The sequence below is a fragment of the Malania oleifera genome, chromosome 7 (genome assembly GCF_029873635.1).
Source record: "Malania oleifera isolate guangnan ecotype guangnan chromosome 7, ASM2987363v1, whole genome shotgun sequence".
Classification (NCBI taxonomy): domain Eukaryota; kingdom Viridiplantae; phylum Streptophyta; class Magnoliopsida; order Santalales; family Ximeniaceae; genus Malania; species Malania oleifera.
The window spans coordinates 63,990,632-64,062,720 of NC_080423.1; the positions used below are offsets into that span (position 1 = coordinate 63,990,632).

Here is a 72,089-nt window from a genome sequence, read left to right on the forward strand (position 1 = left end):
TCCCAAAAATTTCTATACCTAAGTGACTTGTTTGAGTTCAACAAATAATATATAGCAATTTAAATCAACTCAAATAGTCTAGTATAACTCAATTTAAGAAGTCATGTCAAAGATATAATATGATCAAACAGCACACAATGACTGAAAGACATTCTCACAAGATATAGAGTATAGCAGTGAATGATGTGAGATAACTTTTAATATTTTAGAGTCATATTTTTCTAAGTGAAGTGGCTCCCCCTCAGATTATGCAATCACTTGACCATACGACGCAAGTATTTTAAAACTTATAAACACACCACATGACGAAGAATTATTATTTAAGCTCATTCATGCAAATTTGACTTCAAAAGAAATCCCCCTTTTGAAATAATCAACAAGTGTGTTGGGAATACAATTTTTTACAAAATATTTAATTTAATTCTAGAAAAAAGATTGAAATAAACTAGAAACACAACCTAAGTTTAAAATGTTTAGGTTTTATAAAAACATAGGATGTGTGCGGTGAATTTGGGAAAATTTTGGCAGCATTTCATCTAAAAATACAGCTTTTCCCATGAATACCTACCTATTACCAAACATTTAAGCATATCCACAAGCTTCAAATGTTTTCAAATTAAATTGAACTAAGTGCAAGATATTTAAAACTTGAAACAGATTTTGCATGCACATCCATCAATATTTTAGTAAAAGTTTTGAATATTTTGGGAAAATGTCAAACGAAAATCCGATAGCATGCCATCTGTAAACTGGATATTTTCCATATAAACCTGCATAAAAAGGATTCAAACAAACAGTATATCATCCAGTTTTGAGCATGCGAGAACCTAACATATCTACCAACTGGCAATACACATCAACTGTATCCACCATGCAGGAGGCATCAATTAGGCAAACATAATAATGAAAGACATTTAAAAAAAAAACATGCATGCAAGCCATCATATATAGACTGAAACCAATCACCAAAAAATTGTAAATATACATATCTGTGTGTGAGTGTGGTGAGAATGTAAAGCAAAAAGTAAAAATAAAAATTATGTAGTTATTACAAACCCGGATGTATGTATGTAAAAGATAAGATAAATAAGATATAAAAGCAGCTGATCTTCAAGACCTCCTCTAGGTCTCTCCATCATCATGCTCGTCCTCATCATCATCGCTCACGTCCATCTGCTCCTCATCATTATCCTTATCATTCATCTCCCTCAGACGCTCACCGAGGATGTGGAAGTTCGCCTTTACCATAGACTGGAACTTTAAGAACTCAGCGTAAAACTCAAAATGTCTTGCTTGGGATGAGGAGGTCTGCTCCCCGATCTCGCTCTGGATAGAAGTCCTAAACTCACCAAAGGACACAGCGAGACTAGTGATAGCTGCCATAATCTTAGCATTGGATGGCATGTGGGGCTGCTCCTGAGGAATCTTCTGAGGCCTTGGTCCTCTCTCGAGTATGGTAGGCAACCACATGTTGCCAGTCAGCTCGTAACGCATCAATTTTAGGGTAGTAGAGGGGAAGGTGTCTATACTTTTGATCTTCTTTAGAACTGCATACGGAGTCCTAGTGACTCTCTCTTTGACAAACATCCTAGTCAGGATGCCTCTGTATGGCAATACGATCCTCTTGCCTATAGTCTTCATGAACATCCACTTAAGGATCACTCTAGGCTCCAGCTTCTTTCTCATAAACAAGCACCACATCACGAAGCAGTCTAGGTATAAAACATGATCCCTAGAACTAGATTTCAGTAGGATATTGTACGAGATTAAATGGTGCACCACTTTAGCTTCCAGAGTTAGTGACTTATCACTAGGGGTGTGACTAAGATCAACTACTGGATTAGACATTACCAGATTCATGAAGGTACTCACAGTGAAATCTTACTCATTGATCCATGTCGAGACCGAGTCAGGGTAGTCAAAATCTTCTCTCTGGATATCGAAAGTCTCGGCCAGATACTCATTGTCAAACCATATGTCTATCTTAAAGACCCGAGAGTAGTATCCCTGGTCGTCCTGCCCTATGTTGGCATAAAACAAGCTAACAAGGATGGGGTATATCCCCCTAAGCTAAAATCTAATGAACTCATACCACCCTTGATATCTAAACATATCTAGCACATTATTAAAGTGGGTATGTATGAATTCAATATCAAGGACTTTACCTAGAATGGGCTCCTTGAGCCTAAAGACTTTCTAATACTTGATCCTCCTCTCTGGCCTAAGAAACCATTGCTCGAGAGCAATGCTGGATTCTTCGCGCCTTTGATCTTTTGACATAGCTTGGAGTAGGTTTTCTAAGCCAAAATAGGCTTGGAATGTAAATGGGGTGCAGCTGGAAGAGAGAAAAAAATTGAAGAGCTCTCAAGAGAATGGAGAAAATGAAGTTGGTTTCATAGGAAGAAATATATATAGACCACGGTTCGGTCGTTTGGTCCAACGTTCGGTTGCCCAAACCATCATAATTATTCCAGATGCTGAGTTTGTTCGGTTAGCCAAACATTGGGTCGGTTGGCTGAATCTCAAGAGTCTTTTCATGTTTCAATGCTTGGTAACCCAAATGAACTTAGTTCATTTTAATTCGGTTGGCTGAACTAGGATTCGGTTGCCCGAAAATTAGTTTAGTCACCCAAACCAAGTTTGGTGGTTCGAACAGGTTTTGTACTAGAATGTTCAGGTGCCCGAATGTGGTCAAACATGCTGGTCAAACTTCATATTTGATCGACTGAATGGTCTAAGCTGAAAATGTTCAGCTACCCAAACCAAGTCAAATTCTTCTCTTTTGACTTTTTCTTAATTTGTATGACCCCCTGTGATTTAAATACATTACCTAAGGATTATGAAGTCCACCTATTCTAGCCTATTGACACTTGGATCATTTTTAGGGTCAAGGAGTGATGAAATCGGGTTTTTCTTTGACTCTCCACACTTGCTTCATTTTGATCCCTTTTCGTTTAAATGGGCAGTCTAACTTTGTGTGCCCCTTCTTTTTACACAATGCACAATAGGTATGGGTATAAAGGCTGGAGGAGGTACTAGCATAATGATCAGACTCTCTCACGAAGTACCCCATGTACAAATTCTTCATCTTTCTATTTCTAACTCCATTATATCCTATACCTTCCTTATCTAAAGTCATCTTTTGTGAACCTAACAACTTATTAAAGTTGTCTTTGCCACTAGTGAACATATAGATGATCTTAGCTTGGTCTTTTACTTTCTTTTCCAAATCTTGCATTTTTAAATTCTTTAGACCTTTGCAAACAAATGTAATTTAACAAATTCTTTCGTCATGTTTTTTGCTTTGCATTCAAGTTCTGCAATAAGAAGATCTTTATTATTATCATTTGAAGTTTGAAATCTTACTACATTCAATTCTTTTTCTAATTTTTCATTATTGTTTACTAATTGTTTGATTTTGAAATCATTTTCCCTTTCAACAAGAACTTTTGACTCACATTCTTTCAAAGATGTCTCATACTTGTTTTTCAAAGAAGTATATCTTTTATTAGCTTTAACAAGTAACTTATGAATTCTAACATATTCAATTTGCAATTCTTCAAGAGTAGGCATGCTTTTACTACCAAAACTATCACATGATTTAGTGCCAGATGCATCATTAGAATTATCACATGAATCATTACCAGGATTATCAAATAAAACAGAAGGTGACGAATTTACCTTATTGTCGGTTAAAGCTATAAAGCACTGTTTTTCTTCTTCAAGATCAGTAGAGCTTGAGTTACAAGGAGTGATCGCCTTTTCTTACTTAGTTGCTCCATATCTCTTTTCAAGTTCCTCCCATATATCTTTAGCACTATTACATGCCATAACATCACAAAAAATGTTAGAATCTAAAGCATGCAGTATGGTGTTCATGGCAACAAAATTTATTTGCAGTAAGTTCCTATCATTATCATTCAACTCAATTTCAGACTTTGGAACATCAACACAATCAATGACTTTAACTAGTATTCTATCTCCCTAGACAATGACGTTCCAGAACCTCCAATTCAAGGCTTTAACAAATATAGTCATTCTAAATTTTCATACAGCGAAATTTTCACCACAAAACACTAGAGGGTTCATAAATAACCTTCCCTCACAAGATGGGGATGCACCAACATGAGCCATCATGATCTTTTACAAAATAACATTTAAGTCCATGTGACGAGGCTCTAATACCAATTGTTGACTTCGGTGCAATCCCAAGAGGGGGGTGCATTGGAGATTTAAAATTTTCTTCTAGGTCAACTAGTCTAGCAGCAGTATTACGCAACCTAGGGGGAGTCTAAATGTATATAAAATACAGATATGATATATTAAATAATTTTTAGAACATACACGACAATTTCAGTATTTCTCAACCAAATGTAATTTTATGTCAATCAGATATGCAGTATGTTCAGTAAGGAAATTAAATCAAGTACAAAACATAATATAATGTAGGAAATGTAAACTTGACACCGAATATGATATCGAGGTTCGGCCAATCCTGCCTACGTCCCCGCCTTGGCTCACAAGTACAAGGATTCCACTAAGGGCTCACTTCAAGGGTGGAGGGGCACCGTTTACAACACCTTACTAGGATGGTGCACCTAACTTTCCTAACTGGGTTAAAGCCAATTTGTGACTTTTACCTGGGTAAGTCTCCCTCTTCAAGTCCATGCTTGGAATACAATAATCAATATGATTTTTGTGTATAAATAAAGTGCTTCTACACAAGCAGAGATGTACCACAATATAATCCAAATAAAATGTACGCACAGATGATAGTAAATATGCTTAGTGCCAATAACGTGTGCTAAACACTCAATTTGATGTAAATGTATAATCAAGGCCTAGAGTGTATTTCCAAGTAATCTTTGAAACAAAGTGTCAATGTAAATCAATCACAGCAAGTTTCAAAGAGTTCCAACAAGTATATTCAAAATATCTCAAAAATGATTTTCTCAAAATAATAGCTCAAGAGATGTTTGAAAAATAAATAAGCTTGTGAAAAATATTTTTCAAATAAAAAACCACAAGTTTGATGAGTTTTGCAATGATGATGCAAAGACTCACTAGCTATGAAGGTTTTCCCACACAAAGATTTATTTGTTAAATCGGGGGAAAACCCCTAGCTAAAACTCTCAATCAAAAATAATAATGCAATCAATAACAAGGAGAGTTTAAGCTACTAGAATCACTCAAGAACACTCTTAGAAAGTTGGATTTATCAAAGGAATGACAAACAAAGAGTGTATGAGTTTTGTATGTGAAAAAATATGCACTTGAAAATTGAGAGGATTTTTGGCTAATTGAAAGTGCTAATCTCCCTTAATTTTTGCAAATGAACCCATATATATAGAGATGACCAAAATTATAACCGTTTTGGACATACAAGGAATTATTAAAAATGTTGTAAATGTGTTTAATAAATTAACCTTATTTTTCCCTAATTAACTGTGATAAAAATTTAGCCAAATCGAGAGTTTCGGTCGACCGAGCCATAGGTTTGGTCACCTGAACAGACACAATAGAAAAAGTAAATTTTGAACTTCAGGTGCCTGAATGTGGGTTTGGTTTGCTGACCAAGGCGATTTTCCATTTTGTTCGAGGTTCGCTCACTTGAACTAAAGTTCAGTCTACCGAACTACCAAGATCAGTCGCCCAAGGTGAAAATGAACTATAAGTTCAGGCGCTAGGGGACAATGGAAAAGTAAGGGTACCATGAACACTTAAGTCATTTGAGTTAGGTCGCCTGAAGTCAAGTCAACTTTTTGACAGTCCACAATTTGGTTGACTGAGGCAATTTGACTTGTCAGGTTCGGTCGCCCAAAGTCCTTATAAATTTAGCCTAAGTTCCATTACTTGATTTTAAATTTGTTCCTGATGACATGTGAACTATTGTGGGGTCTTATGCACTAAGTGTGGGAACCTAAGGTCAATCTAAGGCCAAACTAAGCATACAGTCCTACCATGCATGATGCAGTTATTACATACTATATTGTATTACAGTTCAAACCAGAATGAAGAAAATTAAAAGTACAAATACAAATAAGCATAATCTTCTTCAATCTTCCTTGAGGTCACCATACACTATCATGATAGTGTTCTTTTCAATTCCATGCGTAGAGTGAACGTGCATACAAGCTCAGGGAAAACATTAGTACCAAATGTATTTGTCATTGCCAAAATGGGATATGACCAATTAGGTCAACACACTATCAATGACAGTTCTTCCATTTTTTCCATCCACTATATATGTTAAGAATAATCCCAATCCATGGCCAGGCATATAGATCTTTCCTTTAGATTTGAAAGATCGAGGTTGCTTTTATTAGGAAAAGTGATAAAAGATCTTCATAACCTGATTCATTGAAGAAACTAAAAATGAGAAATATATCCGTGAAACCTTTGCATAATACTACAAACTCTGTCTCAAAGAAACTAGAAAAATCTTCCATAAATGATGAAAGTGGGACTTCCTTGGGGGAAAATCTATATAATATGATGTGTAACATCTCTGGTCCCATTAAACCTAGGACATGCTCTGAATTGTAATCATCTTCACGAGCAACCCACCCATGCATAGACATTTGAAAAAAGCGCATTTTTTCTCATTCGTGCATCCCATTCCTTGTTACTGTACGTGATAAACAACTTCAAAAGATCTCTCAAATTCTATAGCGTTTAAAAAATCAGCCCAATCATTACATAAATTCACCACACCTTCCTTGGTCTGTACACGGTCATTCCAAAAGGTATGCAGTTGAAAAGGTTTAAATTTAAATGCAACAGACTTTAAGAGACCTTTTGAAGTTGTTTATTATCACAGTACTAAAAAGGAATGGGATGCATGCGAAAGAAACAGTTTGGTTCAAATATCTATATGCATGGGTGGGTTGCTCGTGAAGATGATTACAATTCAGGTAGGCCAGCAGGAGACTATCTTCGTAGCAGTGGACAGATAGGAATAGCTGCTGATAGGAAGACTATTAGTGACGGTTGGCTAAATTCGTCACTAATAATTGACTAATAGTGACGGTTTTCATAAACCGTCATTAATAACACACTATTAGTAACAGTTTTTGTACACCATCACTAATATAGTTAAATAAAATTTTTTATATTTTTTAAATAAAAAAAACTCTATTAGTGACGATTTAGTTAAATAAAAAAAACTCTATTAATAACAATTTCGAAACCATCACTAATAGTGTCATATTAGTAATGATTGTCAAAACTGTCACTAATACGCACACTAATCGTGATAGTTGTTAAAAATCGCCGCTAATACACTCTTTTAGTGACAAAGATGAAACCGTTACTAATACATTTGTCACTAAAAATCAGTTTTTGGTTGTGGTGCTTCCAATTTTGCCTAAGTTGCCTCATCCATACCATCCAGTTGAACACCATGTAGAGCCTTCATCATCTCTTATTGTACAAGTATATCCTTAACTCTCCTCAGCCACAAACCGAAATTACTGGTTTCATCGAATTTGATGACATCAAACCTTGCAGAAGAAGTACCTAACGCCATGATAACAATGCTCTAATACTAATTTGTTGTGAAAATCAAGTGTAGGATGCACAACGTAATAATTAAACTTGCAGAAAATGATAAAGCACCACAAGACACAATTCATACACAACCAGAATTCTGAAAGCAAATTAAGAGAACAAAACGACAATATACGTGGTTCGACAAAGCCTGCATCCACGGGAGCAATCAGCACAAAAGTTTCACTAAGAAATATAGAAGTACACAATAGACTTCATACAGTGATCTCCATTTAATCAAAACATGTTCAGAAGGGCCTATATAACAACCCCTCAGAGGTTTCCTTCCAAATACCCAACCACCCCAACATTCTAATTCAAAATTTGAATTTTTGCTTGCAGCCCAGATGCACTCGTCAATGAACACAAGACACTCATCAACGAGATAGAGAAGGCCACTCGGCAACTAGTATGACCACTCGTCGATGAGCCTTTATATTTTCTGATTTCCTGCTCTCGGTATCTTAGAAACTCTGTGATTCTTAGCCTCTCGGTGTTTACTTGTCAACGAGTCCAGGACACTCGTCAACAAGTCCCTGCTGTGTAGCACCAGCGTAATCCATATGCTTTTCTTCTCCCTTTGTTTATGAGCCTCAACAAGTAAGAGCCACACATATAAAAACAACATAAAATTCCATCAAACTAAATAGGAAAACAAAGGGAATTTTGATAAAGTAATGAGATAGAAGAGTAAGACAAAGTTAAGACATTAACTTAAAAAATCATCTAAAAAATTTTATTTGAATAAGTATGGAATTTATTCTCTATAATCTAACATGCAAATATTGTGCACTAGATAGGAAGAAAATGCATTGCTGATTTTGAAGCTAATAGACAAAGAGAACGATATTGTTGTACTTCATTATTGAAGTCGAACATGCATTTTAAAGGAATTAGCATAGTGGTGTAAAGGGAGAAGAAGAGATGAAAAAACAACACGAAATGGGTGTATAAAAGAAGGAGAAACCTCATTTATGGTCGTGTGAGTGAGTATTCAAATTCTTGGGATACCATGGAAATTAATTTTTGAACCAATATAGGGTATTACAAACATTATAAAATTTTGTTACATGAAGACTCCCACAAAAATAACTTTTGATTTTTATGAGTAGTTTTAATTAACAAAAATAACATATGGGTTGTCACATTTGTGATGGTTCATGGTAGGGGTGAGCATAATTCGGGGAAAACCGAATTAACCGAATTAACCGACCGAAATTGGTCGGTTAGGTTAGGTTAAAAAAACCAGTTCGGTCGGTTCGGTTATACATTCCAATATTTCGGGGAATCGGGTTTCGGTTCGGTGAATAGAAAACATTAATTCGGTTAACCGATTAACCGAATTAATAATTAATTAAATTTTAAATTTAAATTAGAAAAATTCCTGTTATCTTATATATTTCCATTCCCCCTCCGCCTCTCGGCTCTCACTCTCCGTCTTACTCTAAGTGCTCTCAGAAACTCAGAAGTCAAAAGGCCGCCTTTCTCTCGCTCACCCGAGCTCAATCCACCGCAGTTCGCACCACCATCTTCACGCGATGCTATCGCCGGCGACCATCGCCATCGTTATCGCTGGTCATCGTCACCGGCACACAAGCTCCCTCTCATTCTCATTTTTATTCTCTCACAGTCTCGCGCACAGAGTAGTTCACTGAGAACCACCCCGGCTCGGCGGCTCCTCCTCACTAGCATCAAGCTCGCCCGAGCCTAATCGTCTCCCTAACCAACCACCTTTCCTCCACATCAATCTCCACTTCTCAGTTCTCCAGTTCTCCCTCTTCGCGAATCGCCTCTTCCTGGCTTCGCGGCTTCACCTGAGCCCCTCTTCCAGTCTTCCCAGTTCGTGACCCGTCCCGATCCCGAATCCCTCTTCGATCGGCTCTTCCCTCGCGTGGGCATGGCGATGGATCAACACTCAGTGACTCAGGACTTCAAGGTTTCAACCTTCCCCCACCTTTCCTTGTTTAAGACGGATACACAGTCCAGTACACCTTTCCCCCTTCTGTTCCTCGTTTCACGGTTAAAATCGGTTAACCGAATTACCCGAAAATAAATTCGGTCGAGTTCGGTTCGGTAAGACCAAACGGTTCGGTCGTTTCGGTTAACAGGATTCTTTAACCGAAATTTTCAGTTAATTCGGTTAATTAACCGAATTTAGCCAAACCGACCGTTTGCTCACCCCTAGTTCATGGCCCCTATTGACGACAATGAGTAGCAAAGGAGGAGGAAGATGAATAGTTGAGACATAACAAAAAGGGAGAGGAAACTAAATAGTAATCTTTTGAACGTTTAATAGTCAAAAAATATTTGGGAGATATAGGTATATTTTTAGAGAGAGGTAAATGAATGGAAAATAATTACTTCTCCTATTGAAGTGAGACAATTAATGAAATATTTTCCCTTCCAAATCGATTTTTTGGGAGGTAAATGTTTTAAAAAGAAAACTCACTTCTAGAAACAAACTTTTTCTTGAGTTTGCAATGAGATCATATTCACAACTTTTCTCCACCGAAATTCACAATATATAGCCACAAAGGTAGGTTAAAAAGTGAAAAGGAAAAAGCTCTTAGGGGAAATTGGGGGCTAGTTTGGATTAAAGATTTTTTAGTTGAAAAAAAGAAAGGAAAGGAAAGGAAAGGAAAATAATAAGGAAATACATTTTTCATCATATTTTCTTTTTACATCAAATATTATTGAAAATGACAATTTGATTTACTATCATTAAAAATTAAGAAAAATTAAATGTAACTCATGTGTAAAGTTAAAAGTTTTATTCATTAATTTTTATATATTTTATTTTTCTCCTTGCTTTCTTCAATGACGAAATATGAAAAGTGAATTTCTTTATAATTTTTTTCTCTTTTTCTCATATTTTCCAAGTTTGGTCTGAAGATCATGGAAAAACAAAAGAGACCAATAAAAAATAAAAGAAGAATTTGGAGAGATAAATTTATTTGAAATTCTAAAAAGTGATGATATTACACATTAATCAGGTGAAATGTAAAGATATAATAATTAATTTAAGAGATAACATTTAATTTTGGCTTTTGAGACAAAGGTAGAATTACTAATTTTATTAAATTATAACGAAGAGTAAAGTTGGATTTTTTGATTTTTTTTCATTTTATCCTTTTACTCAATTTAATGTCTACAATTTGCTATGACCTTTCAACCTTGTTCCGAAGAGAAAAGCATTTAAGAGCCACCTAGATGCCCTTAGCCCAACTCGATTCATAAATCATGGAGACCACGGAGACCCAAAGTGTGCGCACCGCCGTGAAGAGGGCTCTCCTGCTGCTAAATTGCGCCATGCTGGCGCTCGGCTGCTGCGGCGGCCCACTAATAATGCGCCTCTACTTCCTTCACGGCGGCAAGCGCATATGGCTGTCCAGCTGGCTCGAAACCGGCGGCTGGCCGATCATTCTCCCCCCCCTTGCCGTTGCTTACATGCAGCGCCGCCGAGCCGCCGACGGCTCCTCCGCTAGGTTCTTCCTCATGAAGCCTTCCCTCTTCTTCGCTTCCGCCATCATCGGCATCCTCACCGGCCTGGATGACTGGCTGTACGCCTACGGCGTAGCGCGCCTTCCCGTGTCCACATCATCACTGATCTTGGCCACCCACCTGTCCTTCACGGCGGGGTTCGCGTTCCTTCTGGTGAAGCAGCGGTTCACCTCGTATTCGATAAACGCCGTCGTTTTGCTGACGATCGGAGCCGTTGTTCTGGGGGTCCACGCGAACAGCGACCGTCCTAAGAACGAGTCGAAGAAGGAGTATTATTGGGGGTTCTTTATGACTCTGGCGACGGCGGCGCTCTATGGGTTGGTACTGCCCTTGGTGGAGCTAACGTACAAGAAGGCTAAGCAGGCCATCACCTATTCGCTGGTGTTGGAGATTCAGATGGTTATAGCTTTGTCTGCTACTGGGTTCTGCACTGTCGGCATGCTTGTCAACCACGACTTCCAGGTCTCTCTCTCTCTCTCTCTCCACGCCTCACACGTACCCACAGAAGGCATGCTTATCTATACTCCAAAGTTTAATCAGAAATATTGAACAAATATTGATATATTTCTTATCTAAAACAGTATACATGTGCCTATTTATTTAAGAGAGTGCAATATAAGTAATAAGAGTACAAATAAATAAGGGTTGTGCTTCAACCCAAAGCCTAATACACTTTAACAACCCCACTCAAATTCAAGGTAGGTGGGAGACCAGCTTGAGATTGTCAACCGAAGTACAATGATGTACTTTAGGATATGATTTGGTGAAGATATTTGCAAACTAATCTTTAGAAGAAACTGAGAAGAGTTTGAGAGCATCATACACAAAATGATAATAGATAAAATTTGATGTGTGTAGTTCATTTATGGAAGACATTATTGTAAGTAATGTGAATGACATTTTGATTGCCACAATAAAGGGGAGTAGCAGAGGATGTGGACACACCTAATCCTTGAGAAGCCATCGTTGCCAAAGGAGCTCAGATGTGGTATCAGCAAGAGCACGATATTCTGCTTCAGTACTGGAGCAGACCACAAGGGTTTGTTTCTTACTTCGCCAAGAAATTAGAGAAGTGCCAAGAAAAAAACAATAACCAGTGGCGAACATGCGATCAGTGGGATCTCCTGCCTAATCAGCATCATAGAATACACGGAGAACAAACAAAGACTGGGCAAAGTAGAAAAGGTCATGGAAGAGAGTGCCCTTCATATATCAAAGGATGCATAAAACAACATCATAGTGAGTCAATTGTCGAGTAGACAAATACTGGCTTACCTGGTGAACAGCATAGGAGATGTCTGGACGAGTGATAGTGAGATAAACTAGGTTGCCAAGTAAGTTTATGTAAAGAGAGGGATTAGACAATGTCCCCCCCCCCCCCCGAGGGAGTCAAGTGCGCATTAAGTTCAACTGGAGTGTCAATAGTCTTGTTATCAGTGAGTCCAGCTTGAGACAAGAGTTCAGATGCATACTTAGCCTGAGAAATGTAAAGACCATATATGGAATGAGTGATTTCAAGACCCAAGAAGTAGCTGCGATGACCAAGATCTTTCTTCTCAAACTACTGACTGAGAAAACCCTTGAGTTCTTGAATGCCACAGAGGTCATCACCAGTTATGGTGCCTTTGTCAGTGCGACGAAGAAATAAGACAGAATCATAAGGATTGGCAGTGTAACCCAAGCAAAAGATGGTGGAGCTAAACTTGACAAACCAAGCTCGTGGAGCTTGTTTAAGACCATAAAGTGCACATCAAAGGTGACAAACCTTGTTCAGTTCAACAAAGAGATCGGGTGGAGATTGCATATAAACTTCTTCACTTAACTCTATTGTAATAATTGAGTATAGGAAACACACATACACACACACAGCGGAAGATCTTACAACAAGTAAATCACCAATTCTCAAGCAACACATATTTATAAATGAAAAACAACAACAATCTCTAATATAATAAAGCAAAAGGCACTAAGCATTCACTACAATGTGAATAAACACAATGCACCTGTTTTACAATGATCTCTCACTACAAATACACTCAAAAATACAACATATAAAAGTTTCTCGACGATTTCCCTCCAAATGCCCAACCACCATAACGTCCAAATTCAAATTTCAAAAATCTGCTCGCAGCCCAGAATTGTTCGTCAATGAAAATAGGGGTTCATTGACGAGACTAAGAAGACCACTCATCGACAATGCTATCCTTTCATCGACGAGTCTTTAACTCTGAGAAATTCCTGCTCTCGGTATCTTCTCGTCGACAAGCACAGGGCACTTGTCGGCGAGTCTTCTGCTACCAGCACAAAAAGACCTCTCACATGTTTTTTCTTCCTTTGTTTGTGATCCCACTAAGTATAAGAGCCACACACAAATATAACAATCTTCACCTTGGTGATTATACGCCCCTTAGGAGAAACCTTAAAAACATGACTAACTGCTCCACCTTGAACTTGAATTGCTAGGTTGGGCTAGTCTCCCTTCTATCACTTGGAGACACGGAGTAAGTCCAAGCAATGCTTGAACTTCTCAAAAGTAACTGATTTAGTCAGAATATTTGCTGCATTTTCAGAAGTGTGAACCTTCTTCAACACAAGTTCACCCGAAGCAATCAATTCCCAAACCCTGTGGAATCTCACATCAATGTGCTTGGTTCTAGCATGGTAAATCTGATTTTTTGCCAAGTAAATGACACTTTGACTATCACAACGCAGCACCACTCCATCTTACTATAACCCCAGCTCTCTAACTAAATTGGTAAGCCATAAGGCTTCCTTTGCAGCTTCGGCAACTGCCATATATTCCGCCTCAGTCATGGACAATGCTACCAGAGACCGTACCATGGATATCCAACATATTGGTCCTCCTATAAAGGTAAATACATATCCAATTGTAGACCTTCTATCATCCATATCTACAACATAATCAGCATCTACAAATCTCATAACTAAAAGGACAACCTTGTTGCTTGCCAAACATGATGCCATCATTTGATGTACCCCGCAAGTATCTGAGTATCTATTTTACAGCTTCCCAATGTTGTCTTCCTAGATGAGAAAGAAACTTGCTTACCACGCTCACCGCATGAGCCAAATCTGGCCTCGTACATACCATGGCATACATCAAACTCCCTACAGCGCTAGCATAAGGGGCTTTTGACATGTCCCGGATTTCCTCATCCGTACTTGGACAACCTGCAGTAGATAACTTAAAATGATTCGTTAAAGGTGTACACACCGGTCTTGCATCAACCATGCTAAATCTCTCCAACAACTTATGCACATAACTGCCTTGAGATAGTCATAATCTCCCTATAGTCCTATCTCGGTGAATCTCCATCCCAAGTATTTTCTTGGTTGAACTAAGATCCTTCATGTCAAATTCCTTATACAACAAGTCCTTTAACTGATTCCCCTCAGTTTAATCTTTTGCATCTATGAACATATATCATCAACATACAATAACAAGAAAATAAGTGAGCCATCATTAAGTTTGTTCATAGATACACAGCAGTTATACTCACATCATTCGTAGCCAATTTTTATCATGTAGGAATCAAACTGTTTATACCATTGCCTTGGAGACTGTTTTAGCTCATAAAGAGATTTCTTCAACTTGTAAACTAAACTCTTTTTTAATCGGTTCAATGAATCCCTCCAGCTGTACCATGTTGATTTGTTCTTCCAAGTCACCTTGAAGAAATGTCATCTTCACATCCATTTGTTCCAAATGAAGATCATAATGGGTTACTAACCCCAACACCGCTCTGATAGAAGCATGTCGAACTGCTGGAGAAAAGATCTCATCAGAATCTATCCCCTTCTTCTGTGAGTACCCTTTTGCCACCAACCATGCCTTGAATTTCTCACTTTCCTTTCCTTATATTGCCTCCTTCTTCCTGTAAACCCATTTGCAGCCTATCGGTCCTTTCCCATCTGGAAGCTCCACCAACTCCCAAGTTTAATTTTTGCTTAGTGACTTCATCTCCTCAATCATTGCTCTCATCCATCTATCTTTCTCCTGGTCATGCACTGTCTCTTAAAATATAGTTGGATCGTTGCAACTAGTGAGAAAAGGATAAGAAACTAACTCATCAAACTCATACCTTGGCAGAGGCTTGATAGTGCATCCGGATCTTCTTAACAGAATATCGTCGACTTGTTGGTTTTCCAAGCTAGAGCTCTCTGCAACCACGAGATCGTGACCATTTCCGTTGCCCTGAGCTTCCAAGTCCACTTGCACGATATGTTCATCACTGCCCCAGCTTTCTGGCTCTTATTTCTATTCATTAAATTCTTGAGTACGCTTCACCACGGCCTTCTCATCAAAGACTACATCCCTACTGATCACCACCTTGTTTGCCACTAGGTCCCACAGCTTATACCCCTTCACACCCTCTGGATATCCCAAGAAGATGCAATAAAGAGACTTCGGGTCAAGCTTAGACCTCTCCTCACTAGACACGTGGACATAGACTGGACACCCGAATACCTTCAATTCAAAGTAGTCTACTGCATTTCCCATCCACACCTCTTCCGCCACTTTACCCTCTAGTGACGCCCTTGGTGATCGATTTACTAGAAAAGAAGTCATACTAACTATCTCAGCTTATAAGTTCTTCGGTAGCCCTGCATTATGCCTGAGACACTAAGCTCTATCAGTAAGAGTCTGGTTCATCCTTTTTGCCACACCATTTTGTTGAGGTGTCTAGCAAACTGTAAAGTGTCTCTTGATGCCCTACTCCGCACAAAACTCCATAAACCGAGAATCGACATACTCGGTCCCATTGTCCGACCTCAAACATTTGATTCTCCTCCCCATCTGGTTCTCCACTTCAGCCTTTCAAATCTTAAACCTGGAAAACGTATCTGATTTGTGATGCATGAAGTATACCGAGACCTTTCATGAGTATTCATCAATAAAACTCACATAATACACATGTCCACCCTTTGATGCAACTCTAATTAGACCTCAAACATCTGAATGCACATACTCAAGAATACCTTTTGTCTTGTGTATGGTTGATCTGAACTTTGCCCTGTTCTATTTTCCAAGAACACAAATCTTGCAAAATCCCAACTAACATGATTTTAAGCCCTTCAAGAGTTTTCTCTTGTGTAATTCCTTCACGTCGTGTTTCCCCATATACCCAAGGCATATATGCCACAAGACGGTCTCATCTGATTCAGCATCCACGGCCGCAACTCCACCTACAACGGTAATTCCCTGCAATGTGTAAATATTCTCATCCAGTTTCTGCCCTTTCATTACAGTCAGATTATCTTTCCATACTATAAAGACTCCACCTTTGGACTTGTAATTAAAGCTGTTACAATCCAAAGTGCCAAGAGATATCAAACTCTTCCTCCACTCCAGTATATGCCTTACATTGCACAACGTTCTCACAACACCATTAAACAGCTTGATCTTTACATTTCCTTTGCCAAAAATCCTACAAGAAGCATCATTATCCATAAGAACTAATCCAGAATTTACTAACCTGTAAGTGCTGAACCATTCCTTATTCGGAGTCATGTGATAAGAACATGCCAAATCATGTAGCCAAGAGTCCGGTAGTTTATCCAACCCCATTGAAACTGATAGAACATCGTCATCCGCTGAATGTCCTTCTTGAACAACATTAGTAGATTTTGAAGCACCCTTAGAATTTCCCTTCTTCCACTCTAGACACTCCGATTTCACAGGCTCTTTTTTACCACATTTATAACACCAGATTTCCTTCTTCTTCTTGGATCAATTTCAGAATTTTTTACTAGACCCATTCTTAAACTTTCCTTTGGCTCGCTCATTACTACCCTTTACAACAAGTCCTTCTCCTTCATCACATATCTTCAACCTTTGATGAAAATTTAACAAGGAACTTGTTACCTCTTCCAGATCAAGAGTTTCTTTTCCCCCACGTAAGAATGGTCACAAGATTTTCGTAGGTTTGAGTCGAGATAGAGAATTTAACAACATCAAAGCCTTATCATACTCATCAAACTTAACATCAACCCTCATAAAATCACTTATGATTTGATTAAAAGCATTAATGTGTTTATCCAGATTTGATCCTTTAACCATATTAAGCCAATATAAACGCTGCTTAAGAAAAAATTTGTTATCGAGGGATTTAGACATGTACCGGCTTTCTAACTTTCGCCAGATAGCCGCTGAAGAATCCTCCTCCATCACCCAATAGAGAACTTCGTTAACCAAACACAAGCGTATTGTAGATGCAGCATTTGCTTTCAAGTTTACCCATGTTGCCTCATCCATTCCTTGCGGTTGAGTATCAAGTAGAGCCTTATCCATTCCTTGTTGAAGAAGAATGTCCTTTACTCTCCTCTGCCATAAACCAAAGTTTTCAGTTCCATCGAATTTGACAACGTCAAATCCAGTAGAAGACGATCCCGATGCCATGACAACAACCGCTCTAATACCAATTTATTGTAATAATCGAGTATAGCACACACACAAACATGCACATACACACACACACACACACACACACACAATAGAAAATCTTACAACAAGTAAATCATCAATTCTTAAGCAACACAAATTTATGAATGAAAAACAACAACAATCTCTAATATAATAAAGCAAAAGGCACAAAACATTCACTACAATGTGAATAAACATAATACACCAGTTTTACAATGATCTCTCACTACAAATACACTCAGAAATACAATATATAAAAGTTTCTCGGAGGTTTCCCTCCAAATGCCCAACCATTATAACGTCCAAATTCAAATTCAAAAATCTGCTCACAGCCCAAAATTGCTTGTCGACGAAAACAGGGGTTCGTCGACGAGACTAAGAAGACCACTCATCGATGATGCTATCCTTTCATCGATGAGTCTTTAACTCTGAGAAATTCCTACTTTTGGTATCTTCTCGTCGACAAGCATAGGGCACTCATCGACAAGTCTTCTGCTGCTAGCACAAGAAGGCCTCTCACATATTTTTCTTCCTTTGTTTATGATCCCACTAAGTAGAAGAGCCACACACAAATATAAAAACTCCCCATTAAGGAAGGCATTTTTTATATCCATCTGAAAAAGGTCCCACTTACTAGTAGCAGCAACAGCTAAGAGGGTACGAACAAATGAGATATGAGAAACTTGAGCAAAGGTCTCCTCATAATCAATCTCGTATTGTTGTTTAAAACCTTTTGCAACAAGAAGAGCCTTTTAGCACTCAAGGGACTCATCAGAGTGAGTCTTGATCTTGTAGATCCACTTACAACCAACAACAGACTTTCCAGGAGGGAGGGAAACCAAATCCCAAGTATGGTTGTTAGATAATGCATCATGTTCCTCTTTCATTACAATCTATCATAAAGGGTCAATGGAGGCATCATGATAGGTGTGAGGCTTGTGTAGTGTAGCAAGGGCAGTGTAACAATGATAGTCAAGTAAGTTAGTAGAAATGGATCTTACCCGAGTTGAGTGATGAGGTGGAATGTCTTCTACAAGATCTTCAAGTGGAGTAGGAGCAAGGGACTCAAGCTCAAGGTTGGGTAGCCCATTGTCAACCTTGTTCATCTTCCACCTGTTCATTAAAGGGTGAATTGAGAAAGGGATCAAAAGTATCTGGTGGTTGGACAGAGAAGTCTATAGGAGGATCATGAGCATCTATGGAGGAAATAGGTGACTCATCTAGAAAGATTTCTGACATAGAGGAGGTAGATAGGGAAGAACCAAAGTGAGAGAGCTCAACATAGGATCCACATTCCCAAAAGACAACATGACGGGAGACACGAAGACGATGAGAGATAGGATCATAACACCGATACACCTTTTGAGTTTCGCCATAGCCAAGGAAATAGCAAAGTTTGGATCGAGGCTCAAGTTTGTTATGCTCATGTGGCTGAAGAAGAACGAAACAAGCAGAATCAAAGTAGCGAAGGTGATGATAGTCTGGAGGTGACCCAAAAAAATGGTCATATGGAGTTTGATTTTTGATGACAGGACTGGGAATGCGATTGATAGTATGAACAGCATGTAGAGCAGCTTCACCCCAAAAAGAAGCAGGAACTTTGGCAAAGAGAAGGAGAGCACGAACAATGTCTAGAATATGATGAAGTTTTCATTCAACTCTTCCATTTTACTGAGAGGTACCTGGACAAATTAGGTGATGTACAGTGCCATAGGAATGCAGAAGGTCTTGAAAAGCATATTGAGTATATTCAAGAGTATTATCAGATTGAAAAATCTTGATATGTTTGGAAAATTGTGTTTCAACCATTTTTGCAAAGTTACTTGGTAGGCTCACCAAGGCTTGGGTCCTTAACTACCAAAAATAATATTTATAAACTTAACTATCCCAAGTTTAGTAGAAAGTGGGTAAGTTGGGTATCAATCCACGGGGACTTGAAGCGTAGTTAGTAAACCACTTCCAATTTAGTTTATTATGGTCTCGTTATGAAAAAGAAGTAAAAGGTGATATTTTGCAATGGTGGATGTTTCTCACTACTGGAAAGTGATTAAATGAAAGCAAGTAAATCTACACTACGGGAAAGCAAGTAAATTTATGAGTTACGCTAATCCTACAAAGCGATATTGTGGTCCGAATTAGATGCTGGACGCCATGCCTCTATCTACGTTCATCCAAACTTCCATAAAAGTACTAACCCGAGCGGGCTAAAGCGAGAGAGGGGCGAACGAGGGCACAGGGTAGCAAGGGTGCACCAATCGTCTGAAGCATGGTCGGAAACTAGAGTATGCCCTATCTCAATGATGAATGAACACCTCTGCGATTTTGTAGCCGACTATTTCCCTCTGACTAATACGCAGAAGTGCTTATCCTTATCTACGATCCTTCATCAAACACACAGCAGGTAAATGGAAAGCAGTAAACAAAAGCATGTAAATGAAAGCAAGAGTAAAAAGATCATCCCTTTATTATTCAGAACGTCTGTCACTAACAACGGGAATTACAAAGGAGTGATTATGTAATGATAGCACACGAACACCGCCGGTTGTCACGGGCTGTTGAACACTTCATGCACACACCAAAATAGGAATTGAAAACTATGCTACTCCTAATCTATCTTGGCTCTCAATGACATATTTAGTCTATCACGAACCTAAGAAAGGCCAAAGAGAAACCCAGAGCTCATGTTCGTAGCGAATATTTATAGGCTCTAGGGTTTACAAAGTTTGTTTTACAATTTAGGAAAGTTTGTAGCAAATCTTGTGTAGAAAATCATCGCTGTCGACCAAGTCGCTCCTTCGTCATTCTTGTGCGTGCCCTGGTTGAGACTTGCGGGAAGTCAGGGATTCAAATCTCCAATGCCTTCAACTTCGTTGAGCCTCAAGGTCTTGATGGTCGAGTTGATGGTCGATACTTGCAGCATCTCGATCTTCAGGAAATCTCAGTATCTCGACACAGTCGCCCCTGAAGGTCTCTTGGTCGAACCCTTCGTCGAGACTCTTGGTACTAATGAATTTCAGTTCTGTCTCAGCATATCTACGTGGTCGCCCCAGCGAGTCACTTGGTCGAGCACTTGGTCAAACCTTTTAACATTATGATCTCAGTTTGAACCTTAGAGTTTGCAATAGAAGATTAAGTCACCCCTATAGTTTGCTGGTCGCGCCACATGGTCGAGCATCATCTTCTTGTCCATTTATGCTTTGAAGCTTATGGAGCTTGGCTAAACATCTTAATTCGAGCTTTGAATCCTCCAAATTCTCTTTTGCTTCTTGTAATGCTTAACTCCATTACTTTTTCCTATTTTCCTAAAAAGACAAACAAACCTTGCATAGCTCTGAACAATGATAACTCTGGGTAAATATAGAATAAAATGAGGATAAGTTTAGGTAAATGAGGGTCTGGAATAATATATTTTAGGGACTCATCACAACCCCCAACTTACACTTTGCTAGTTCTCAAGCAAAGCAAAATCTAGAAAACTACCCAATCCTACCTATATCCTCTTTCGCGGGAAACACGATTGCATTTACCATATGCAACAAGGCTTTAAACCCCTATGTCGATCCTAGTGGATGAGTCCTAATATTGTAAGGGTTTCAAAAGTGACACCCACAAACACTAGTGTAGTGAATAAAGAGTAGAAAACATGTAACATAATCATACCATTTTATATACAAAAATATAACCTTGTTACATATAAATGACTCCATGCATGACTCTATTATACATACACTCCGCAACATTTCAATCATGTAAAACTCGAGACAACACAACCATTTCAAGATACTACTCATAGAAAATTAACCCATGATTATAATTTAAAGTTAATAATAGCATGCAAATTCAATTATGAATAGGCCACCTCATAGTGCATGTGTACAGTATATGATTTTTCTCACTCAAGATGATTGGAGGCACCTACAGAATGGTCATCTTGACTCAGCCTTAGTGGTTTATTCTCACAAAATTCACTCAAGAGAATGGGTCCACTCTCATATGTGAGGAAGAGTGTCATGATCAAACATCCCACATATTTGAAGAATTGACGCTAGAAGTGTGGAGTGACTAGTCTTATAAGAAAGGAATCCAGCCTTTGTTGAGGTGTCGGGTCCTTCACCTTAGCATCTTATCACTTACTCACCACATTTAATCAAGACCACCGTAAAGGAACTTATTCCCAGACTTGCGTGAATTCAACAGATGCATTGGTCAGAAGATTCTTTATACGTGCAAACTTGTAGTGTGTGTTTTCAGCTGGATCTTTTCATATTTTCTCAAAGCAGGTGTATATTTTTGTTGTTTTTATTTTTCTCTACTCAGGTTTCTTTTTCACTTGCATGATTAGCTGAAACAATCATCCCGTTCTTATACTGTCTTCATGTTTTCCAATGGGAGTGTAGCTCAGAATGAGTCCATGAAAAAAGTCAATCTCTAGGGTTGGCTTAACCTTTCTGTCTTGAGTAAGCTACAAGATCTAGATTTATACCTCCCCACTTAATGTCACCTATAAACTAGCAAATACAAGAACAAAGACTAGTTGACAAAGGAAATACAGTAAAAAGAGGATAGTTGAGTTTTATAAACTCAGAGTTTGATGTCAAAAAGTCAAGAAATGAATGGATGGCTCAAGTACCTCACAAGGTGTCATAGTCACCATGGTTGTTCTCTCAGTACTCTCAAAGAACACAAAGTGTTACAAATCATGTGCGAGTGTGTTCTTCACCCCATGAAGTACCGTGTAAATATAAGAGTTTACATTGCAATATTAACCAAAACAAGCCACTTAGTTAATTACCTAGAGTAATGTCAAGTTGTCGACCATGTTATGCAAATTTTGTACAACTGATTTACTACATTGTTGGTGAGCGTATTAAAATCATATAATTAGAAAGTTTATGCATGTAACCTTAGGTTATATGGGTGTATGTATAAAGTATAAATATGTTAGGATGGTTCCCTAGAATTTGTAAAAAGATTTTTTATTTTTTATTTTTTATTTTTATGTGTCCATTGTGTCATTTTTGTGCATGAAATAATGTTGTGCATTGTACTATCCCCTACCCCCAACTTAGAATTTCAATATCCTCATTGAAGTGTTGAAAGAGAATAGGATCTGGGTAAGGGATAAGATAGTGCATGGTGCCAAGAAGAGCAAATAGTGCCCCGCAAAATATAAGAACCAAAATAACATGCAAGTAAGAAGATACTGTAGCACAAAAGACAGATATTAGTTAACAGCACAATGGTCATTTCATTTAAATCCCAATCAGTACAATGCAGTGCAAGCATGAGAGCTACAAAACATGGTGGACTCGTGCAAGAAAGAAAATAACCCAACGCCGCAGAGGCAGATTACAAGACCCAATAATACTTAATATATATTTTAGTTGGAAACCGAGTCAAAATCTGAATCAGATGAGATTATCAGTGGTTGGGCCAATGCAGCGTTACGAGCAGGTGCGGTTTCCCACAAGTATTGAAGCCGGTGGGGCGAGAGTGGAGGTCGAGGCCGCCGTGGCTGAAGAGCCTGGAGTGGTCTCGGTTGGTTAAGCATTGTTTGTGGCGGGAGGGACTGATATAACTAAAAGTGGTATGGCAATTGTTGTGCATCAGGCGTGGGAGTCGCGGGCTCGGCGAGGGATGGGTCAGAGGCATTCGATGGTGGGATATACGACATAGTAGGGTTGAATTGTTAAAATGGTAATGGATAGGGAAACCTAACTTCATGGAGATTGGTGGGGGGGGGGGTTATTCCTCAAATGGTGGTGCGATAGAGTTGGACGCATCTGCTGGTTATGGGGTCGAACCCCGTCTTGGAATCTATTGTAGAAGTCGGCAAGGTGCCCATACCAAGTACACCCTCTCTTCTAGTGCCACTGAACTCTGCCGGCTCCTCAATGAAGAGCCTCGTCGTGGCAAAGATCCAAGTTGTCGCCTCTTAGAAGCTTGTTGAGATGATGCATGAGGGGATACTAGAGATGAATAAGAAGAAGAAGTCATTTCCAAGAGAGTGCTTTTTGCTTCAGTGGTGAGGCGAGAAGAGGGTGATATAATGAGAATGCGGGAGACGAAGAGTTGGAATCAAATAGGTTTTAAACAATCTCTCGATGATTTTGACCAGGGTGCACCTAGCTCAATACTGGTCACGGACTTGGTCAACCCTCTCAGTATTCTTCATGCTCCGAACAACTCAGCGACCGGACTAGGTCTCCCTTCACCTGTGATTGTCGTGTACTTGGTCACGACCCTCACTTATCCTAAAATCTATTCCGAAGACTCTAACTTCTAGCTAGCCTATTCTAACAACCTTAAGGATTTAAAAAGAAAATAAAAAATGTTGGGTTGCCTCCTGAAAGCTCTAAGTTTACCGTCTTCAGCCGTCTCACCTATCGAGTTGCTTCCCGGAAGCGCTAAGTTTACCGTCTTCAGCCAGACACTTTGAAGCTGATTTTGAACTCATCTTGGTTTCCAGTTAACATTGGTTTCTCCCATCTCTTCCTCACACCCGAATTGCATACCCCTAACTTAGTTTCAGATTTGGGGTCCCAATCATGTTTTAGCATAGATTTCTCAAGAGGATCCTCAAATTCAGCATGGGTAGCGTAACGACCTGCCTAATTTACCATATATTTTTTTCCATAATAACATTTTACATAACAAGTCTGATATCTCATTCAACTAAATAATATAAACAACCTGCACCCATGGGTACCAAGGATATACCCAAAACACCATTCTGATACCTATGCAGCAGGAAACGTAATCACATACATATCATGCAACCAACCACAATACCAGAGTTATACTAAACATGTTATATTTACAATGATCTACCAAAATGCCAAATGTACCCTAGGGTTATAACCCAAAAATAAACCTAACCCTAGATCAACAACTCACCCTTTAGACAAGGTAGCCTCACCGGTCTCTACTGTCATAGAGCATTATCCGCTCCTCTACCTAGATTCCCTGAAATGTTTATATAGCTGGGGCTAGACACCTTTTAGTAAGGGAAATAAACTAATATCAGTGTGTGGTGTTATGAGCATTTTCGTGTTATACATATAAACAGTATAATAAACATATTTGGTAAAATCTGTCTGTAGTAGAACTATGTAAAACATGATTTGTCATATCATCATAAAGCATACTAGATTTATATACATGAAAATCATTTTATATAACTATACAATACTGAAATACACCCACGATGGATAGCTAGCTTATGTCATGTCTTACCCCCACATGACTAGGTTGTACAGCCCGAAGGCGGGACCTAGCAATGGTTGGCCCACCATGCTAGATCAAACATAAGTTTGTAAGTATGATGGGTCCGCCCCAACCTGGTCCCGAACTGCCAAGGGGACTACTCTACTCTACACTGAAACCACATTGACTGCCATCTCCCACACTACTGGTCATGTGGTCGCACTATCATAATTCTGAACATATAGTTACGGTACTGTGCTGCTGAAACTGTACTAAACCATGTCATCTGGGTTCTGATATCATATAATAAGTTCTATATACTGAACATAGCTGTTTTGTATTTCATAATAATAATTGTCATGTACATATTTCCTAAATTCTATCTGATCATACTTGATTATGGTATCTACGCCAACATGAATCTCGGCATCTGCACCGATATAACATAACATGAAACACGGCATCTGTGCCGGCATAACATAACATGAATCACAGTATCAGCACCGGTATAACATAATATACTGAACATAATTTTTCTGTACTGTTTAATATGTAAAATCATGATTCCTGTACTGTTTTATAATTGCCATGAAAACTATCATATCATGCTTGATATGGGAAAAACATTATATTATGATATACACAATTATATGGAAATTAAACTCATGCCACACAGAAATAGGGTAAATGATTTAAACATGTTTAATCTCCTGAATGTAAATTAAACTCATGCCACACAGAAATAGGGTAATCTCCTGAATGTAAAATCTGTTCCAAAATTATATTTTCTGATTAAACACGTTTAAATCATATCCCTGTTCATAACAGTATTTCCCAAATATAATTATATAATATACATACTTTCTTGAAATTTAATGTTGTAAAATCATAAATAATTTCATGGAAATTTTTGACATAGTTTATCCTCTTACCTGGTTTACTGAGAATCCCACAAAACCCCCAATTCTTACACCTACCATGTTCCCAACACAACACCCTGAAATTAACATTTTTACCAACAAAACTTCAGTATTTCCTTTCCTAACATATTCTCCTTAGTCTAGAAACACCAAATACCTAATAATACTGAAATTAACTAATTTACCCAAATTTTGGGATGGTTCCCAAGTTAGCCTAACCAATGATCTACTCTAGCAAATATGAAACGAATCTTCTCAGGAGTAGCATGGCGGCTTTGGATCGTTGAACCGGCGAAAACTCGAGCCAAAAACTTAGAGAGAAGGTAGAGAGGACGAATTCTTAGAGAGAGAAAGAGTCGCAAGCATGCTAATTTTCAACGCTGAAATCCGATTTTGGCATACTTATACACCTGCCCTCGTCGACGAGACACGTCACTTCGTCGACGAGATCAAGAAGAGAGTTCGTCGATGAATTTGAGGCCCTGAATAGCCCTCTCGGTAATTACTCATTGACGAGACACGAATCCCCATCGACAATCCCAATAAGACTCTTCGTCAACGAATGCGAATCTTGCTGTGACCCTTTACAATTCCCTTTTCCGCTCCTTCCTTTTATTATTTAATTGTTATAATTCTTCGGGTCTCTACATCCTCCCCCCTTATAAAAATTTCGTCCTCAAAATTTACTGTCTGTGTTAAACACCATCCCTTTAAGAGAAAATGACTACTTATTTTATTGCTTACCCTCACTTGTGGCGGAGAAATACCATGGTTACATTTAGGGTTCTGGGAGATTACAAACACATAAAAATAAAATTCTTCTAAAACCAAAATACTACCTACAACTGAAAATTATTACATATGTTGACTAGCTTGCATAAAAGAAACATTACATATCTACTTGTATCTCTTTCTGATTACTGTTATTCCCTACTGAACAGATGTGGGTGTTTCTGTTGTATCTCTTCCCCGAGTTCCCAAGAAGCTTCTTTTATTGCTTGATTCTTTCGCATGACTTTTACTAGTGGAATCCTTTTACTGCGCAATTCTTGTTCCTTCCTGTCCAGAATCTGCACTGGAGTTTCCTCATAAGCCAAAGTATCACTGAGTTCTAACTCGACATAAATGATGATATAAGAGGAATCTGGGACGTATTTCCTTAACATGGAAATATGAAATGCGTTGTGAATTCTAAATAATGTTGGTGTTAAAGCCAACCAGTAAGCAACTGACCCTACTCTTTCAAGAATCTTAAAAGGGCCAATAAACTTATGGCTCAACTTACCCTTCCTTCCAAACCTCATAACTCCCTTCAATGGCGCTATTTTCAAAAATACACAACTTCAAATTCCAACTCCCGGCGGCGCGTATCGGCATAGTTTTTCTGTTGACTTTGAGCTACACTGATCCTGTCTCTAATGAGCCAAACTTTATCGTACGCCTGCTGCACAATTTCTAGTCCCAAAACTCGCCTCTCACCAATCTCATCCCAGTAAAAAGGAGAACGACATCTCCTACCATAGAGCACCTCATAAGGTGCCATGCCAATGCTGGCCTGATAGTTGTTATTGTATGCGAACTCTACCAGTGGCAAATATTGGGTCCAACTACCCCCAAAATCTAGCACGCACGCCTGCCACATATCCTCTAATGTCTAAATCACCCTCTCAGTCTGGCCATCTGTTTGAGGATGAAACATCATGCTGAAAGATAACCGAGACCCCAAAACCTCCTGAAAGCTCCTTCAAAACCGTGACGTGGAATGTGGGTCTCGTTCTGATACTGTAGACACTGGCACACCATGTGATCATACTATCTCCTGAATATATAATTCTACCAGTCTGTCTATGGAGTAGTTGACTTTAATAGGAATGAAGTGAGTGGTCTTCGTCAATCTATCAACGACCACCCAAATAGCATTCTGACCATGCGATTTTGGTCGCAACCCCATCACAAAGTCCATAGATACATGATCCCACATCTACTTTAGGATGAAAAGTGGCTGCAACTGGCCCACCAGCCTCTAGTGCTTAGCTTTTACCTGTTGGCATGTCAAACACTACTGTACGAACTCAGCAATTTCCCTCTTCATGCCGCTCCACCAGTAAGACTCTCGTAGATCCCTATACATCTTAGTACTACTTGGATGAACCATATACAAGGACTTGTGAGCTTCCTCTAAGATCGTCCTCCCAATAACCATATCTGCAAGCATGCACAACCTGGAACGGAACCTCAAAGCCCCATCATGAGAAATACTGAATCCATCTCCCTGTCTGTCCTACACCTTAGCTATTAGCTCTGAGCGGTCTTAATCCTTTCCTATAGAGTAGGCTGCAATACTAGGTTGGCAATAAATGCCTGGGGAACACTCTCTACCAACTCTACACCGAGTCTCTTTAGATCCATCTGAATTGGATGTTGAATCTCCATAGCTGCCAGTGCTGGTCCCACTGATTTCCTACTCAGAGCATCAGTTACCACGTTTGTCTTCCCTAGGTGATAACTGATAGTGCAGTTATAATCTTTAATAAGTTCTAACCACCTTCTCTGTCTCATGTTCAACTCTTTTTGAGTGAAGAAAGTATTTTAAACTTTTGTGATCAAAGAATATCTCGCATTTCTCACCATACAAGTAATGCCTCCAAATCTTTAATATGCATACCACTGCATCCAATTCCAGATCGTGAGTAGGGTAGTTCTTTTCATACTCTTTCAACTGTCGTGAGGCATAAGCTACAACCCCACCATGCTGCATCAATACATAGTCGAGCCCTTTCAAAGACGCATCACTGGAAACTACATAACCATCACCACCTGACGGAATGATCAATATTGGTGCAGTGACAAGCCTTTGTTTTAGTTCCTAAAAGCTCTGTTCACAGTTGTCATCCCATTCAAACTTGACATTTTTCCTGGTTAGACGCATTAGAGGCCCTGATAATGCTAAGAATCCCTCAACATACCAACAGTAATATCCCGCCAGTCCCAAGAAGCTCCTAATTTCCTGAACGTTCTTTGATCTAGCCCAATTCATTACTACTTCAATCTTGTTGGGATCCACAGAAATTCCAGACCTTGGTATAACATGTCCCAAGAATGCCACTTTCTCCAACCAAAACTCATATTTACTGAACTTGGCATACAATCTCTTTTCTCTAAGCATCTGAAGTACCAGCCGTAAATGTGTCTCATGCTTCTCAAAACTCCTCGAATAAACCAATATCTCATCAATGAAAACCACAACAAACCAGTCTAAATACTAATGAAAGATTATATTCATCAAATCCATGAATACTAAAGGAGCATTTGTCAGAACAAAAGGCATAATGAGGAATTCATAATGCCCATACTTGGTCTTGAAGGTTGTCTTGGAGACGTCTTCTGCTTTTACTTTCACTTGGTGGTAGTCTGATCTGAAGTCACTATTGGAATATACCCACGTACCCTGAAGCTGGTCAAATAAATCGTCTATACAGGGTAGAGGATACCTGTTCTTGATTGTTACCTTATTAATTTCCCTGTAATTTATACACATCCTCATATACTCATCCTTCTTCTTTATAAACAACACTGGAGCTCCCCACGGCGATACACTGGGTCGAATAAACCCTTTATTCAACAAGTCTTGCAACTAATCCTTTAGCTCTCCCAACTTTGTTGGAGCCATTATGTAAGGAACTTTAGAAATCAGTGCCATACCAGGAAGTAAATCAATAGGGATATCTACCTCGCAAGCAGGAGGCAATCCTGGAAATTCTTCTAGGAATACATCTAGAAACTCCTTAACCACTGGTGTATTAATAAGCTTCAACTCATTTCCTGACATCTCTTTTACAAAAGCCATAAACCCCTAACAACCATCTAGGAGTAGCCTTCTCACTTGCATAGCTGACACTAACTAAGGCAAGGAACACACCTGCGACCCCACAAACATGAATTATTGCTTGCCTGGTGGTCTAAAAATCACCTCTTTAAAATGGCAATCTATATTAGCATAATTAGCTGCCAGTCAATCCATACGCAGTATTACATCAAACTCATGCACGTCTAGTACAATTAAATCAACGGGTAGTACTCTTCCCTGAATTTCTACGGGATAACCTCTGAGCACCCTACAACACTTTACCGCTGAACGAGTCGGTGAAGCTACCGACATTTCTACATCTACTAAATAGGTCTCGCCTTCAGAAAATTTAATGAAATTCACAATCACAAAGGAATCAGTAGCACCCGAATCAAATAAAACAATAGCATGGCATGACAAAATAATAAGGGTACCTGTCACGATGTCTACGGTCGTCTCAGCGTCTTCTAGCATCAGAACATAAACCCTCACTGGGGCTACATTCCTCTACAGACTTCCATGAGGCATCTAGTAACCTCCCCTAAACTGCCTGGGAGTAGAAGCAGTACCAATAGGTGTAGGACAATCTCGTGCCAGATGTCCTGATCCTCCACAACGGTAACATATACCTCTCCCAGCTCGGCACTCCCCCTGATGCCTCTTTCCACATATTTGACATACAAGGTAGGTCTGAATACCCTGAACCTCACGGGCCCCAGTCTCCTGTCTCTGACCTCTACCGTAGTTTCCTATCCTCCACTAACCTCGACCAAAACCCTACTGAAAGCCTGAAGGTGTGGAACTCTTCCTCTGTCCCTGTTCCTCTCCACCCAACCGCTCATCGGCCTTAGCCAAAGCTACTCTATCCACTAACCTCGCCGCATACTACTGAACCGACTGCTGTACCTACTTCAAATTTAGGAACTCTTCCACTTTAGCTTCCCTGACAGTGGCTGAGAAATATCTGTCAAAGAATAATTCTTTAAATCGGTCCCATGTCATAACTATCGGCATCGTCCTCTGCTGTTCCAGAAGTTTTACCGCAGTCCACCACCTCTCGGCCTCCCCTGTCAGTTTATAGGTGGCGAAGAAGACCCTTTGCTCCTCTATACACTGCAATACTGCCAAAATTTTCTCGATCTCCTACATCCAATTCTCGGGGTCTGCAAGATCAACTCCTCCTAAATATGTTGAAGGATTCATCTTAGTAAGTTTCTCTATCATGCACCCACAACTTTCAAATTGGACACCTTGCTCTCTAGAGCTCCTAGCAATCTCAGTCATAACCTGATGATCCACACTGCGTAATACCACATCAGAATCAGCCCCGCCTGCATTCGAGGGCCTTGCACTGTCACTACCGCTCGCATGGGCGCTACCTCCTCTAGGGTCCATTCTGAAAAGATAATAAACATAACTTAGGGACCCTATCCTTATAACTTACGCATCTAACCAAAATCCCCTATCTTGACATCTGTATCTTATTTTAAGATCCAGTCCTACACTCTAGAAACACAACCTGACAATAGTTTACTATGACTTTCCTGAAATCGTCACCCTAGGAAAGACACAAAAACCACCACGGAAGTCCTGCCTTTAAACTGCAAAACAAAACCTCAAATCCTCTTCCTATACTCTAGTATTGTTTCCACTGCACTCTAGAGTCTACAGAACCTAGCAACCTAGGCTTTGATACCAAACTGTAACGACTTGCCCAATTTACCATATATATTTTTTCCATAATAACATTTTACAAAACAAGTTTGATATCTTGTTCAACTAAATAATATAAACAACCTTTACCCATGGGTACCGGGGATATACCCAAAACACCATTCGGATACCTATACAGCAAGAAACGTAATCACATACATATCATCCAGCCAACCACAATACCAGAGTTATACTAAACCTGTTATATTTACAATCATCCACCGAAAATACCAATGTACCCTAGGGTCATAACCCAAAAATAAACCTGACCCTAGATCAACAACTCACCCTTTAGACAGGGTAGCCTCACCGGTCTCTACTGTCATAAAGCCTTATCCACTCCTCTACCTAGATTCCCTGAAATGTTTATATAGTTGGGGCTAGATACCTCTCAGTAAGGGAAATAAACTAATATCAATGTGTGGCGTTATGAGCATTTTCATGTTATACATATAAATAGTATAATAAGCATATTTGGTAAAATTTGTCTGTAGCAGAACTATGTAAAACATGATTTTTCATATCATCATAAAGCATACTAGATTATATACATGAAAATCATTTTATATAACTGTACAATACTGAAATACACCTAGGATGGATAGCTAGCTAATGTCATGTCTTACCCCCACATGACTAGGTTGTGCAGCCCGAAGGCGGGACCCAGAAATGGTTGGCCCACTATACTAAATCAAACATAAGTATGTAAGTACGATGGGCCCGCCCCAACCTGGTCCCAAACTGCCAAGGGGACTACTCCACTCTACACTGAAACCACATTGACTGCCATCTCCCGCACTACTGGTCGTGTGGTAGCACTATCATAATTCTGAACATATAGTTACGGTACCATGCTCCTAAAACTGTACTAAACCATGTCATCTGGGTTCTGATATCATATAATAAGTTTCATATACTGAATATAGTTGTTTCATATTTCATAATAATAACTGTTATGTACATATTTCATAAATTCTTTCTGATCATACTTGATTATGGAATCTGCGCCAACATGAATCTCAGCATTTGCGCTAGCATAACATAACATAAAACACGACATCTGTGCCGACATAACATAACATGAATCACGACATCTATGCTGGTATAACATAATATACTGAACATCATTTTTCTGTACTATTTAATATGTAAAATAATGATTCGTGTACTATTTTATAATTGCCATGAAAACTATCATATCATGCTTAATCTAGGAAAAATATTATATTCTGATATACACAATTATATGGAAATTAAACTCATGCCACACAGAAATAGGGTAATCTCCTGAATGTAAAATCTGTTCCAAAATCATATTTTCTGATTAAACACGTTTAAATCATATCCCTGTTCATAACAATATTTCCCAAACATAATTATATAATATACATACTTTCTTGAAATTTAATGCTGTAAAATCATAAATAATTTCATGAAAAATTCTGACATAGTTTATCCCCTTACCTGCCTTACTGAGAAGCCCACAAAACCCCTGATTCTTACACCTACTGTGTTCCCAGCACAATACCCTGAAATTAACATTTTCCCCAACAAAACTTCAGTATTTCCTTTCCTAACATATTCTCCTCAGTCTAGAAACACCAAATACCCAATAATACTTAAATTAACTAACTTACCCGAATTTTGGGATGGTTCCCAAGTTAGCCTAACCAACAATCTACTCCAACAGATATGAAGAGAATCTTTCAAGAAGTAACATGGTGGCTTTGGATTGTCGAACCGGTGAAAACCTGAGCCAGAAACTTAGAGAGAAGGTAGAGGGGATGAATTCTTAGAGAAAGAAAGAGCCGCATACAAATTTCCTGCACTGAAATCAGATTTTGGCATACTTATACACCTGCCCTCGTCGACGAGAGACGTCACTTTGTCGATGAGGTCAAGAAAGGAGTTCGTCGACAAACTCATAACCTTCATCGACAAATTTTAGGCCCTGAAATAGCCCTCTCGGTAATTCCTCGTTGATGAGACACATGTCCCTATCAATGATCCCAATAAGACTCTTCGTCAACGAACGCCTTCTATGATCCTTTACAATTCCCGTTTCCTCTCCTTTATTTTATTATTTAATTGTTATAATTATTCAGGTCTCTACACGTAGGGTTGTCAAGCTGCAGTGTAATTTCCCAAGGGTGTTTTCATAGTATTGAAGGAGTTGTTTCCCTAACAATTTTATCAATAACGTCTTCATCCACAGTTTGGACGGCGTTCAAAGGATGTTAGGAAGCATTAAATATGTTCAGCCTATGTTACTTATGGCCCCATGAGATATCCATAATTCCCGTCCTACGTTGAATGCAGGCGTTAGCCGTGGCTAGGAATGGTTGTCCCAAAAGGACAGGGATTAGGTTGGTGGAAATCTCCACATCCAAAATGATAAAATTGAAAGTGTAGTGGAAATCTCCCACTTTGACTACCACATATTCTACCACACCCCAGGGTTTCTTAATAGATCGATCAGTGAGGCATATGGAAACCAAGGTGGGTTGCAACTCTCTTGGGTTAAGTTTCTGATAGGCCGAGTATGAAAGAATGTTCACACTTGCTCCTAAATCTAGAAGGGCCCCATTAATGGTGTAATTACCAATTACACATGAAATCGTAGGTGAGCCTGAGTCTTTTAGTTTAGGAACCAGGTGTTTTAGTATTATGGAACTTATATGCTTGGCCTGCTTAACCAAACCATCCATATGCACCCTTGATTCTGTCTCCTGCGTTGACAAGTCCTTAAGGAATTTTATAAATGCAAGTAATTGCTTAATGTCATTGAGGAGAGGATTATCCATTCGTACTTGTTTAAACATATCCCAGATAGACTCGGTGGAAGCTGTTTTCCTAAATATCGAGGGTGCAAGTAGCGTTGCTGGATGTGCGAGTGGGGTTGCTGGATGTGTCACTGAGTAGCTATGAAAATCCCTATGGGAGGTGAAGTGAGGTGTGGTTCTTCTAGTGGTGGGTGTGAGACTCAATGGTCTATGTACCCTACTAGAGTAAGAGAGAGTGCATGAATCCATGTTGGGTACTTCCAGTTTTTCATCTTGGGTCTCCCCTATGCTCGGTTGCTCTTTACCTTGTTCAGGTGTCAGCTTGCTATTTTGAAATGTGGTTACGGCCTAAGCTTGCTCAGAGTATAAGGAGGGTCCAATGTCCGGTTCACATTCTACTCCATATTGTCCCTTTGGATTCATGATGGGTTGACTTGGTAACTTACCCTCATCCCTTTGACTTAAAGCAACAGCTAGTTGTCCCATGGCGGTTTCTAGCTTTGCAATAGATTGGGAGTGGAAGTGAAGGAGTTGTTGGTCCACTTGACGGTCTGCTTCAATTCGCTACGGGTTGTCAACACCATCTCTTGGAATGAATCATATTTGGATTGAGGTGGAGGCGGATGCTGAATAGTTAAAGGTCTAGGGGCTGAGTCCGGATGGTTTTGGAAATTTTGATATAGGCGTGGAGGCACAACATTAGAGTTTTGTTAAGGTCTTCGGGATTGAAAACCCAGAGCTTGCGGCCTCCAAGAGAAGTTAGGATGTTTTTTCCACTCGAGATTTTAGGTATTCAAATAAGTTTCGTTAGATGGCTTATCGTACCAATTTTGAGTGGCCTTTACTTCCTTTTGCACAAGCTCAGGATGGGAATGCACATGAGGGCAATTGTAACATGTATGGGAAGGGTCGGAGTAGATTGCACAAACCTCTGCACAAGTTGTTGTCTGCGGTCCTAAGGATGGACATTGATCTAACTTTTTAGATATGACATGCAAGGTCGGGGCTAGGTCTTGGCTAGTGGCCAACTCATAAACTCCTTTTAGTTTGGAATTTGATGGATTAGGTAGTCTACAAGTGGCAGCCATGTGCTGCTGAGAATTTTTCGCCAAATTTTCGAAGAGAATCCAGACCTCATTCTCGTGCTTAATGAGGAAAGTACCTCCACATGACACATCAACCATAGTCCTATCTCTCTCAGCCAACCCTCCGTAGAAAGTTTGGACTAATTGCCACTTGGGGACCTAGTGATGTGGGCATTTACGGAGCAGGTCCCTAAAGCACTCCCAAGTCTCGAAAAAGAGTTCCCCATCCATTTGTAAGAAACTTGTGATGGCTCTCCGAAGCTGATTAGTCTTCCCAATTGGGAAGTACTTTTTAAGAAATTCATGTTGCATGGTGGCCTAGTTCATCACCGAGTTCGGTTCTATGGACGTCAACCAATATTTGGCTTTATCCTTAAGAGAGAACGAAAAAAGCCTAAGACAGAGAGCATCATCACTAAAATTATGGATGCGGATGGTGGAACAGATTTCCAAGAACTCATCCACATGCTAATAAGGATTTTCAATAGAATTCCCATGAAAGTTGGGCAGCATCGAGATGATTGAAGTCTTAATCTCAAATTGGGCCACCTGAACATCCAGGAACCGAATGCAGGATGGCAATGTGTATGCATTAGGTACAAATTAGTCCCTAAGAGGCTGCAGGTGTTGCTCTCCCACCACAGGTAGGTGAGAAGCGTGGGGTTTTAGGATTTGTTCAACTGGAATCGATGGGTTATCTTCGACCATTGCTTTCAATTCAGACGACTCAGCTTTCATCAGATTAGAGATAGGTTTCCTAAGGGACCAACGGGATTCTTTAATCTCAAGATCTGTGGGAATTATCTCGTGTTCCAAAGAACGCATACCAAACATACACATGTATAAGCACACAAATTCAGACTTCAAAAACGGAAAAAAAAAAATAAAGAAAATAGAAATTAAGTAAGAAAAGGAAAAAAAAGGAGAGAAAATCAAAAGAACAAGGAAATAATACTCTAAAGCAGAAGTTGGCTTATAATCGTAGCTAAGTCCCCAGCAACAATGCCAAAATTTGGTAGGCTCGCCATGGCTTGAGTCCTTAACTACCAAAAATAATATTTATAAACCTAACTATCCCAAGTTCAGTAGAAAGTGGGTAAGTCAGGTATCGATTCACGGGGACTTGAAGTGCAGTTAGTAAACCACTTCCAAGTTAGTTTATTATGACCTTGTTATGAAAAAGAAGTAAAAGGTGATATTTTGCAATGGTGGATGTTTCTAACTACTAGAAAGCGATTAAATGAAAGTGAGTAAATCTACACTATGGGAAAGCAAGTAAATTTATGAGTTACCCTACTCCTACAAAGCGATACTGTGGTCCGAATCAGACGTTGGACGCCATGCCCTTATCTACATTCATCCATACCTCCATAGAAGTACTAACCCGAGCAGGCCAAAGCGAGAAAGGGGCGATCAAGGGCATAGGGTAGCAAGGGTGCACCAACTATCCAAAGCACGGTTAGGAATCGGAGTATACCCTGTCTCAACAATGAACAAACACCTCCGCGGTTCCATAGCTGACTATTTCCCTCTGACTAATATGCAGAAGTGCTTATCCTTATCTGAGATCCTTCATCAAACACATAGCAAGTAAATGGAAAGCAGTAAACAAAAGCATGTAAATGAAAGCAAGAGTAAAAAGATTATCCCTTTATTATTCAAAACGTCTGTCACTAACGACGGGAATTACAAAGGAGTGATTATGTAATGATAGCACACAAACGCCGCTGGTTGTCACGGGCTGTCGAACACTTCATGCACACACCGAAACAGGAATTGAAAACTATGCTACTCCTAATCTATCTTGGCTCTCAATGACATATTTAGTCTATCACTAACCTAAGAGAGGCCAAAGAGAAACCCAGAGCTCGTGCTCATAGCGAATATTTATAGGCTCTAGGGTTTACAAAGTTTGTTTTACAATTTAGGAAAGTTTGTAGCAAATCTTGTGTAGAAGATCATCGTTGTCGACCAAGTCGCTCATGCGTCATTCTTGTGCGCGCCCTAGTTGAGACTTGCGGGAAGTCATGGATTCGACTCTCCAATGCCTTCGACTTCGTTGCGCCTCAAGGTCTTGATGGTTGAGTTGATGGTCGAGACTTGCAGCATCTCTATCTTCAAGAAATCTCAGTCTCTCGACATAGTCGCCCTTGAAGGTGTCTTGGTCAAACACTTCATTGAGACTCTCAGTACTTCTGAATTTTAGTTCTATCTTAGCATCTCGACGTGGTCGCCTTAGCGAGTCACTTGGTCGAACCTTGCAGCATTCTGATCTCAGTCTGAACCTTGTAGTTTGCAAAAAAAGACTAAGTCGCCCCTATAGTTTGCTGGTCGCGCCATATGGTCGAGCATCATATTCTTGTCCATTTATGCTTTGAAGCTTCTAGAGCTTGGCTAAACATCTCAATTCAAGCTTTGAATCCTCCAAATTCTCCTTGGTATAGCTAGAGGGATTCAGTAAACCAAGGCAAGAACACTTAGTTTGCAAGTTGAAGAAGTCTCTTTACAGGCTGAAACATTCTCCAAGGCAATGGTAAAAAATATTTGATTTCTATATGATCAAGATAGGCTATAGAAGATGTGAGTATGACTGTTGCGTGTATGTGAATAAGCTTGATGATGATTCTTTTTTTTTTTATTGTTGTATATCGATGACATGTTAATAGCTGCGAAGGATTTAACTGAGGTAAATCAATTAAAGGATATGTTGCATAAAGAGTTTGACATGAAGGATCTTGGTCCAATTAAGAAGATACTTGGGATGGAGATTCACCGAGACAGAATTGTAGGAAGGTTGTGGTTATCTCAGGGCGGTTATATGGAGAAGGTGCTGGAAAGGTTCAACATGATTGATGTTAAACTGGTATGTACACCTCCAGATAGTCACTTTAAATTGTCTACTACTAAATGCCCAAGTACGGATAATGATATCCAGGACATGTCAAAGGTCCTCTATGCTAGCGCTGTGGGGAGTTTAATGTATGCTATGGTGTGTACAAGACTAGACTTGGCACATGCAATGAGTTTGGTGAGTAAATTTCTCTCTAATCCAGGTATACGACACTGGGAAGCCGTCAAATGGATTTTCAGATACTCACAAGGTACTTCTAGTTATGACATCATGTTCGGCAAGCAACAAGATAGTCCATCAATTGTGGGGTTTGTTGATGCTGGTTATGCAAGGGATATGGATGATAGAAGTTCTACAACAGGTTATGTATTTACTCTTATGGGAGGACCTATATATTGGAGGTCCATAGTACAATCCTTGTTGGCATTGTCTACAACTGAATCTGAATACATGACAGTTGTCGAAGCCACAAAGGAAGCTTTATGGCTTACTGGTTTAGCTGGGTATACAACAAAGTGGGGTTGTGCTACATTGTGACAAACAGAGCGCTATCTACTTGGCAAAGAATCAAGTCTACCATGCTAGAACCAAGCATATTGATGTATGGTTCCACAAGGTCTGAGAATTGATTACTTTAGGTGAACTTGTACTGGATAAGGTTCACACATCTAAAAACGCAGCAGACATTTTGATAAAATCGGTTACTACTGAAAAGTTCCAAGTGCTAGAAGGGAGACAGACGCAGCCTAACGTTCCAAGTTCAAGGTGGAGCAGTGGGTTTATGTTTTTTGATTCCTCCTAAGGGGCATATGTTCTCCAAGGTGGAGTTTGGTTTGAATTATAACTCACATTCTAAGGAAAAACATGAATGAAAATCAAAGTGCATCAGTGCAGCATAGGCAATATTTCATTCTGTTTGAAACCGTCGACAGTTTGCTTGAAGCCGTCGACGGTTTGGCTCGAGGCAGTGAGGTTGATTTCAAATTTTGAATTTGAACGTTAATGTGGTTGGGTGTTTTGAGGGAAACCTCAGAAGTGTTTATAAATATACCATTCTGGGTATATTCTGAGTGTGGAAGATCATTAAAAGAGAGATTGTATTGTATGTTCTTTGACACTTAAATAGTGAAACTTTGTCGATTGCTCCCATGGATGTAGGCTTTTCTGAACCATGTAAATCTTTGCATTGTTATTCTTGCTTTCAGATATACTGCGTGTGTGTGTTCCATATTTGTTCTTTACTAGTTACTACGTTTAATTTCCACTGTGCAAATATGAGTTCATTCACAGTAGATATTTTATCTCTTTTCATTCTTTGCTTTCTTTTAAGCATGAATGTTTGTTTTTTTAAGATCTAACACATTTTCTACAACAGAAACAAAGAGAGGAAAAGTTGCAGTAGGTGGTTAACTGGAGGCACACGTTCAACTGACCATTGATGCAACTTGTTTCCCTTATTCAAAAATATTTTTTTCTCTGAAAATGACTTTCAAAATGGGAGACACACACCAAACACATAAGGCAACTATGGTAAATGGGCGGGTGTTTGGTTCATGAAATTTTACATTATAGGAAAGTTTAGGATTACAGGAATGCTAGATTTCATTAATCATATTACCATCCACATATCATTCCCATGTTTGGTTCACTAGTCACTAAATTGTTACGCATCCTTTGTTAAACCTACTTATTCCTTACCTGCCATTACCAATGAAGAAGATAATCTTCCTCAACCTTGATAAGAGCCTATTGCCCTCTAAGGTTGACGTGCTATTGAAGACACTTTACTTCATGGTTTGACCAAGAATCAATGACAAGCTGATGAAGTTATACTCTCTGAAATTACCTAGCCATTGACGAGCTATTAAGCACAATTGATGAAAACTTAAGATCTTGATCTTCTCTATCGGATCAACGAAATTTTTTTTTGTCAAAGACAATGATTTATCTTCATTGTTTGCACTTTCCATAATCTTGAAATTCAAAATTACCAATGGTAAAATCACTAGAAAATTTAGGATAAGGTCTTTGATGAATGTGCTAAAGATCATGACAATAGTGGGGCTCTGCTCTTTGCAGTCACTTGCAGCCTAACCATCTTGTAGCCAGATTCCACTATAACGTTGAATTGGCTACCTTGCCTACTTGCCAGTTACCCTATCCTTGCCTTCTCCCTATACACCCTCATCAATGACTGAGCTGAGAGGTTGTACAACATGGCTTCCATTTGCAATTTCATCGTCTACCATGTCTACAAGTTCTTGACCAAGAAGGTTCACACATTATTTTGGAAAACTTACAATGCCACCTATTAAATGGTAATAAGATTCCTCTAAAATATAGCTAAATAGTATGATTGGTAATAAAAGAAGATTGGAATCTTCAAATTTAATTTTTCAACCAAACATTGTTTATTATCACATTACTAGAATGTTATATTATTAATATTCACATTCCATTAACCAAACCCTCCCAAGGGTCATATGTTGTCATAACCTTTTTGAAGTTCTAGGATTGAAATCTATGCCCATTGTAGTAGGAATTGTGGTTTCTATTATGGGCATATGTAAAGTTGGGAATATTAGGGTATTTAGTTATTTACATCTTATAATTTCTAGACATTCCATTAAATTTCTTCAAATTTTCCTTGTTTAACATGGAAATCAAGCTTGTGTAGTTTAGGTAAAGAGGAAAATCTTGTTTTATCAAATATAACATCTTGAAGACTCATTTACCTTATTTATTTTAAACCAAATCATACCATGAAAATATATAGCTTAAACTCAATGGTTTAATCAACTTCAAGAAGTGACTCAATGAGAGAAGCATCACAACATTTCTGTCCTTTGTTGTACCGAAGACACTTAATTGTAGTGTCAAATTAAGTTTTTACTTTAGTTTCATAAATTCAAAATTTATACATAACTTCAATTTTTTATATAAAAAATATATAAATATCCAAAAAAAATAATATCATTAATAAATGTAAAAAAAGTAATTTTTATCTCTCAAAAGATATTAGTAAGGATTCACACCATAGAGATTTAACAAGTTTTACTTTGACTGTCAACTACCAAATGCAACCTCCTCCTTTACACAAACTTGAGATCGAGTGTCTCTAAAATGATTTAGGATTTTGAGTGCATCATAGGTGGAGTTTTTACCTCTTAAAAGGTGTTGCATATAAATCACACACACTATGTATCAACCCTTATATGTGTCCGTGTAATCTTTATGCACCCTCTAAAGATGCAATGTGGAATCTATCAGCCATATAGGAAGTCAATCGATGTGCATAAGGATAGAGCGTCGCTTAACCAAAAGAGTCATAATCAAAGTTGGCTCAAGACATGATGATACCCTTGCCCATTTAGATACATTTCATCTAACTATCATGCCATTGCTTGAAATGTCAAAAGGTTAGCCATAGAACTCCCTTGAGATTGCACAATATCTTTTGCAAAGATTTGAAGTTCCCATCAGTAAGAAACCTAGAGATTCGATTAAACAAAATTTTAACAATCAAGATCCTTTAGGTAGACAATCATAGGTATATTTTAATTAGATTGATGACTAAAAGAGAAAACAAGCCCCCACACACCTACCACACGACTGTACCTACTACACCACGTATGATGACCAAATCAAATTAAACGTCCTTTGATTAGCTTTTTTACCCTTCCATTAAATATTGGACCTTGCATTGCTCACAGTAGTTTGATTTGGAAAACACAAGAATTCCTCCCCTAAATAACCTTTAGAGGGTGCTAGTGTGGCTAAGGGACCCATATTCAAATTGATTCAATGTTCATTAAGTTACACAAGAATAAGTGCAAGGAGGGAATGATATTCATCAAGCAAATAAATAGCTTAACCCGAAGTTCTACACTAGGAAACATGATCAATTAAATACCAAGTGGCCAATAAGGTTTATCATTGCTTAAGAGAAAAAGGATCATATTTTGAAACAACTTAAGCACAATACTCTAGCCAAACAATGAAACTAAAAAAAAGAACAATAATATCTCAACAATACCTAAATACACAAATCCTGTCTTTTCAATGGATCCTAAAATGCCTAAAACAAGGAAGCCACAAGTTATAAACAAAAGGAAACCTTTCTTTTTTGTGTTTTCAAATTCAAATATTTTATATTTTTATTGACAAATTTAAAGTCATATGAGCCATGTCAAATAAATAAACCTTATAGAAACCTTTTTCCTTTTTTGGGACTTTTGATATTTTGACCTAAATATTAAGAGAAACCAAGCTACAAGTACTAATAAACCAACAATTAAAATAAATGAATAATCATATACAAAATTTATATTGACTTTCCTCTTTCTTGTTTTTTGTCATTCTTCAATGTTTGTTTAGAAAGAAACTTGAAATATAACAATAATAATAATAATAATAATAATAATAATAATAATAATAATAAATTATTTAAGAAAATATACCAAAGCAAAAATTCGATTTCTCTATTTTTTAATATAGTTCCATATTTTTATCAATTTTAATTAATATTTTAAAATTTAAAATAAAATGAACATGAAAAACAAAAGTTAAAGCATACATTTGTGCATGGCATGCGCGCAAGAACTGTTCACCTATAGCCTACTAGTACTCATTGTCGTTGCTCACATCTTATGGCCACAATTTTCCATCCATCGAACTCTCTCTCTCTCTCTCTCTCTCTCTCTCTCTCTCTCTCTCTCTCTCTCTCTCTCTCTCTCTCTCTCTCTCTCTCTCTTTTCTCGCTCTTAAACCTCTCTCTCTGCCTATGGTCTATGTAGTGTAATTGCTGCAAAGTCCACCACTGCCATTGTTATTAGAAGAACCTTAGGCCATTGTCGAAGCCTCTAATTGTTGTAAGAATCACTTTGGAGTCTAATTGAACGTTAGCTTCTTTCCTTCTACTTGGATTTACAATAGCAACATGAGGAGTGATGATCATGGTTACCACCCCCTTGCTCCTATGATGGTTTTAATGATTTACATCGGAAGAAGCCATGCGAGCCTCAACTTCCATTTTTGGCAATTTTTTCCTTTCTCGAAAGGATGATGATGATGATGCTAATGATGGTGATGTTGAAGATGGTGGTGTTTATAAAGTGGGGATGATTATGTGGGTCTTGGAGAAGATGGTGGTATTAATGACGAGGTTACTATAATGATGATAAGGATATTGGCAAGGATGATGGTGTTGAGGAAGATGGTAGTATTATGATGAAGATGACAATAATGATGGATGGATGGGATGGTGGCTATAATGATAATCATGATATTCAAGGGTAAAAGTTTGATGATGGTGATAATAAAGATACAAAGATGATAAAAGAGATGATATCCAAAAAAATGTGATGAAATCCATGAAACGGGGGAGGTAATATAAGATCCTTATGTGTGCGTCCATGGAAACAAACAATACTTCTCTTAGTCATTGTGCTCCCAATGTGACCTATTTCTCTCTTTTATCTACTCAACGTGTGCCCTCTAATCTTTAAGACATATTATGCAAAGATTTCTCTTGCTCCCTCTCTTTCTTGCTCTAGACTTCCAAGTCATGAGCCCTCTCTCTTTACCCCAACAAACCGCTTCTTCGGTACGCCACCCATAGTTTATTTATTTATTTATTTATTTAACGTGTGGGTTTTGAATTCATGTTTCCTCTCTCCTCAATCTTGAACCTATGCTTTTAAGGAGCCCTAGCCTGCCTTTTATAAAGCTTTGGGAGCTCCCGGTTTTGCCTTAATAGCCCATTTTCCAAGAATACCCTTAAAGTCTAAGGAATTATCTTTACTTGTCCTAAAAGGGTGTTTATACACTTTTTCTCGCACATTTTTAATAAAGAAAGGCTAGCAAAGTCAAAACACCCTCCTATTCTAATTCAAAGAATTTCCAAAAGCTCGAAAAATGTAAAATTGAAGCTTTAAACTCCTTTAAACCCAAAATGTGCTTTTTAAAACTTGATAGGAAATGGGGGACTCTACTTAAGTGCAATTAAATCAACCTTTTCTCCCTATTTGCTTAATTATCCAATAATAGCTAAAATGTAGGCTAAATTGACTCACAAATAAAATATGGTGTAAACAGTGTGCATATATTTGTCACTTTCATGCCGTTTATTTTTATATTTAAGCTTTGTCTTCACCCTATTATATTCATCTTCAATAATATTCCATAACTCAAAATCAAGAAATTGAAGATATACTCTCATTCTAGTTTTCCAATATGTAAACTTAGTACCGTCAAAGAGTGGTGATCTAATCAAGGATTGCCCCTCTAAGGCTAGGGTAAGAGTGTTGGTTGCCTTGGATCACTCTTTGATGACTAAGTTAAATATGCAAGAGTACTTTCTCTACTACCAAGTGTTGTCCTTGCTTTCATGGTGGCAAGGACATCAACTATGCCCCTTACTTCGATTGAGGTAGGGATACCACAAGATTTTATTATTCGAATAACATTCCTTAGAAGGGTTGATATACAACTTGAAACATCAAATATGAATACAAAAACTGTCAGGGCAAAAATCTAGTTATTGCACAAGAGTTGTTAGATTTTTCTTTTTTATAAAGAAGATGAGAAATTAAAAGATTTAAGAGGGATAAGGGTAATAATATTGGAAAATATTATACCAATTTCTCTTATATATAGAGTTTGGATCCAAACTAGTCATTTTCTACCCACTAGAATATGTCAGGTTGTCCAAATTTTTGACCTATCCCTTTGACTAGTTATCACTAGCCATTGATACATTTTTCCCATAGTGGTCGACCTATCAATTGGAACAATCAGCTGTTGAACCTTTTTTATATGAACCAGCAAGTTCCGATTGCACAAGATGATCTGCACATGCCAAGCAGACCCATCACAAGAGCTAGAGCCAGGACTAATTGAGAAGTTGCTTGAGCAAGATTCAGTGGAGGCCATGGACACTAAAGAAAAAGGACTTTCTTGAAGAGCCTAAGATGGTAAATTGTCTAAAGACGTGTGAAGCTAAAACCTTAAGGTAATAGGGGTTGTTTTGGGAATTTTTATTGTTTTAATTAAAGTATGGGCTAAATAGTAGGTCAATTGTGTCAATTAAGAATGGCATGTGACTTGCACATGTTTCATTAAGTGACATGGCATGCTTAAGGTTATGTGGGGCTATTTTATTGGCCAAATTGATGTCATAGTCTATTTTTATTGGTCGGGCTGATGTCATAGGTTTCTTTTATTTTCTATAAGTAGCCAACTCTCCATTGTATTGGAAAGAAATATTTTTGGCTAAATACAATTCCAAGTGAGGTTTATTTCTCTTCAAGTTCTTCATTGAACTTTCACCGAACTTATCAAAAGTGCTACCTTTGTGGTGTTCATCCATTAATTTGACATTCTTGGTTTGTGCTTCACGTCAAGCAATAGGTCAAGGATCCACTACCATGTAGAATCTTATTTTGGGTTTGGGGTTTTGATAAATTTGATTTGGGGTCTCCGGACGTTCATTCTTGGGGTTTTGCATCATTTGGCATTAGAGCCTTGGTTCAAATCAGGTTCTATCTATCTTATTGTTCTTATTTCCTTTTGAAAATTCTTTTATCTTATAATCATTTATCCTTAATTCATATTCTTCTATCATATGATCTACCTATCTTGTTTTCTTGTTTCCGAAATTTGTCATCTCTTCTTTAATATCATCCATCATCAAGATTGAATCTTTTGTGGCGGGAAATTGCAAGAAACACAGCAAGGCTGATTAGAGCACAAAAATAAATAAATAAAAAGCCATTTTGTGCATTCAAAAAAAAAAAAGTAGAAAAGGCAGTATTTTGCATTAAAAAAAAAAAAAAGGAGGCAGCGGCTTGAAGCTTTGTGCAACTTGTGACTACACTTAACTTGGACTCTCCTTTGGCTTTATCTTAGTCCATTCTAAAATCTATTCGATTTATTATTATGATTTGTGTTTGAAAATATCCTTGGTCGAGTTGGTTATTTTGTTCTATTGAATTTCTTCTTATCTCGTTTGCGTCATTATTGTTTTCTTGGATTCTTTTTGTCTTTCCTTCGTTGTTTTGTGTCATGATTTAGTTGTTCTACTGTTATTTTCATTGATATCTTGTTTCTAATTCATTGATTTAATTGTTGCGTTTGGTTGAACTATTGGTTTGTTTGGGATTAGTTCATTAAAGAACTAAAAGAGAAATCCTAAGTGGTAAGAGGCACGAGTGTGTGAGCGTATCAGAGGAAAAAAGAAAAAAAAGAATGTCAAAACACTAGCGTTGAGTGTCATGGTTTGAGGGTAAACACATAAGGGAGTGAGTGAAGAATTTTTTTCTCTCTAATATCCTTTTTGCAAGTTTGAAATCATGAGTAGAAATGCGGTTGGCGCTGAAACTTCCAGAAAAGGTAGTGAGAATGAGAACCCTCCACAAGACTCATTCTTCACCTTACAAGCCATTCAACCGCAGTTTGAAAGACTTAATACGGTTTTGGGGGAGTTCAGAGATAGGTTGGATAGACAAGACGCTACAATTGATGGACTGAGAAGATGGCAATCCAATGAAAGGCGGTGAAGGCCACATACTCCTCCAATTGTAGAATTTGACCATGATATAGGTGACAATGAAGCAAGTGATGATGAACATGATGGTATTGACAGATTTTCTTATCAAGGTGCTAGGCAAGAGTGGCAACCTCGATGGGAGCCAAGGGGTCGAGATAACATCGATAGAAACATCGGAAGCATCAAAAAGAAGATCCCTCCTTTTCAAAGGAAAAATAACTCGAATGTATACCTTGAATGGGAGAGGAAGGTTGAGCTCATTTTTTGAGTGTCATAACCACTCAGAAGAAAAGAAGGTGAAATTGGCAGTTGTTAAGTTCACTGACTATGCACTGGTATGGTGGGATCAAATTCTTCTTAGTAGGCGTAGAAACATGGAAAGGCCTATTGAGACATGGGCTGAAATGAAGGTGGTGATAAGGAAGCAATTTGTACCAAACCACTACTACCAAGACTTACACCGACGTCTTCAAAGCCTTACCCAAGGTACCAAAAGTGTGAAGGACTACCACAAGGAGATGGAGATGGCTATGATTCGGGCAAATATTGAGGAAGATAGATAAGTTACAATGGCACGATTCTTATGTCAATTGAATCGGGAAATTGCTAACATAGTGGAGCTGCAGCACTATGTGGAGTTAGAGGACATGGTGCATATGGAAATGAAAGTGGAGAGGCAACTCAAACACAAGGGTGGAAACAAGCATACTACAACAACTTCAACTTCCCATTCCACATGGAAACCGAATTGGGGGAAATCAAAAGAAGAAAGGGTTGTTTCCAAATCCATGGAAGAGAAGGAGAAAGGCAAAGACAAAGTGGGCAGCCATGAAAAGGGTACAACTTCTTCAACCTAGTAGGTACAGAAATACCAAGTTCTTTAGGTGTTTGGGGACTGACCATATTGCACCACAATGCCCAAATAAAAGAGCAATGATTATGAGAGATGATGGTACTATTGAGACTGATGCTGAAGAGAGTGATCATGAGTCCATTCCTTCACTAGAAGAGTCTAGTGAAGTTGAGTATGCTATCCATGGCGAGGCATTAGTAACTATGAGAGCTTTAAACATGCATGTGGTTAAAGATGAAAATGAGGAGCAACGTGAGAATATATTTCATGCCCGATGTTACATCCATGATAAGGTGTGTAGCATGATCATCGATGGAGGGAGCCGCACTAACATAGCTAGTACCACATTAGTAGAGAAGTTGGGGTTGCAATGCATAAAACTTCCTAAGCCTTACAAATTTCAATGGTTGAATGAGTATGGGGCAGTTAGAGTGAATAAGCAAGTGCTGATTGTATTTTCAATTGGAAAATATTCTAATGAGATTCTATGTGATGTGGTCCCTATGCATGCTAGTCACATCTTATTGGGTAGGTTGTAGCAATATGATCAACGTGTCACTCATGATGGGTTCAAGAATAAGTATTCCTTTATAAAAGATGGGAGGAGTGTGACCCTTATACCATTGACTCCTAAGCAAGTGTATGAAGATCAAGTGAGATTGAAAAGAGCAAATGATGAGAAAAACAAAAGAGAGACTGAGAATAAAACAAAAGGTGAGGAAGAGAGCATTGAAAAAAAAAAAAAAGGAGAGAAAATGAGGGCAAGAGAGGAGCTGAAATTAGAAAAAAAAAATCGTAAAAATGAGGGGAAAACAGCGAGAGAGGAAAAAGTGAGTTTGTATGCAAAAGAAAAAGAATGTAAGAAAGCTTTTTATGCGCAAAGACCTCTAGTTGTACTCATGTACGAGGCATATTTGAGCACTAACGAACTCACCTCTTCCTTGCCTAGTGTTGTTGTTTCTTTGATATAGGAATACAAGGATGTCTTTCTTGTAGACGTGCCTAATGGTTTGTCACCGATTAGAAGAATTGAGCATCACATTTACTTCATCCCCAGGGCTATGATTCCCAACTATCCGGCCTATAGGAGCAGCCCCAAGGAGACTAAGGAACTTCAAAGACAAGTTGAGGAGCTGCTAGCCAAGGGGCATGTAAGGGAGAGCATAAGTTCGTTTGCGATACCCATGCTATTGGTACCAAAGAAAAATGGAACATAGGGGACGTGCGTGGACTGTAGAGCCATTAATAAAATCACTGTAAACTATCGTAATCCTATCCCTAGACTAGATGACATGTTAGATGAACTGCATGACTCTTACATCTTTTATAAAATTGATTTAAAAAGTAGCTACCATCAAATAAGAATGAAATCAGGTGATAAATGGAAAACTGCATTTAAGACAAAGTACGGTTTGTATGAATGGTTATGCCATTTGGTCTGACCAATGCACCTAATACTTTCATGCGCTTGATGAATCATGTGTTGCGTGCATTTATAGGTAGATTTGTTGTTGTCTACTTTGACAACATCCTAGTGTACAACAAGAATCTTGATGATCACTTGGATCATTTGAAAAGTGTACTGGATGTTCTCAGGAAAGAAAAATTGTTTGCTAACCCAAAGAAATGTAATTTTTGCATAGAAAAGGTTATTTTCTTGGGGTTATATGGTGAGTGCTAAGGGCGTAGAAGTGGATGAGGAAAAGGTGAAAGCAATAAAAGATTGGCCAACACCTAAATCTGTAACTGATGTACATAGTTTTCATGGGTTGGCTAGTTTTTATAGGCGGTTTGTGAGAGATTTTAGCACTATTGCTGCACCTTTAACTGAAGTGATAAAAAAGAACGTGGCCTTTAAATGGGGTAATGCACAAGAACATGCCTTTAAAATTTTTAAAGATAGGTTATGTTCTGCCTTATTGTTGCTTTTACCTGATTTCACTAAAACTTTTGAGATTGAATGTGATGCCTCCGAGATTGGTATTAGAGTTGTTTTCATGCAGCATAAGCATCCCATTGCATATTTTAGTGAAAAGCTTAATGGGGCAGCATTGAACTACTCCATGTATGATAAAGAATTGTATGCCTTGGTGAGGGCATTGGAGACATGGCAACACTACTTGTGGCCTAAAGAATTCGTGATCAACTCTGATCATGAATCATTAAAGCATTTGAAGGGGCAGGGTAAACTAAAACATCGCCATGCCAAATGGGTAGAGTTCAACGAAACCTTCCCATATGTCATTCAGTACAAGCAAGGGAAAGAGAATGTCGTGGCTGATGCGCTTTCTCGCAGGCATGCCTTAATTACTACACTTAGCACTAAGCTGTTGGGTTTTGAGTACATAAAGCATTTATATGCTAAAGATTCTGATTTCACTAATGTGTATGAGGCATGTGATAAAGTTGCATTTCATAAATTCTATAGGCATAATGGATGTTTGTTTAGGGAGAATAGACTTTGTGTGCCTAACTGCTCCTTAAGAGAATTGCTTGTGTGACAATCACATAGCGAGGGTTGGATGGGAAATTTTGGGGTACAAAAGACTTTAGATATTCTGCATGAACACTTCTTTTGGCGACATATGCATAGAGATGTAGAAAGAGTGTGTTCTAGATGCATTTCATGTAAACAAGTTAAGTTTAAAGTCTTACCTCATGGCCTTTATACTCCTTTCCATGTTCCTAGTGAACCTTGGGTAGACATTTCAATGGATTTCATATTAGGTTTGCCTAGGTCCAAAGGGGGTATGGACTCTATATTTGTGGTGGTTGATAGATTTTCTAAAATGGCCCATTTTATTCCTTGCCATAAAACTGATGATTCCACAAATATAGCCGATTTATTCTTTAGGGACATTGTGTGATTACATGGCATTCCTAGGACAATTGTGAGTGATAGGGATGTTAAATTACTTAGCTACTTTTGGAAGGTTTTGTGGGACAAGTTAGGAACTAAGCTATTGTTTTCTACTACTTGTCATCCTCAAACAGATTGTCAAACTAAAGTAGTTAATCAGACTTTAGCTACCTTATTGTGTGCGGTCATTTAAAGGAATTTAAAATCATGGGAAGAATGCATACCACTTGTTGATTTTGCCTATAATAGAACTGTGCATGCTTCTACTAATTTTTCTCCATTTGAGTTTATGTTTTTAATCCTTTGACTCCATTGGATTTGATGTCGTTACCTATGAATGAGATAGCTAGCTTAGACGGGCAATACAAGGCTGACTTTGTGAAGAGCATCCCTGAACAAGCACAGCAGCACATCGAAAAGAACAACCAACAATATTCATCTCAAGCCAATAAAGGGCACAAGTTCGTTACTTTTGAATAGGGAGATAGGGTATGGGTGCATATGAGAAAAGAGAGGTTTCCTACTAAAAGGAAAACAAAGCTACACCCAAGGGATGATGGACCTTTTCAAGTGCTAGAAAAGATCAATGACAATGCATACAAGTTGGATCTACCAGGTGAGTATAAGGTTAATGTAACTTTCAACATTTATGATTTATCCCCTTTTGATGTAGGTGATGATTCGAGGACGAGTCGTTTTGAGGAGAGGGGGAATGATATGAACCAACAAGCTCCAATTGCACAAGATGATATGCACGTGCCAAGTGGACCCCTCACAAGAGCTAGAGCCAAAAAGGTCAAGGAGGTTGCGCAAGGACTAAATGAGATGTTGCTTAAGCAAGAGTCAATGGGGGCCATGGACACTAAAGAAAAGAACTTTCTTGAAGAGCCTAAGATGGCAAATTGTTTAAAGACGTGTGAAGTTGGAACCTTAAGCCAATAAGGGCAGTTTGGGAAATTTTTATTGTTTTAATTAAAGTATGGGCTCAACAGTGGGCCAATTGTGTCAGTTAAGCATTACATGTGACTTGCACATGCTTTATTAAATGACATGACACATGACTTGTGACTTGCACATGTTTCAGTAAATGACATGGCATGCTTAAGGTTATGTGGGGCTATTTTATTGGCCATATTGATGTCATAGCCTATTTTTATTGGCTGGGCTGATGTCTTGGGTTTCTTTTATTTTCTATAAGAAGCCAATTCTCTATTGTATTGGAAAGGAATATTTTTGGCTAAATACAATTCCTAGTGAGGTTTATTTCTCTTCAAGTTCTTCATTGAACTTTCACTGAACTTATCAAAGGTGCTACCTTTGTGGCATTTATCTCTTAATTTGATATTCTTGGTTTGTGCTTCACCTCAAACAATAGGTTGAGGATCCACTATCATGTCGAATCTTATTTTGGGTTTGGGGTTTTGATAAATCTGATTTGGGGTCTCTGGACGTTCATTCTTGGGGTTCTGCATCACTTTTTCTTGGATTGATTAAAGTATCCCCAATACTTTTCTTCAACACTAGGCAAAGGACAGCCCATTCTTACCTTATTTCCAATTCCTTTCAAAACTAAAAATTTTTTCAACAAATTTGAGTTTTAGAGAAGGTTTTTTCCATAAAGTAATAAAAAGCATGGAGTTTAAGTACATAAAGCATTGCAATTAAAAGAGAAACAAATAAAAATAGAACAATATAATGTCTTTAAGCTCTCTTAATCTCCCAACTCTAACAGCTTAAAACATGTTGAATTGTATAAAAAAAAGCATAGCCATTAGATGAAATTAGAATTTTATCATTGAAATAAAATGAATGAAACCTTGAAGCTAACACAAAAGAGTCTGCTTTACAAAGGTAGGGGCCTTATAGTAGTGTAGAAGGTATTTTGTCAACTGATTTAAAATGGGGTTGACTCGTGCTGCTTTACAATGGATGACTTGAACTGCTCAATAAGAAATTATTGGTTCTCTATATCTGAGTTCTAATTTATAAAATCCACAACCATTTTCTTGATTGTTTGGCCCTCACTAGAATCAGTGACAACAAGAGGGGTTTACCTCAATAATAGGGGTTTTTCCATGGACGCCATGGATTATAAAAGAAAGAATGAGGGAAAAAAGGTCAAGGAAGTGAAATAAGATTTTATACGATGAGAGATTGGTGGAAATGAGACATCAAAGACCAAAAAGAAAGTTAAACTAAGAAAGATAAGAGTTTTTCTTTAAGATCAAAGGCATTATCCACTCAAAGTAATCATCAATGGGGTAAGAAAGGGAAATAAGGGGGGAAACTTCTTAAATAGGCGAAAATACATGATTATGGGGGCAAAAAATCGAATGATCAAAAATCCCTAAGAGTCCAAACAGCACAACAATAGAGATGATGGTTAGGCGAAGGAAGTAGGTATGTGTTTTTCCTTATGCATATTGGGAATCACAATGGACAAATCGAAAAGCCCAAGTGGCAATAAGAATGTCATATGATTCAACCCTTGATTAAAATTGAACATGGTGGTATGCTCCAATACCACTTGTCGGCCCAAGAGTATATAGAGTCAGAGGGGGGTGAATGGACTCTTTTGTGTATATTCGACTTTCTCTATAAAATAAAATTCTTGGAAAGATTCAAGCAATTATATCACAATATATGAAATGTAAATTATGCACAAGGCAAATAATAAGGAGTAGGATAGAGAAGCTTAATACCTGTATTTTTACGTGGTTCAACACCAAGCCTACATCCACACCTTGAGACCAACTCAAGGATTCCACTATAAACTCCTTCACCGGCAAAGAAGTCTTACAACAAGGGAACCAATCCCTCAATGCTCACCAAGAGCCTTCTCTCAGAAACAAATCCCTACCGCTCACCAAGAGTCATAAGGTTCACCAAGAAGCCTTGTAAGTTGGTTCTCCAAGAACCTTCACCAAATGGTTCACAAAGAACCTTACAACTTGGTTCACAAAGAACCTTTTGCAACAAGATGATGATTACAATAAAATGCTCCTTATTGAGCTGATATCAAATACAAAGCAAACCTCACACTACTCTCTGAAGGAATGATTTAAACAAGATTAGAGAGTAAGAGAGAATTGAGCACTTGTGATAAATAGCTAAAATGCAAAGTGCCTAGGTTTTGTATTCCAAGATATTTTTCACTATAAACTTGTAAAATCACCAAAATCATTCCTAAACAAGTCTAAGAACTTGTTTTTATAGTCAAAACCCATGCTAGCAGTTATCTAACTGTTAGGAGCAAATCCCAAAAGAAACTTGCCATTTTCTAGCCATTGGTGTTCAGATCATGATGCGAATCATCAACGAGTCTATCCCAATCGTCGATGAGTCACCCTTAGTTGTCGAAGGAAAACCCCTTTTCATTGACAAGTCACCTGGGCTAAAAAATCGTTTGGCTACAAGAAAAATTTGTCGACGAGTCAATACTCATTCGTCAACGAGTCCCAGCAATTCATCGATGATTCAATGCCCTGGGTTGAAAACTCGTTTAGCTACTGGAAAAATTCGTCAACAAGTCAATACTCATTCATCGACGAGTCCTAGCAATTTATCGATGATTCAATGCCATTCATCAACGATTGACCTAGGCAAAAACTTAATTAGGCTACTGGTTTTATTAGTCAACGATTGTTTTATTTTTTTTTCATACCAAAAAGCCTTTTAATAACTTAGAATATTCTTGGACAAAAGTATATTAAATATCTTAAGTCTAATGAAGATTAATACTTGTCCAAATGAGTTTCCCTTTGAATATAAGATATCTGGTTTATGAAAACAAATTTGAAAGTTCATTTTGATATCTTATATGCTACAATTTCCTTTATAGAAATAAACTTGACTTTCTTTTAGGACATAAAACATGTTTTGTCAAAATCGGGACTAACTATGTAAATGTTCATAAAACCAAAATGTTTGAAAACTTGTCCCTTTAGAAAACATATTTAAGTATAGGATATTTTTGTCAACCTCTTTGTTTTTATCTTTGAAAACCATGAGTGTTGAATTTATGACTTAGTGAAATCCTGTTAATCATGTGTCCTAGTATGCATGTGCATTTTGCTCAACTCTTGCTCAAAAATCATATGTGAAACAAAACTGCAAGAATTACAAAATATGCCTACCTCATGCAACCCACATTACTTATAATTTAACATTAAGCTTCCTTTGGTTGTGTTTGAGTTCTTTCTGAGTGAGTGTCCATCTGATTTTTCCTACTTAACGTCTACTCGATCCGATCTTTGCCTTTGATCTAGCACTCCTTGTATTTGTCACTTGCACCTGTACTTGACATGATTTGCAAAGATATGATACACTAGGAACAACAAATAGGTTAATATCATCAAAACATATAAAACATTATTATGTAGCCACCAAGGCTAACAAAAATGATGACTACCCATTTGTGAGCATTAATTACTCAAAACAAGTAGTCAAATGAGACATTGTTTCTGCAGTTTTTGTGCACCTAAAGAAATGTGAAGGAAGATCACATATTAGCTTATTAACAATGAGAAACTATGGAAGTTCAAGCCCTATATTGCATTAGTTTATTGGATAAAGCTGAAGATTGTGTGATTTATAATGGTTTGGCCATGAAGCAAAGAGGAAGAATCACCCCTATATTAAGGTCTCCTAAGTAAGTATTAGGCAAGGTTTGGAATGCCCAATTTATTGGCCCATATTGTCCACATACAAGGCTTCAAAAGGGTACCCTAGATTTTGCATGATTTTTAGTAAAACACAACATCAATAAAGGGATTTAATTATACATGAATTGGCAAAACAAATCAATCTAGGAGTCAACAATGCAAACATTCTTAAAGGGGACTCAAATAAGCAAGAACGTAAAAATTTGATGAATGGCGAAATTCGTGGGATCCGGCCCCTCAGGGAAGTACGTTTTAGTTTCATGTCAATTAAGCAATGGAAATCAGTCTAGGGATGTTGAAATCCTTAAGATAGGGTTGATAGTTGACGATAGGTATAAAATTAGCTCTATAATAAATAGGAAAGGACTTGATAGACATATTCAACCCAAAGCCAATAGACTCTTTATTCATCCTCAACACATCTCAATCCCTTCCTTTCACTCTTTCTCCCTCACTTACTATCTTAAAATACTCTCCCCTATCTTCTCTATCCCTTCTAATCTAAATCCAATCACCTCTCTTTTTCTTCTCTTTCTATGATTCTATGTTCCTTTCCTATTTCCCTATTATGTAAGGCACTCCCTAGATAGTAATTAGCCTACGGAGTCAAGCATAAGGTCCTAAATTCACCACTTCAACACCACATTCCTATAATTTCCGGCATCACTCTAATATAAAATTTGGTGTAATTATCAAATCACATACCCCTCTTTCAAGGTGTTCAGTTAGTTAGAAATGATTTTAAATAAATTCTTTGTAAAAGTATAATGAAACCAATGCTCAGTTATGCTTATAGAAATAAAAATGAACTATTAAGCACTTGTAAGACAAATAAGATTGTATGTCTAAAAAATAGTTCTTGGAGTGAAAAAAAAATTGTACTGTGTGTGCAAATTAAATAAATAAAAGATAAGGAAGCAATACATTTTGCATTAAAAAAAAATAGTCCATTCTACATTTATCGACTTTATTATGCATTGTCAAGGCTTTATGTTTGTTAAGTAGATTTAGGTATGCATTATCCAAATCCGATGTGCCTTTTGAATGATCCCAATTGCACCTTTTTATGAAACTTAACAACCCTTATTGTCTATGACATAAGTGCATCATCAAAGCGAAAATTATGCCACATGCCACACAAATAATGTACATATTTGAGGCCCACCTTTGTATGACAAATATGTGTACCATGTTCATGTATATAAGGCAACTAAAAAAATTCTTCTTTTCTAAAATGTAGGACCAATAATGCTATACAATTCCTTGTTTATTTGAAAACCAAATCCCAATTTTCATTTTGACAAAATCTTCTTAATTATTCCTACATTATGCCTCTAAAAATAGTTCAAGATAGATGCAGGTGGTAACTTATCTTTGAGAAAGATTCACAAATTGTTCAATGACGTATATATTTTTGTAGGCAATTTCAAGAGAGGCAAAAGGATTTGAACTTGGAGAAGCACATTACTATGTGGTGTTGGTGTGTAGTGCAATCATTTGGCAGTTTTTCTTCTTAGGAGCAATAGGGGTGGTCTTCTGTGCCTCTTCATTATCATCTGGTATCGTGATTGCAGCTCTACTCCCAATAACAGAGCTTTTAGCTATTATAATCTACAAAGAAAAGTTTGAGGCTGAGAAAGGGGTTGCTCTTGCTCTTTCTCTTTGGGGTTTTGCTTCCTATTTTTATGGGGAGATGAAGCATTTCAAGAAAGCATGCGTTCAAGTAATTGAAATAGAGATGCCTTAAACTGTTATAACATAATGACATACACCAACTTCTATCGTGGTTTTCAAATTACGAGCATGTCTATATTAATTTTTGTATGCACGTAAGCATACAAGATGACCAACATCATCAAAACGGTCCCAAGAGGCAAAATGCATCCTATATAAAAGGAAGGACCGAATCCTCTTAAAATTCTTTTCTTTTATTTTTATTTTTTGAATTATATTAGCTTCATATTCCATAAAAAATTATAGCTTGCATATGTGGTTTGCCAATTTTTCTTCATAAGCGGCCACTATTTAAGGTTATGTTTCAATTATCATGATAACCAAAAATCGTTCCAACACTTAAAACCAAAACATGTGAAATTTAGTAACTTTTCATTCACTTGTAATTTCACAGGGAAAATAGTCCAACTATGCTTAATGCCCTACAATGGTCCAAGCTGGTCAAAAGTGGAAGTTTGTGCAATCCACTAAATAATTCACCTTCTCTAAATGTTTAATCCACTTAAAATGTGAAGCAAATTACTTCAAATTTCACCAAAATCCTCCATTTTATCACTTTCTATGATGAAAAGCAAATGGCAAAAGACAGCTCATCAGTTGTAAATAATTCACAAAAGTACATTCTAAGAATGTAACTTGCAACTTTATGAAGAAGAATACATGAAATGGACTTTATGAAAAAGAATACATGAAATGGATACATTGGTTTTGAGTTATTTTTCTAGCGATAACCCCATCATGAAACAACTGCTTTGTCGAAATTTGCTGCTATCGAAATTTGATGCCCATCATTTGTTTGTTTGATGAAATGCTTTAGAGAAATACAACTACTTGGAATATAATGGTTATAGATTATTCTAGGTTTCGAGAAAGCATGCTTAATGTTTGAAGAAATGGCTTTGAGATTTGGTGTTATGCATGGTTCACTATGATCACTGCATATATGAATAATGACAATTAAGATCAAGAATTAATGCTTTTTTGGAATACGATATTGAATGAAAAATATAAACTAGACCAGAATTGATTGATTGTATTGGGTTACAAGGGAAAGAATCAATTCGTGCTTCTCCTGTGAAGGATCATCATTACTCCATCATAAAAGATAAGGGAGGGGCGGTTTAGATGGATGGTCTAGGCATTTAAAACACAGGCCTAGAAGAGCACCTGTGAGAAAGAGTGAGTTAATTATTGTTTCTAACATGAAAAGAGATAGGGATATGTCTAAAATAACTTGGAATGAGATAGTAAATAAAGATTTAACAACCCTTAATCTAATAGAAGAAAATGCTTTTAATAGGGTGAAGTGACAAAAAAATATTCATGTAGCCAACCTGCTTAGTGGGATTTAAGGCTTGTTGTTGTTGTGCTTTGTCGAAATTTGCTACTGCAATTCATGTTTACATAATCACTTTTTTATATCTAGTGATGCCCATCACTTATTTGATGAAATGCTTAAGAGATATACAACTAATTTGAATATAATACAGATTATTCTAGGTTAAAATGTGCTTAATGTTTGAAGAAATGCCTTTGAGATTTGCTATTATGGTTCACTATGATCACTTCTTATATGAATAATGACAATTAGGATCAAGGACTCTTTCGGAATACAATATTGAATGAAAAATAGAATCTAGATCAGATGACCTTGGGATTAATTTAATATTCATATTTAGCGCCAATATATATATTGGATTGCAAGGGAACGAATCAATTCATCCTTCTACTATGAAAGATGCATATTCCAGTGTCAAGAAATAAGATTCGATGATGAGGTAGTAAGTCCAATGACCCATGTATGAGACCCTAGATATTATTTTATCATCTTTAATGACAAATACTATAAGCTGCGTCACATCCAGCTCAATGTCACGGATATTTCAGAATTAACCCCACTCGGTTTGCATCTTGTATACCCGAGTTAGACACATGTGTGCTGAAATCAACTAATTATAGATCTAAGGCATGTATTCTAAGGTTGCTTCTAAGCATTTAACATTCAGCTAGGAAGGAGTTTTTGGGCACTGTTAGCTCCGACACGTTCAACCCAATGTCACAGGCATTTCGGAACTGACCCCACTTAATTTGGACCTCGTATACCCAACTTGAAATCGTGAGTGCTGAAATTAACGTAGATGTAAGACATGTATTCTAAGGTTTTTTTAAGCACCTAATTTTCAATCAGAAAAAAGCTTTTGGTTAGCTTCAACACATCTATCTCAATGTCATGGATGTGTCAAAACTGACCCTCACTTGGTTTGGACCTCGTATGCATGACTTGGACACTTGAATTCTAAAAGCCATTAAGTATAAATGTAAGACATGTATTCTAAGTTTTCTTCTAAGCGCCTAATTTGCAGCTGGGAAGGATTTTTTGGGCACCGTCAACTCCAAAAAGTCCAACTCAGTGTGATGGATGTGTGGGAACTGGCTCCACTCGGTTTGGACCTCATATGCCCGACTTGGACACTTGAGTGCTGAAATCAACTAAGTATAGATCCAAGAATTGTATTCTAAGTTTTCTTCTAAGCACCTAACTTTTAGCTGGAGAGAAATTTTTGAACACTGTTAGCTCCAACACATCCAGCTCAATGTCACAGATGTTTCGGAACTGACCCCACTCGGTTTGGACCTTGTATGCTTTACTTGGGCACCAAAGTGCTGAAATCAACTAAGCATAGGTCTAAGGCATGGCAAAGTCGACCCCACTCATTTTGGACCACGTATGCTCAACTTGGAAACATGAGAAGTGAAATCAACTAAGTATAGATCTAAGACATGTATTTTAAGTTTGCTTCTAAGTGCCTAACTTTCACATGGGGAGAAATTTTTGGGCATCATAAGCTCTTACACGTCTACCTCAATGTCATGGACATGTTGGAATTGACCCCACTTAGTGTGGACCTCATATGCCTAACTTGGACACTGGAGTGTTGAAATCAACTAAGTATATATGTAAGACATTTATTTTAAGTTTGCTTCTAAGTGCCTACCTTTCACCTAGGGGGAAGTTTTTGGGCACTGTAAGCTCTGACACATCCACCTCAATGTCACGAACGTGCCAAAACTAACCCCACTTAGTTTGGAGCTCATATGCTTGACTTGGACACTAGAGTGTTGAAATCAACTAAGTATATATAAGGCATTTATTCTAAGTTTACTTCTAAGCGCCTAATTTTTAGTCGATGAGAAGTTTGTGGGCACTGTCAGCTCTACCATGTCCATCTCAATCTCATAGATGTTTCGGAACTGAGCACACTTGGTTTAGACCTCATATGCTTGACTTGGATGCCAAAGTGTTGAAATCAACTAAGTATAGATCTAAGACATGTAATCTAAGTTTGCTTCTAACTGCCTAACTTTTAGCTGGGGAAGAGTTCTTGGGCCCCTTTATCTTTGGCACATACAACTCAATGGCACCAACATTTTGGAATTAAGCCCACTCGATTTGGACCTCATATGCTCGACTTGGACACCTGAGTGCTAAAATAAACTAATTATGAATGTAAGGCATGTATTCTAAGTTTGCTTCCAAGCGCCAAACTTTCAGTTGCAGAGGAGTTTTTCGGCAATATCTGCTCTCGCACATCCAAATCAATGTCATAGACGTTTTGGAACTAATCACACTTAGTTTGGATGTCGTATGCCCGACTTGGACACCTTAGTGCTAAAATTAACTAAGTATAGATGTAAGGTATGTATTATAAGTTAGCTTCTAAGTGCCTGATTTTTAGCTGAGGAGAATTTTTTCTACACCGTTAGCTCTGGCATGTCCAGCTTAATGTCACAGATGTGCTAGAATTAACCCCACTCAATTTAGTTTGGACCTTATATGCCTGAATTGGACATCTGAGTGCTAAAATCAGTTAAGTATAGATGTAAGATGTGTATTCTAAGTTTACTTTTAAGCACCTAATGACTCACTCTAAAAATGAGCAGCACGAAAGCTATCCTAAGTTTAAGAGTTCAGTCGTGTAATACTTAACCCAAGGGTCAAATTGTCTCCTCGGGGAATGCAGTCTAATTCTGACTTTTGCATAATTCCAAAAGAAAATAAGAAACAAAAGGGTTACTAAACACAATTCAGATTCAGGTTTTCTGGGATGTTTGAGATTTTCTTATAACAAATTAAAATAATGTGCAATTTAAATTATGAATCCTAACATGCACTAAATTAACAACTAAATTAACAACGAGAAACGATTCTAATTTAATTAGCCAGGCAAGAATTAAATCCCACGTTGAACTTCAGATAAAAGACTAAAGAAGATAACTTTAAGTAAAAACTTAAGCATGCAAGTCTAAAAAAAAAAACTCAATCAAACACAAACTAATTTTTAACGCAATCAAGAATGCAACCCAAAATTAACTCTTTTAACAACTTTAATAATAAATTAAAACACGATAAAAATTCTAACTTTAATTAAACCGAACTTAAATTAAATAGAACCCAACAAAATTTAATTCTTAAAGAAGATTTTTTTTTCTTTTTTTTTAAGATATCAAACCGAACTTTAACAATTAAAAAAAAAACTAAAAAAATTAACTTCTAACAATAATATTAAATAAGAAAAGAAAGTGAATAAATAAACTTTAATAATAATAACCCAACATTAATTTAAAAGCTTAAAACTTTGATTGAAACTCTTCTAAAAATTAACAATTTTCATTCAAGTATTTAAAAAATAAGAGAGAGAGAGAGAGAGAGAGAGAGAGAGAGAGAGAGAGAGAGAGAGAGAGAGAGAGAGAGAGAGAGAGAGAGAGCGAGCAGCAGCAGCAAGGGCTTCTCAGATGGAAGGGCACAACAAGATCCAGTAGATGGCTTCAATTGGCCTCCAACAGCAGCTTGACAGCAGAGGAGCTTTAGGTTCTCGGATCCTCCTCCTTTAGCAGCAGCAACAATAGATGCAGAGGGGAGAGGACAACAACCTCTTGGGTTTTGGAAGGCAACACAGCAGCAAGGCAAGAGGAGAAGGGGCCTCGGGTTCCTCTTCAGCAGGCAGCAACAAGGAGGAGCTTGGGCAGGGGACAGCAGCAACATTGGCAAACATTCAGGGTTGAGACAGAGAGGGGAAAAAGAAAAGAGAAAGAGAGGGAGAAACCAAGAGATCTGAGGAGAAAAGAGAAGAGAGGGAGAGAAGATAGGAAAAGGTGAGTTAGAGAGGAGAAAAGTTAAGAGAAATTGAAAGAGAAAAGAGAAGAGAGGGAGAGTGAGGTCGACTGCTGTCAAAGAAGAAGAAAAATACTTAAAGCCTCCTTTTGAGGATCCTTAACCAGTGCACCATGAAAGGACCCGGCCTCATGTGCATGGCCGGGTCAAATCAGGCCTATTAATATATTATTTTTTTTCTTTTCTTGTCTTGTTTCTTCCTTTTTTTGTTTCCCATTGCACACGGAGAATTTTGACCTTCCTATCACTCGTAGCTCTCAAAGCCCAAAACATAAAAGTTGTAGAAAACTTTTTCGTCTCTCCACAACATTTTGAATCACCTCGAACGAAGCTCAGACGAGAAAGTTACGCCTAAATTATGAAGTAATGTCTGCTTTAATGTCTAAGAGTTCCCCTGCAATAATAAAATACCAAAATTTCATAAATTATTCAATAAAACCAAAATATTTTAAATAGAATGCAATGTTAAAATATAGAGCATAATTAGGCATTTAATTAAAAATATAATCGTTAATGCATGAATTTAAACACCTAATTACGCAATTTAAGCGCGTAATCACCTAATTTTCAGTCGGGAAGAAGTTTCTTGGCACCGTTATCTCCGACAGGTCCAACTCAATGTCACGGATGTGTCGGAACTGATCTCAGTGAGTTTTGGCCTCGTATGCCCAATTTAAACACCTAAGTGTTGAAATCAACTAAGTATAGAGTTAAGGCATGTACTCTAAAGTTTGTTTCTATGCACCAAACGTTCAGTTGGGGAGGAGCTTTTAAACACTGCCTGCTCCAATGTGTCCAGTTCAATGTTATAGATGTATCAGAACTAACCCCACTTGGTTTGAACCTCGTATGCTTGACTTGGACACCAGAGTACTAAAATCAACTAATTATAGATCTAAGGTACGTAATCTAAGCTTGCTTCAAAGCGCCTAACTTTCAGCTAGGGAGGAGTTTTTAGGCACTGTTAACTCCAGCACGTCCAGTTCAATGTCACAAAAGTTTAAAAATTAACCCCACTTGATTTGGACCTTGTATACCTAACTTGGACAACAGAGTTTTGCAATCAACTAAGTATAGATATAAGGCATGTAATCTAAGTTTGCTTTTAAGCGCCTAACATTCAGCTAGATAGGATATTTTGGGAGCCATTAGCTTTGACACATCCAGATCAATGTCATAGATGTTTTGAAATTAATCCCACTTGGTTTGGACCTCGTATGCCCAACTTGGACACCAAAGTGTTGAAATAAACTAAGTATAGATCTAAGGCATGTAATCTAACTTTACTTCTAAGCACCTAACTATTAGTTGGGGAGGAGTTTTTGGGCATCGTCAGCTCTAGCACGTCCAGCTCAAGGTCATGGATGTGTTGGAACTACCCTACTCAGTTTGGACCTCGTATACCCAACTTCGACACCTGAGTTCTGAAATTAACTAATTATACATCTAAGGCATGTATTTAAGGTTTGCTTCTAAGCACCTAACTTCTAATTTGGGAGGAGTTTTTTGGCACCATCAACTCCAGCATGTCTAGCCCAATGTCACGAACATGTCGGAACTACTCTGCTCGATTTAGACCTTATATGCCCTACTTGGATACTTGAGTGCTAAAATCAACTAATTATAGATCTAAGGAATGTATTCTACATTTGCGTTTATGTGCCTAACATTCAGTTGGGGAGGAGTTTTTAGGCCACGTTAGCTCTGACATGTCCATATCAATGTAACAGATGTTTCAAAACTGACTCCACTTAGTTTTGGACATCGTATGCCTGACCTGGACACCTAAGTGCTAAAATTAACTAAATATAGATGTAAGTCATGTATTCCAAATTTGCTTCTAAGTGCCTAGTTTTCAGCCAAGGAGAAATTTTTGGGCACTGTCAGCTCTGCACATCCATCTCAATGTCACGGACATGTAGGAATTGGCCCCACTTGGTTTGGAGCTCGTATGCCCAATTTGGACACCTGAGTACTGAAATCAACTAAGTATAAATGGAAGACATGTATTTTAAGTTTGTTTCTAAGCACCTAATTTTTAGCCGAGTAGGAGTTTTCGAGCACCGTCTGGTCTGGCTCAATGTCACAGACTTGTCAAAATTGACCTCACTCGGTTTGGACCTCGTATGCCTGAATTAGATACCTAAGTTTGCTTCTAAGCACCTAACTTTCATCTGGGGAGGATTTTTTGAACACTGTCAACTCCGGCTTGTCTAGCTCAATGTCATATATGTGTGAGAACTGACACCACTTAGTTTAGACCTCGTACGTATGACTTGGACACCAGAGTGTTGAAATCAACTAAGTATAGATCTAAGTAATGTAATCTAAGTTTGCTTCTAAGCACTTAGCTTTCAAATGGGAAGAATTTTTAGGCACCGTCAACTCCAGTATGTCCATCTCAATGTCACGAATGTTTCAAAATTAACTCCACTTGGTTTGGACCTCGTACATCCGACTTCGACACCATAGTGCTGAAATCAATTAAGTATAGTTCTAAGGCTTGTAATCTAACTTTGCTTCTAAGCGCCTAACTTTTAGCTGGAGAGGAGTTTCTGGGCATCGTCACCTCCAGCATGTCTAGCTCAATGTCATAGACATATTGGAACTACTCTACTCAGATTGGACCTCATATGCCTGACTTGGACACCTAGTTGTTGAAATCAACTAATTATAGATCTATGACATGTATTCTAAGTTTGCTTTTAAGTGTCTAACCTTCAGGTACGAATTTTCTGGGCATCGCCAACTCCAGCACGTCCAACTCAATTTCATGGTCCTATCCAAACTACAATACTCGATTTGGACCTCGTATGCCCGATTTAGACAGCTAAGTGCTGAAATAAACTAATTATAGATCTAAGGCATGTATTCTAAGTTTCTTATAAGCACTTTACTTTCAGGTGTAGAGGAATTTTTTGGCACCGTCAGCTTCGACATGTCCAACTCAATGTCACGGACACGTTTCAAAATCAACCCCACTTAGTTCAGACCTTCTGTGCCCAACTTGGACACCAGAGTGCTGAAATCAACTAATTATAGATTTAAGGCATGTATTCTAAGTTTGCTTCTAAGTGCCTAACATTCAGTTGGGGAGGAGTTTTTGGGCACTGTCAGCTATGGCACATCCAGCCCAATATCACGGATGTTTCAAAACTAACCCCACTTAATTTGGAGCTCATAGGTCCAACTTGGACCCTAGAGTGCTGAAATTAACTAATTATAGATGTAAGACATGTATTCTAAGTTGGCTTCTAAGCACCTAATTTTCAATTGGCGAGAAGTTTTTAGGCGCCATCAGCTTCGACATCTCCGTGACATTGAGTTGGACGTGTCAGAATTGACCCTACTCAATTTGGACCTCGCATGTATAGATGTAAGGCATGTATTTTAAGTTTGCTTCTATGTAGCAACCCGAAATTTTTCATTCAATTTCTTCGGTACCACCTGTACTGACCTGAATATTTCTTACAGTGGAAGACCTTAATAATTAATTACCAGAGTACTAAATCATCCCAATATAATAATATTATCTACAACATCACAAATTACATCCCTACTGCTCAGAAATCATTAAGACATAATAAAATAATACAATTATATATAAGATTTTCTATCCCACCCATGCTTCTGCTGCGCTACTCTGATTACTGCTATCCTCCATGTTAATCTGTAAGATGTTAGAATTTTCATGGGGTGAGACACCTCTCAGTAAGTGGGGATAAACTATTATCAGTGTGTGGCAAGTGAGTTGTCATGTAATAAAGATATACCCATTTGTTAATGCGCAGATCCTCAAGCGGCCAAAGAGCTTTGGGAGAATGATGAGGTGGTCGATTGAGCTAGGAGAGTTCGACATACAATACCAGCCAAAGCCTACCATCAAAGCTCAGGTACTAACCGACTTCATGGCAGAACAATCCTACGAAGCAATAGAGAACTCAATGATGTGGACATTACATATGGATGGGTCGTCTAATGCAGTCGGAGGAGCAGGTCTAATCCTCATGACACCAGACAATTTGGAGACAATATACGCACTGAAGTTAGAGTTCACGATGACCAACAATGATGCTAAATATGAAGCCCTGCTAGCAAGGCTGTGCTTGGCCAAGGCACTTGGTGTAGCACGAATTCATATAGCGAGCGATTCCCAGCTTGTGGTGGATCAAGTGAAGGGAGAGTTTGAGGCTAAAGATCAAAAATTGAAGAAATACCTAGCCAAAGCCTGAGAACACATCAAAACGTTTGCTCAATTTGAGATAAAGCATGTGCCATGAATAGAGAACGCAAAGGCTAATGTGCTAGCAAGATTAGCCTCAACTACAAAGTCAAATTGGAAGAACGCAATCTACTTGGAGCGAGTCGAAAAACCCTCTTACAAGGAGGTCAATTTCAACCTGATGGTAGTTAAAACTAATGAAGGGGATTGGAGAACCCCTTTGATGCAGTACCTTTGCGAAGGATCCTTACAAGAGGATAAGAAACAGTTTATAAAGGTAAGGAGGAGGGCGGCGAAGTACACGCTCATAGACAAAGAGTTGTACAAGCGATCCCTGACACTACCATACCTACAGTGCCTAAGTAACGAAGAAGGAGAATATGTGCTAAGGGAAATTCACGAAGGAATATACGGAAATCACCTAGCTAGCAGAGCCTTACCCCACAAGGCCTTACGGCAAAGGTTCTACTAGCCCACAATGAGGAAAGATGCAATCGAAATAGTCAAATGGTGCGACAGGTGCCAGCGCTGTGTGGGAATACCACACATGTCGTCCAGCCATCTCTCCCCCCCCCCCCCAACCAATCCTTGTCCCTTTGCCCAATGGAGACTCGATATCTTGGAACCGCTACCTCAAGCGACAGGACAAAGGAATTTTTTGTTGGTGGCGATTGACTACTTCACCATGTGGGTAGAAGTAGAAGCCCTAGCTTACATAATAGAATGCAACATCACCCGATTCGTATGGGCTTTAATTGTTTGCAGGTTCGGAATCCCGTGGGCCATAGTTATGGACCACGGGAGACAGTTCGACAACAAGTGCTTCAAGAAACTTTGCGCCGACCTGTCCATAAAACTTCTATTCACATCAGTTGTACATCCTCGGAGCAATGGCAAGGTGGAGAACATGAACCATATAATACTACATAGCTTGAGAACGTGGCTCGAAACTTCACAAGGCAGATGGGTGGAAGAGCTCTCGTCCATAATCTAGGCTTACCACACGACCCGATGAGCAACAATAAGTGAAACCCTATTCATGCTTGCTTTCAAAGCAGAGGCAATCATTCCAGCTGAGGTTAGAATCTCTTCCTGGCAGTGGCAACATTTTGACGAAAAGAACAACAGTGAAGAACTAAGGGTAGAATTAAACCTCCTAGAGGAAATACAAGAACAAGCACACATGAGAATCACCACGTACCAACAAAAAGTGGCCAAGTACTACAACACTCATGTTAGAGCGCGAATGTTCCACCTAGGAGAACTAGTCCTCAGGAAGATACGAACCAACCCAGTAGAGCCTAGAGCGAACAAGCTGAAGTTGAATTGGGAGGGACCATACTGAGTGGCGTCAGAAATCAAGCCGAGGACATACACCTTAGAGGACTTAGAGGGAAGGAAGATAAAAAACACATAGAACTCTGATATGTTGAAAAAGTTCTACTCTTAAAATTTCATTGCATAAGTTGTACAATCAAGTTGAAAGGCTTCAAAAGCCAGAGTACAAACTCAAAAGTAATAAAATATTAAGCTAGAATATTCAATCACCATTGTTACTTCCTTCTCCACCTTCCTCCACGTACTATTCGGTCTCATCCATCTCGTTCCTTGATTTTGGGCTCTCATTTTCGTTGTCGTATAAGCATACCTTGTCTAGAGAAATGTCAGGGTGCATTGTCTTGACATGTTCTCGGCATCTCTGAAAGCCCGTGTGCTAAGACTTGCAAGTATCAAGGATGAATTTCTTGGAGCTTCAGTAGTCAGATACTGCAGCGCTGGCAGCCGCAGCAGCTACAACAGGGATCTCCTCATTCTGAATCCTCACTATCTCTTCTTGCAGAACCTTCTCACGATGATCAGTAGTAGCTTTGGTCTCAAACAACTCATTATGGGCAGCAACATACTTTTCCTGTGACTCTGTGGAGAGCCAGTACATCTCAGCCACCTTGTCCTCAGCGGCTAGGGACATAGTAGCTAGCTGCAAGCAAAACCGAAATTAGGACATAGCAATGAGCAGTAAAATCAAACCTCATGAACCAAGCTGCCTGATAAGTGGTGTATCGAATATTGGAGAGCAAGTTTTCAAGGAGGGTCAGCTTCACTTCTATAAGGTCTTCAACGTGCACTGCACAACGAAGGGCTGTACCATAAAGAGTAGGGTCATAGAAGATGGGTCCTCCAAAAGAAGTGGCCACGGGAGGAGCCAACTAAATAAGTGGAGGCTCGTTGTTGGCAACTGGGGTGTCCTCTATCTAGGAAGAGTCACCTTGTAAGTCTAGCTTCTTCTTCTTCTTCCTACTCGCCTTCTGCTTTTTGGCCTCGGCCATTACAGCCTCGTACTGATTGAAGTCCATGTCTATGAAAAGAAAGAGGGAGAAGTAAGGAAAAGTTAAATAGAACAAGGTACACATATAATATGCATAAAGCTTAAGAAAATAAGAGACCATGAAAGACACGACTCAGCCCCCACTGCACAAGGACTCGCTCCTTGAGCAGCTGCTCATGGGGAATAAGCCCCTGCTGAGCACTGGCCCGCAACTTTCAAAGGATAGCTTCCTCTGACCGAGACAAAGTGGGATCCAAGTGTCGCAATCGGGTTGAAACAAATGGTGTGGTTATACAATAATGTATATATAACTTAGGCATCTACAGAATAAACAAAAAATGAAGAGAAGAATATCACCATCCAGAGGAGTGGACCACACATGGGGCCCATGATAATCTAGCTCCCCAGATGCAAAAAAGAACTAAAACTTCCAATCATGAATGGAAGAGCTACCAAGGTAAACAGCTTGTAGTCAGGAAAGGCATTGAAATAGTATAGGTCCTTCTCTACAGTATGCCTTCTCATTTGATAACAGTTCCGAAACAGAGGCACGGTGAGCTAGTGACCTCATTTGAGGAGAAGGATGGCGAAGCACGTCAACATCAAATAAGAATTGTGGGGGCCAAGTGCGAAGGGGCAACGTTGTAAAAACGAAACACATTGGAGAAGAAAGCTAAGAAGGGAAGCCTAAAATCTAGGTCAAGGTAATCAGTGTACAGACATATCTCATTTGGACCGGGTTGCTGAGCTGACTCAAAGCTGGTGGGTAGCCTAATGTGGATAGTGTCGAGGATAACAAATAAACAGCGTATGGTCTGCAGCTCTGCTAAGGTAAGGTCAGACCAAGCATGCCTAATGATTACGAGAGATTTGGACTGAACCTTGGAAGAATTCATGGAGTTAAAACTTTAAAGTGTCAAAAGGACAAACAATTTACACTATAAAAAGATTTGGATCAACAGTGCATATTTCCAACAGTTTACTAAGAACACATCCAAGGAAAATGAAGAACGCGAAGAACATTCAAACAAGATATGAAGAAAATTAAGAACATACGAAGAACATAACAAAAAAAATCAGCACACGATGTTAAGAAAAAGAATGAAAAGACATAAGGAAAAGGGCGGAGCGAGGGTGTACCTAGTAGCAAGGGAACCTCTCGACTGAGATAGGGAGTAAATGGGTCAGCAAGCGCCTTTTATAGAGAAAGTTGGCCCGAATATCTACAAGAACGCAAATCTAGAGGAGGCGGGATCATTGATTATTTCATGTCTCAAGAAAAAGGTTGTAAGTTCCCCAATGAGCCCATAGTCCAAAGAAGATATCTTCTAACACCCGTGTGCAGGGAAAGGCTCCATACAAGCACGTCTCCCAACCAGATGGGACACCTAAGAGATGTATGGTCCCGAGGAAAATCGCGATACCCCAAAGGTATGGCTCACTTAACGAAAAATCTTGAAACTCTGTAGGTGAAAGCAAAATTATAGAGACTTTTTGAACTTCAAAAGTACACCACTCCTTGCGAACCCGTTCGAAACCGACCCAACTGATGAGGCCCATAAGGCCACAAAAGATGCCCAAAAGATGAGTATGGCTCATTAGGCAAAGACGACCGGCCCAATTTATGAGCGAAGGCTCATGAGGCCTCAAAAGATGCCCAAAAAATGAGTATGGCTCATTAGGCAAAGAAGACCAGCCCAACATATGATGAGCTAAGGCTCATAAGGCCACAAAAGATGCCCAAAAAATGACCACAGCTCATTAGGCAAAGATGACTGGCCCAATTGATGAGCTAAGGCTTATAAGGCCACAAAAGATGCCCAAAAAATGAGTACGACCCATTAGGCAAATAATACCACCCCAACTGATGAGCTAAGACTCATGAGGCCACAAACAATTCCCAAAAAATGAACACGGCTCATGAGGCAAAGATGACCGGCCCAACTAATGAGTTAAGGATCATGAGGCCACAAAAGATGCCCAAAAAATGAGTATTGCTTATTACGCAAAGAAAATCGACCCAACTAATAAGCTAAGGCTCATAAGACCGCAAAAGAGTCCCAAAATATGAACACGGCTCATTAGGAAAAAAAAGACTGAGAGCTGCTCGGCAGGATTCCTTGACAAGAGTTGTTCGAAACAAAATTTCCCAAGAGGAACTGCTCAGAAGTTTACCTTGAGATGAGCTGAGGAGCTGCTCAGTAGGATTCCTCGAGAAGAGCAGGTCAGAACAAAGTCCCTCAAAAGGAGCTACTCAACAAAATTCCTCGAGAAAAGTAGTTCATAACAAAGTACCCTAAGAGGAGGTGCTCAGCAGAATTTCTCAAGAAGAGCTAGTCGGAATAAAGTTCCCCAATAGAAGCTGCTCTGCAAAATTACTCGAGAAGAGCTATTCTGAACAAAATTTCCCAAGAGGAGCTACTCGGCAGAATTTCTTGAGAAGAGCTGGTCGGAACAAAGTTCCTCAAAATGAGCTACTCAGCAAAATTACTCGAGAAGAGTTGTTCGAAACAAAGTTCCCCAAAAGGAGCTGCTCGATAAAATTTCTCGAGAAGAGCTAGCCGGAACAAAGTTCCCCAAGAAAAGTTGCTCAGCAAAATTCCTCGAGAAGAGCTGTTTGAAACAAAGTTCCCCAAGAGGAACTACTTAGAAGTTTACCTCGAGATGAGCTAAGGAACTACTCAGAAGAAATCCACTAGGAGGGTTACTCGGGGTAAACGCTTGCAAGAGCTAGTTCGGAGTGATCAGTTCAGCAAAGCCAATGCGTCTTAAAATCAGCTTGAATCAGCAGCATCAGCTTGGATAAGTCGTCTCCATCCAATCCGGCTCGGATCAGCCGAACTCATCTTGGCATCAACTCGGGTCAGCCGTCTTACTCCAATCCGGCTTGGCATTGGCTCGGATCAGCCGTATTCCTCCAATTCGGCTCGGTAAAGCTAAACTCATCTCGGCATCGGCTCGGATCAGCCATATTCCTCCAATTTGGCTCGACAAAGTCGAACACGTCTTAATATCGGCTCGGATCAACAAAACTCATCTCGACATCAACTCGGATCAGCCGTCTTCCTCCAATCCGGCTCGGATTAGCCATATTCCTCTAATCCAACTCGGCAAAGTTGAAAGCGTCTTAAAATTGGCTTGGATCAGCCGAACTCATCTCAACATCGGCTCGGATCAGCCGTCTCCCTCCACTCTGGCTCGGTAACCCAAAAAAAAAATGAAAAAAAGGAAAGATAGGACAACTTTCGAACTTTCAAGAACAAGTTCCAAAAATTTGAAACTAAGGGGGGATAATTGATATACCCTAAATATATATATATATATATATATCAGGGTCAAAACAGTCCATCTACCATAAAGGAGCATTAAGGCGCAACAACAGTCAGGGTCATCATTGCTCAAGGACAACTGCTCTAAATGGGTCAACCCCATACAGGCCAGAGCGATCCATGCCCACGCCACAGATAGCTGTTATTGACTCCTTAAAAGCCAGAGCAATTCATGCCCACACCGTAACTCACCAATAAATAGCCATACACCCTCGAGTTAACTTCTACCACTATAAATAAGGACTCAAGCGAGAGGCCAAGATAACTCACTCTTAACTCAATCTTACTGTTGCATTCAACGTCTTTGAAGTGTTCCCTTACTTAGGCATCGGAGTGATCCCCCAAAGTACACCCCAGGTCCTCCAAGCCTGTTTTGTTTTCATCCTTTTCAGGTCATCGGAAGTCGTAGAACAACGTCGCAGGTCATCACCACAATACTTCTTTTAAAAAATTTTAAAATTTGTTAATTCAAATAATAGAT

General features: G+C 38.5%; 1 protein-coding gene and 1 non-coding gene across 2 annotated transcripts; both read left to right on the top strand.

Moving 5' to 3' along the window:
* The first annotated feature begins 10,489 nt into the window (after positions 1 to 10,489).
* LOC131160131 (purine permease 1-like) lies at positions 10,490 to 56,742 on the top strand. Its single transcript, XM_058115487.1, has 2 exons — positions 10,490 to 11,511; positions 56,245 to 56,742. The coding sequence occupies exons 1-2, from the start codon at positions 10,789 to 10,791 to the stop codon at positions 56,569 to 56,571; spliced, it is 1,050 nt and encodes a 349-aa protein (XP_057971470.1). The 5' UTR covers positions 10,490 to 10,788; the 3' UTR covers positions 56,572 to 56,742.
* On the top strand, positions 35,206 to 35,311 carry LOC131161063 (small nucleolar RNA R71). The gene has a single exon (XR_009138224.1). It is a non-coding gene; the product is annotated as a small nucleolar RNA R71 (small nucleolar RNA).
* Positions 56,743 to 72,089: the final 15,347 nt, after the last annotated feature.

Coding starts and splice junctions, on each gene's coding strand:
- LOC131160131 (XM_058115487.1), top strand. CDS start 10,789: ATGGAGACCACGGAGACCCAAAGTGTGCGCACCGCCGTGAAGAGGGCT. Junction 11,512..56,244: donor TTGTCAACCACGACTTCCAG/GTCTCTCTCTCT, acceptor ATATTTTTGTAG/GCAATTTCAAGAGAGGCAAA.